This window comes from Canis aureus, chromosome 24, assembly GCF_053574225.1.
Source record: "Canis aureus isolate CA01 chromosome 24, VMU_Caureus_v.1.0, whole genome shotgun sequence".
Lineage (NCBI taxonomy): Eukaryota > Metazoa > Chordata > Mammalia > Carnivora > Canidae > Canis > Canis aureus.
In genome coordinates, this window is record NC_135634.1 from 10256297 (window position 1) to 10327821 (window position 71525).

At 45.7% G+C, this 71525-nt stretch overlaps 1 protein-coding gene, 1 long non-coding RNA gene, 1 other non-coding gene and 1 pseudogene across 4 annotated transcripts; 2 read left to right on the forward strand and 2 right to left on the reverse strand.

Annotated features, from left to right (window-relative positions):
* Positions 1-4073: 4073 nt before the first annotated feature.
* LOC144295750 (uncharacterized) lies at positions 4074-9977 on the reverse strand. Its single transcript, XR_013362846.1, has 2 exons — positions 9866-9977; positions 4074-4351 (listed from the first exon to the last, which is right to left on the reverse strand). It is a non-coding gene; the product is annotated as an uncharacterized LOC144295750 (long non-coding RNA).
* A 1584-nt stretch (positions 9978-11561) lies between these two features.
* LOC144296631 (small nucleolar RNA U13) lies at positions 11562-11665 on the forward strand. The gene has a single exon (XR_013363656.1). It is a non-coding gene; the product is annotated as a small nucleolar RNA U13 (small nucleolar RNA).
* Positions 11666-20014: 8349 nt separating this feature from the next.
* On the forward strand, positions 20015-20107 carry LOC144296634 (U2 spliceosomal RNA; annotated as a pseudogene).
* Positions 20108-29436: 9329 nt separating this feature from the next.
* Positions 29437-55975, reverse strand: ALOX5AP (arachidonate 5-lipoxygenase activating protein). 2 transcript variants are annotated; one of them, XM_077868204.1, is made up of 5 exons: positions 55849-55975; positions 48469-48568; positions 41602-41672; positions 37153-37234; positions 29437-29912 (listed from the first exon to the last, which is right to left on the reverse strand). In XM_077868204.1, exons 1-5 carry the CDS (start codon positions 55916-55918, stop codon positions 29750-29752), a joined length of 486 nt encoding a protein of 161 aa, XP_077724330.1. In that variant the 5' UTR covers positions 55919-55975; the 3' UTR covers positions 29437-29749. The 2 variants fall into 2 exon arrangements, with proteins under 2 accessions (XP_077724330.1, XP_077724331.1); XM_077868205.1 differs by having other exon boundaries at positions 29437-29929.
* Positions 55976-71525: the final 15550 nt, after the last annotated feature.

Genomic DNA, 71525 nt, shown 5'->3' on the forward strand with positions numbered 1-71525 from the left:
CTCCGGCTTCTCCTCCCCGAGCGCCCGCAGCGCCAGAGCGCGCCCGGCGGGGGCGGGGAGCGGGGAACGTTCTGGAAGCGGCCACTAGAGGGCGCGTCCGCCCTTCCCTACCCCCGGAGCGGGCGCCAGAGAGGGCGCGGGAGGCCCGCTCCCCTTCCCCTTGCCCCCTGCTGGGAAGGCTGCGCCCCAGGTGCCCTCCTGCAGGGGCGAGCTCCAGGCTGCTATTAAAGGGAACGGCTTGCTTATCCTCTAACGTGAAGACGCTTCCACAAGGCATCACTTAAACACGCCTAATGTGATCCGAGTGGGAAAACATCTGAAGGATAGAATGTAGAGTTGTCAGCATTTAAAAACATCAGACCACCCACCGGGGCCTCTGTGGTGTGTGTAGACTGGTCCTGGGGAAGGCCTCAAGTGTGCCTGTATGCCGCGGGGTGCTGTCCCCTCTCCAGACAGGCTGAAGGCTGGGGCTTGCCCAGGTGTGGTGCCCGTGGACTCCAGACACCGCGGGTAATCTGGCTTCATACTAATTTTTCTCACTGGCCCCACATGGACACTCATATTAATCCAGACGCTGGTTACAATGTGGGAGTTGAAGAAACAAGGCCACTGGTGGTATTTTCGATCCTGTCTACCTTACGCGTCGGGCAGATTCTGGAAGGTGCCATTGTCTGGACCAAAGTAGGTCCACATTGAATAAGTATGTTCCGGGTGTGGGGTGTTCAGAAGCCGGTGACACACCAAGAAAAGGGGACCTGAAATCTTAAGCACGATCCACTGTTGTGAATTCTGAACTGCTGGAGGGGATGGCCAGACCCAGGGTGCTGTACGTGATACAGAGAGCTACCTCCGAAAGGCCCTCAGGAAAAATGCCCATCTCTCCTTGGTTCCAGAAATAGTGATTTCCTAAGCAGTGGATCTGCTTTAATTTCAACACTCATATGTTTCCCCTTTTCCCTTCCTCCTGGTCCCAGCTTGTAACTCTTTGAAAGGAAGCATACCAACTTGCACCCTCAACTTTGTGTATTTCCTCACCCCACTCCTGGTTCCTTGTTAGGTCTCCACTCTTCCCGCTGCTTTCTCTCTTGCTCTGGTTTTCAGTGTGTATTAAGCTTATATTTTGTTTCTTCTTTGTCAACCACCTTAAATCCTTCATGGATTTAAGCAAACTGCAAATAAAACAGACATCAGATACATTCTTTCTGTGGCACAGCATTAGGCCAAAGGGCTCATGGATATTTGGTACCTGTGACCCTATGCAGAAAAGGAGGATTTTAAAGTTCTGTGCCAGACTGCCTGAGTGGTGACATTTGCCAATACTATCTACTCCCTGTCACCCTTAATTTTGCTTAATCTGTGATTTGGACACCTCCAAGCTGTGTCTTCTAGACTCTTCTCCTTTGTATGTGATACACAAAGCCTTCTTTTTCAGATTTTCTAATTTCATAAAGGGTATTCTAACTTCTCACGTAAGCCACAGATATTTTTTAAATTTTTTTTAAATTTTAAATTGGTTTACAAATTTAAACCTTTTTTCTCTCAGAAGACTTAAGTACTGCAAACCAGTGATATCGTTTCACCAAACTTGCTGGCACCTTTGAAACATACGAAGAAACAAAGAAGAAGTCATGGCGGGTTGACTCAAAAACTCAGATATCCCCAAAGCAATATACTCTTTTGGTGCCGTTGCTATTACAAGTAGTGATACACTATTTGAAGGCCTCAATTTAGGAATCTCAAAGATTTCACGCCAAATCAGAACACTGTTATGTGCTCAACACTATTTGTTAAATGAATAAAGAAGTTAACACAACCCAACCAAGCCGCTAGGGAAGAATGGGTGAATTGCCTAGGTCGGGCCTTGGTGGTTCCATTACTTGGGTCCTCAAGTGGGATTGACCAACTTTCAAAGATGTGAGGATTTGCGGAACTGCTGTTGCTGTGGTTTTCTCAAGGAGGAAGGGACCGGGCTGGAAAAGGCTGATCCCTGGAAAAGGCAGCTCTGAAGGAGAAAGACTTGTGGACAAGGAAAGCTTTGGGGAAATGCCTGGAATGTCATTTTTTTTTTTTAATAAAATGACTCCTTTCCTTCTCTGCACCCCCGCCTTGCCTCCCTCAAGTATTAGCAACTTGCCACATGAATGCCAACAATGAAACCCCAACATCCTGATCCCACAGCCCCTTCTTTCCAAGCTTATTTCTAAATGTTTGTCCTGAGAGGTTTTTTTTTTATTTTAAATTTTTATTTATTTATTTATTTAGGTTTTTCGTTTCTGAGGATTTTATGTCATTGGCCAGGCCTAAAAGTTTAAAAGAACAAAGAGGGTAATTAGTCTGCGGGTTTGGGCTGTGTAAACAACTGATTTCTCTAATTCAGGTCAAAGGCCGGACTTAGCAAGAACACACATTTTCATGGAAAAATGCATTTTCTATTAGGAAATTTCACCAGTGGTATTTTTTTTCAACCCCACGGATGTGTCTCATTCTCTCTGGCTCCTGTTTCTTTTGCTTTTGCTTTGACTCCTTTTTTTAGGACTTTGAAACACACCAGTGTTGTGGGGCCAGGCTTTACAAGAAGCAGACAGTGTTTGGTAAGGGGGCCTCTCGGCAAGCTGGAAACATTTACTTTCCTAACCAGCTTCCCTCCCTGCCAAGGAATCAACGAGCCTGGGGAAATGCTTTCCCTACTATGTTTACAGAGCACTAAATTTTCAAAGTCATTAATCCCCTTCATAAAGAAAGGGCCTAATGCAGTTGTCTATTACTCACTGAGATAGCAGTTACAACCCTGAAAGATCCAGAAAGCAATAAGGAGCCTAAATTGAAGTGGCTGTGGGGTGAAGGCACAACAAAATCGGTCCTCTTTTTTCGCTGTCAGATTTCTCCAGCAGTGAAGGGAAATATTTTGAATATCTCAATCGCTACCTCACACATTTGTTTATTTTGTTTTCCTTTTCAGAACATTGGGAAGTGTGTAGACACAGACCCATTCTTCCTCCATGTGTGTGTTTTTCAAAGGAAAGCTTCTTTGTCCAGAAGGGTCAGGATAACTGTGTCCAGTGAGGAAGCACCCAGTGTAGGGGGGGGGCAGGATCTCAGCCCCCAGAGGCCAGCGCCAGGGCTGAGGGGCTGGCTGGTGTGCCAGGAGGTCCAGTGCTCAAATGACTCCTTGGAATCCAGGCTTCAGGGGAGCCTATTAACACTTTCAGGGCCTTAACCCTGCAGTGACCCCCGCCCCCAGCCTCCCACCCCTGCTTGTCTACCTCCGGGCAAGCCCAGGTCACCTAGTCTGGGCTCTGGGGAAAGGAGAGGGGACACTGTTCCTGGTCAGGGCACAGCTCCCTGCCCCGCCCTGTTCCCGGGGCCTTAGAGGGGCCCTCCACAACTCCACAATGGAGTCCAGGGAAGACTCCTATTGGCCTCAGTGTAGATTTGTTTTCTAGAGAATGCCCCAAGACTCCAAATGGCTATAAGGAGTGTCCCTGTGGCCAGCGGAGAATCCAAAGGAAGGAGTGTTGGCAGGGAAAGCAGCCGTTTTCAAAATATGGCCCGCAGACCTCTGGCATCAAAATCACCCACAAAGCTTGTTAAAAATGCAGACTCTCCCCCACCACCCCTGCCACCAGCACTGCCCCCCTACAGACTCAGAATTTCTCCGGAGGGGGAGGGGATGGCAGGGAGGACCAGGGCTCCCTCCAGGCCCCTGAGATTTGCAGCCCTCCTGGCCTCTCCTGATGGTCCCAGAAGACTCTCCCTCCAGGTGCGGGAGCTGCTGGGCTCCCATGGGAGGGGACACTGCCTGGAGGCAACAGGGGACCCCAAGGCACCGTTTCCCCACGGAGCGGCCGGCAGACTGTACCCACCAGCCTCCCGGACTCTGACACCTTCTTGCGTGCATCGGCGTTTTCACCTCAGTGCTCCTGGGTAGAATCCAAGAGAGAATTAGTCTCTCGCTTGAGAGCGTGGATTTCAGTTACCCTGGAGATGGCTTTCGTCCCCCTGGCTGCCTGTCTGGCATGCGGGTCTGGCCCTATCCTTTTCACATTCCTAGAGAGACACTGCATGAGCCATACTCGGTGGAAGAAATTTATAGACAGGCACAGGGATCAAGGCTGCCTTTAGCGAAAGGAATTCCCCACCTCTGACTATCACAAGAAGCCAGGGCATGTGGGCCACTGGAGCCCACTTCCTCGGGGAGCCTTTCAAAGATGCTGGGAAAGATCTTTTGTGCAGGTTTGCCTCTGTGTCATGCCTTTAAGAGGCAAGGAGCCAAGAGCTAGACCCTGGCCATGCCTTTGATGGCTGTGTGACCTTGAGTACATCACTGTCTCTGAGCCACAGAAGGTCTTATCTGTAAAACAGAAAAAAAATTATAGTCCTAAAGTTCCTGCAACATCAGTGACATGAAAGCTCATACCAGGTGCTTAGCCTGTGCTTAACCATATCTATCCCCTGACCCCGACTTCCTGCCTGTCCCTAACATTCTTACTACGTGGCCACACCAGGGACTTAGGTGTGGACCTGGACGCTCAGAGAACTGGGACCAGGAAACCATTCTGACTGCCTAAGATTGACAAGTGCTCTGTCATGCTTGATATTCCTGAGTTTGAGTGAAGATCATCATTGTTAGTTTCTGAAAGCAACAGCTTGCCCAACCTGATGACGATGAGACCTCCCATCAAGACGTATGCTCCACCAAGCTAGGGATGGGTGATGCCAAAGCTATCTTGCTTCTGGGACTTTCTTCTGAGCCCCACCATGCCGGAGTGACTCTGAGAGTGGTAAATATTTAAGCACCTGTCTTGTAGAACTGTCGTGGATCTGGACACATCAAGAGCCATGAAGCAACAAATCGACACCTGCCTAAGTGTCCCAGCTTTGAGTGATGCTGCTATGGGGCTACCAAGAGCTGATAGATAGCAGAATTCTGTGGCCTATTCATGGTCTTGGAAACAAATTCTTGAATTGGGAGAAATAGAAAGCAACTGAAATTAAAGCTCTCCTTGGACAGTGTTTCTCAGTGAAAGGAATTGGCACATTTCTTGTGTGCCCATTAAGCTCCAGGCACGAGGCTAGAAACTTTACATATATTGAACCTTTTAAACCTTACAACAGCCACCAAAGGGACTATTATTGTCACCAAGAAGCAGAGGCTCAGAGAGGTTAAATTATCTCCTCAGAGTTTTACAGCTACTCGGTGTCAGAATGAGGGGATGGAGGCAGGGATGGGAAGTGTGATTATGGAGAAAGGGGACCAGTGACACTCTATTGAACCCTGAAACCTTGCCAGGAGTAGCATGCTCTCAGACTCTCAGAGACTGGGTATCTGCTTCACTGAGGTCGATGCTAACCCACTTCCTGATGCTTCATGGATGCCCACTGGGTCAATCAGCTCTTTCTTATCTTTTAAGACTCAAGGGAATGGAAAGACATCAGAGACAAAGCAAACAGATGCAGGATTAAGATGGTATGCCACCTGCAGTGAACAGAGCCCAGGAATCCACATTATGAGAGGGAGCCCACTCCACCTTCAACTTCGACCCCCTCCCATTTGCACTCTCCCTCTGCTTCTCACACAGAACTCCAGGTCCACCAACCACAGCAGGCCCTTCCACCCTCTGTTCCCTGGATCGTTCCCTACATTTACATCCAGCAGCTCCTTCTTAACACCTCCCCAGACTCCACCAGAAGACTGGCACCACCTGCTCGTTCTCACCTGGGCCCTACTCTTTCTGTGCGGCATCATAATTGTACGTTCATACATTTTGCCCTTGTGTGAACAGTGAGCTGTTCAGAGGCTGGATCTCCCATTCCCATTTGTGGCCTGCCCTGGGATGTTGTCCATGGCTTGGCACATGGAAGGCATGCTGCAAATACTAACTGGTAGACTGAATGAATGGAGAGGGGCCTGGGAATAGAAACTTTGTGTCTCCGATACATATTCTAGGACAGGAGCATCTATCTGGTCATTGTTTTCATTGCAACCTGAGTGCAGTACATTCTCATTCAGAGATCGTCAGCCTGACAGCAAACAAGGCTTCACTGCCTCATGGAGGGCTCCTAAGGAATAACCAGTAACTAAACAATGATCGAATGCTCACAAGATCATAGAAAAATGAGAATAAGAGAGCCTCAAGAATTCAAAGACAATAAACAACACTGGAAAACTGTATTTTTAAATTTCCAAGCAAGCAGTTTAGTAGATACCAGGACAATTCATTTCACTTTTGTAAGAATCACTTCAACAACTAAAAAGTGTTCATTGAGCACCTCCCAAGTGCTTGATGCTATGGGGGAGAAATTATTAAGATCTTTTCCATACAAAGTGCTTTATGGTCCTCAGCACATTTCACAGAATTGCTTCTATCTTTCTCAGTGTCTTCACTAGGTAGGCTGAATGATGGCTGGGGAAGATGCCCAGGCTCTAAACCCTGGAACCTGTGAATATGTGACTTCACAAGGTAAAAGAGACTTTGCAGATGTGATTGGGGGAAATGGTCCAGAGATGGGGAGATAATCCTGCTTATCTGGGTGGACTCAGCGTCATCACCAGGGTCCTTATAAGGGAGAAAGAGAACGGCCAGAGTCTATCGTAGGTGAGACAAGTGAAGCAAATGGTTGGGGCCATGTGGCCAGGAGCCAAAGAATTTGGGCAGCCTCCAGAAGCTGACAAAGTAAGGATTCTCTCCCAGAACATCCAGAAGGAATGCAGCCCCACTGACACCTCGATTTTAGACTTTTAGATTTGTGGTCATTTATTACTGACACATAGGGAAATTAATACACACATCGTTACAGTGGAGAGAGTGGTCGTCCTTACTTCGTGGGCTGTGCTGCTAGGTAACAGGTGAAGAAGGTCCAGAACAGTGCCAGGTGCATGGATGTTTTGTTAGTTGTCATTATCACAGAATTATTATTTTATTGCTATTTATTTGGAGGCAGGAGAGGCAGGCCAATGGGTGAGTGTGGAGAGCAGCCACAGAAACCCAGAAGGTGAGGATAGCAGGCTAGGCAAAGAAAGTCATGCAGGGCCTTGTGAGCTAGTCCCAGTCAACTAGGAGGGTATCTGGGGAGCCTGCTAAAGGGTCTTTTTTAAAAAAAAAAAAAAAAAGATTTTATTTATTTATTCATGAGAGACACAGACAGAGAGAGACAGAGGCAGAGAGGCAGAGACACAGGTAGAGGGAGAAGCAGGCTCCATGCAGGGAACCCGATGTGGGACTCGATCGTGGAACTGCAGGATCATGCCCTGAGCCAAAGGCAGACACTCAATCACTGAGCCACCCAGGCATCCCAAGGGTCTTTGAGTAATAGAATGAAATCAGTATCTTAGAACTACTAATAGATCTATGAGGCTGGGACTTACCTCGATGACTCCACTGTGGTACATGGTCTATTGCTATTTGTTGAACTGAATTGAGATTTGTAGGATCGCTTGGGAAGAATGGCGAAATCTGGCTTCTCATCTAAATCCTACTTGCTCAGGGTGCGTGGGTGGTTCAGTGGTTGAGCATTTGCCTTTGGCTCAGGTCGCAATCGTGCGTTGGGCTCCCTGTGCTTCTCCCTCTGCCTAGGTCTCTGCTTCTCTCTGTGTCTCTCATGAATAAATAAATAAATAAATAAATAAATAAATAAATAAATAAATCCTACTTGCTTATTCCTCGTTGGAGGCGGAAGCTAATGGTTGCCTACCTCCACAACGACCATGAGCCCTAATATTTGCAGAAGGTTAAAAAGTCATCCCAGATTGAAATTTGCTCATTGTCTTTGACCTTTCCTGGTATATATTAAATGTTTTGCTAAGTGCAGATTGAAATGACGCTTTTTAGCTCCTATTTTATATCTGAGTATTGACTATTTATAACTGAGTGCAACTGAGTATTGACTCAGTTATAAAACAGGAGCCAAAAATGTGATTTCAGTGCCAGATTCTGATGGTAAGAAGCAAAGTCTTCTCTGGCTTCTAAGCCTTCACACAGTAGGACTGCTGCCCGCACCATCCCTGCATGCTGGGAGTTGCTGAATGGAATGGGTAGCTTGGCTGCCAAAACATGCCAAATATTGTGCACCAGAAATAATAACAACAACACGAGGGTAGAATGCTAAGAAACTATTAGCAAGTATAATAGCAAACACAACTAGGGCGAAGTGAAGAGACACTGATTCAGATAAGCAAATGATGGTGGAGACACACTAGCCTGGAGAACTACTGGAGCGGAGACTCAAGTTCAAACAGAACCTTCCAGCCACTTTTGCTACAAGCTCCTCTCTGACATGTTAGCTACTTTCTCATCAACAGATAGTGGATTCTTTTTTCTCCAGGAGGTGGGGACGACCACCAGCAGCTTCCAGGCTCTTCTCCCCCTTCCCAATAAGGAACACCTCTCTGCCACCAGCTGTCATTCTGATAAATCTCAGGGATGGACTGTCTCCAATGTCCTCCCATCAAGGGGACTGAGGCCAGGGAGGCAAAGTCACAGAAAGGGATGACAGTCCCCTTGTGGTCCATGTGGCTGGAGTCAGGCAAAAGGTAGTGTCATCACAGAAGGGCTTGCATAGCAAGAACAATAGTAAGGAACCATCCCGGGCTAAGCACAAACTTTAGGATCTCACAGCAGCTTGTGGTGAAGTTTGGCCTGGGAACGTTCTCTTATCTTTCCAGGTCATCTTGTCTGGCTTCTGATTATGTGCCTCTGATTCCTGCCAGCCAAGAGACCTCACTTATCTGTCCGCCTCTTGGAGTTGGTCTGGGCTCTCTCTCCACACATCTCCTCCACAATGGGTCTTCTGAAATTCCTGATCTCTATAGTTAAAAGTTCAACGTTTCCATCAAGTTAACATTATTTCAGGCAGCAATGACAGAGACGTATAAAGACCTAACATTCTTGTCAAAGATTCGTGAGAACCTACAGCTTCAAAATGTAAGGCAGCAGTGAAATCAGATTAGGTTGGATTTGACTGTTCATCAGAAGTGGTCAGACTCTTCTCCTAATGACTATGAATCTGACATGAGCGGCAAAAGCTCAATGACCAATCAAGTCATTGGTCATTGTTCTCACAGGTGATTGAACCTTAGCTGAGGACGATCTCACTTGTTGAGAAAAAGGCCTCACCGGGATAAAATGTTGACTTTATTTAGGGATGGTACAATTTTATCTGTACCTGCTATATTCCACTATTGATACTACCACCCTGCCCTGCTGGTTACAATTGTTTTAAATCCTCTGGCACCACTGATTGATCCCTAATTGACCCCAGATGCCTGAGCATCAGGAGCTAGCCCTGATTTGCTTGTCACTGGCCCCCACAGCCAGCACTGGCTTTCTGTGCCTGTGTCATCTGCTGTATGCCACTGAGCTCAGCCTGGAAGGCTACTCCTCTAACTGTGAGTCAGCCAAGCCCACAGCCAAGCTCCCCAAGGAAACTCAGCAAACAATAGAATCTGCCTGTAGCTAAAATATGTATTTTGTTTCTTATGTGAAGCTAGTTAGAACAGAAGCCTTAATTTTCTGGTTATTTGGCCAATAGAAATCCCATCAGTCCTTGATTATCAGATAGCTGGCAGTTATTGCCTGGGCTAGTTATAACTTAAAGAAATGTTTGGGGTGCCTGGCTGGCTCTGCCTGGTAGAGCATCCAACTCTCCATCTCAAGGTCATGAGTTCAGGCCCCACATTGGGTGTGGGGCCTACAAAGAAAAGGAAGGAAGGAAGAAAAAAGAAAGAAGAAAAGAAAGAAAGAAGAAAGAAAGAAAGAAAGAAAGAAAGAAAGAAAGAAAGAAAGAAAGAAAGAAAGAAAGAAAGGAAGAAAGAAAGAAGAAAGAAAGAAAGAAAGGTGCCTGGATGGCTCAGTGGTTGAGCTTCTACCTTTGGCTCAGGTCATGATCCCGGGGTTCTGGGATTGAGTCCCAAATCGGGCTCCTCGCAGGGAACCTGCTTCTCCCTCTGCCTGTGTCTCTGCTTCTTTCTGTGTGTCTCTTTTAAAAGAAAGAAAGAAATGTTGAAAGTAGATTCACTGCACTCAGAGATAAACTCTATCCCTTTGTCTTCGGGATACACCCTGAGCCTTAGCCAGCTGGCTTTGAAAGTGTCACATGCATGAATGGGTGCCTGGCTGAGCAGAGCTCCCTCACCTCCCCCGCCCCTGATGATAGGTGGCTCCAGGTGTCATCCTGATGCAGGGAGAAAAATAGTGAGTTAATGCATTGAGAACTGACCCCTGCATGCGAGAGCACACCAGCTGGGTCTGTTGGAGCAGGCTGGGGCTTCAGGAAGCTACATTAGGTATGAGACTTCAAGCAGCACTGGTTTGGAGGTGCATTGGCAGCCTGGAGGAGAATGCATTTAAACCCCACTCTAAAACAACAGAGCCTTGAGGCCAGTGGTTTATTGGGTGTCTCCAGTAAAGATGCAGAGCCCAAAGCCTCCCCGAGGAATCCCTAGCACAGTAACACAGCACACATGTATCTGGCCACATTTGCAGTTTTAAGCACTTAGGAATATCCAGAGAAGGGGCCTGTGTGCCTTTCCAAGCATCATGCTGGCCTGCCTCTGAAATCAAAGCTGTATGGTCGGATTCAGAGAGCAGAGGGAGTGGTGCTGAGCCAGGAGAAGCATTAACGGCTTGGGACGAAATAGCTCCATGACTACAGACAAAAGTATGCTTTTTCTTAAACCACGAACCTGGAATTTGCCCTCTGATGATGATTACAGGCCAAATCAACACTCGAGTGATGGAAACCAGGCCCACACTTTGCTCATGGTGTCCAGGCTGGGACAGCTGTGGCCTAATGAGATCCAGAAGCCCTACCGTGCTCACTGGCAGGTCCTCACGGGAGGGGGCACCCAGGAGCTGTTCTGAAGGGCTCCTTGCCCAGCTTGGGGGGCTCAGCAGGTGTGCACCAGAGCCAACCCTGTCCCACACATTGACCCCTTGCTAGGGTGACAGGAAGGGGCCGTGGGGTCAGAGCATTGGGACAGAGCTATTCCCAGATCTACTCCCCAGCTCAAGCCATGACCTATCTGCCTCCAAATCTCTCATTATCACACTAACGACATCTGAAAATGCAGGTAAAGTTTGCTCTCTTTGCACTTGGTGGAAATGATGTTACTATTTGATACATAATGAAGCCCCACGATAATGCACTCACAATAACATAAGATCGGATGAATATACAGTGAAGGGGACTGGCCCCTGCCCCCGGTCATTCAACCTACCCCATTATAACACAAGGCCACATTTTATGGGACTGAATTCTGGGGGACCTACTTAGGAATTTACTATATTTGTTTAGTAACCCAAATCCACATAGAGATATGCCAAGCATGCAGAATCCCCCTCCCACCTGCTGCCAGGGCCACTTTGGTAAGAGAAAGCCCTGGTGAGATGCTGCTGTCAAGGACATCTATACCTTAAGGAGTGGGCATTTTTAATGCCCGTGGGTCACTGTCATCTCTCAGTGCCCTCCCCCAGGTGGAGGCTCAACAGTTAAAGGGGCGCACATGGTCCTGGTAATGATGTTAGTCCCTCAGAGAGCTGAAGGGTAGAAAGATGGCTTAACAGATCCTTTTGTAGTTCATAAACAAGATGATCGGGTGTTCACACCATCATGTGACACGTGCCTCCCTCAAACCTTGTTATGACCTCAGCACATTACCCGTCTGATGTGAACTCGGAGGGGGGAAAAAAGGTGGCTTAACAGAGAAGTAAGGGCAAAATCTTTGCCCTGGTCCGCACAGGATAGCAGATCCAGACTTGCGCTTGTTAATAAGCTGCCTCCTCACACAGCTCTGGGGAAGGAAATTTGGCTGATAATTAATTCTCCACCATTCTGGATAGTATGTGAGGAGGCAAAGCACCAGATCCAGCTGTTCCTTCCAGTGTTATCTTTCCTATCACCATTACTGGAGCCACTGGTCCTGAGAGATGAAGCATTCTTGAGAGGTTGGAGACCTACACATCACTAATCTTGCTTCGTGTCGTTGTCAATGACATTCTCAAGTGTCAAGGAGCTACGATTCCTGAACAAGAAAGAAAAGTGCCTTCTCCATGCTTCAGCACAGAAGATGACCTTGCAGAGGAGACATCCAACCATGGGGGGGGGGGGGGAGGATAAGAGGAAGCTACTGGTTTTCCACATTTAAAATTGTTCAGGCTTTCTGTAAAAGAAATCATGGTACAATTTAGACTTGCCTACACTCTTGGAGGACGTTTGCTTCACTCTCTGGAGTCCTGGTCTCTTTAAAGGGGCAGAACTCTCCAGATGTGACTACAAGGCTGTTATGGTCCTCTTTGGGGCACCCCACAATCAGACAAGTCAACAAACCCAGCTCTTCCTCACAAACAGAATCCTGTGCACTTCTCCCTGCCCTCTGGCTTCAACCACAGGAAGTCCATTCCAGAATATACTAGAATGTTCCAGAATTTCCTGAGAATTCTGGAATGCCTGGACTCTCCTACCAAGCCTACCCAGCTCTCTGCTCTGGAACCCTTGCAGACTTTAGAATCTCCCACCCACAGGTTCTTTCCCCTACATGGACTAGAGTTCAGAGACTGCTTGTACTACATGTCTACTACCTCACCACTCCAATTTTTTTTTTTCTACTCAGTATGTTCTCACTATACTGCATTTCCTTTTTCTCTAATTTTTAATCACAGTCCACAGTGGATGTGTGAGAGGCTAGAGGGCCCCCACCTCCAGTCTTGTCAGCAATTGGTAGTAACTATAGGACCTCCCTGACCCCCAGAGGTGGTTATATGCTCTTCCTTTGGGTCCGCAGCCTTCAACATAAAAGCTCAATACACTTTTTCACATTATATGGTGACAGTTTGATATTCCTTCACTCTAGAAAATGACATCACTTACTGAGCACCTCCTCCATGACAGTGTTAAAAATAATTATTTCCATTTCCTTAAGATAAGTATTCTACATACTATAGATGAGGAAACTAACATTCAAAACAATGAAGTAACTTCTCCAAGATCACACAGAGAAAGATTGAGCAGAGAAATCAAGCTTCAATCAGTCAGGCCTTGCTCCAAAGCCAACCTTCTTTCTGTAGCCTCCCTGCCAGTCAACATCCTATAAACCTGAGGTCTGGGCTCAGACTTTCCTCTCTGTCCTGGAGGTGAATGCTGGGACTGAGAAGTTTCACGGGATGTGGGACTTTTAGTGTTAAAGCTAGGCCAGATGGCCATCTATAGGGAGTGTGGACACCCGGACCATAAGGTGGGCCTCAGGTATAGAGGGCAGATGCCAGGGGAAACAGAGCCAAGGAGAAGAATGCCCACTATGTGCAAAGACGCCCCTGCAGGGCTGATGCTGCAATAACAAGTCTTCCAACTTTAGAGGATTACAGCTTTAGTCTCCAAACCAGAACACAATTGTGATCATTTGGAGGGTGGAGATGGGTTAATATGCCAAACATTAGAGAAATATCCCCCAATTTTTCTTCCGTTTATGTGAATTCAGGGAAGCTAAAACTAGATACAAGTTTTGAAAATATTCATGGATCCATTGGACTCACCCACCTCAAATGTCATCTCTGAGAAGACTTCCAGGTCCACATGCCTCCAGGACGTGACCCAAGGTCCTTAGGTGCTCCTGATCCGATGCCTACCAAAAGCTCCCATACCATCGACCCCCCCACACACACAACACACACACACACACAGGCACCACATGACCTCATGACATGACACATTTTGCTGTTTCATGCCACATTTCTATACACGCAATGGCCATAGCTAAGACCCAATCTTTCTTTCCATAGCCTTCCAGACTACCTCGTCCCTGCCTGGGTCACATGGCACTGTCCCTTTTTGTTGTACATCCGTGTTCATCTCACTCTCCAGGCTGGCACACAAGAATCAGTGACTGTGTCTTATTCCCAGGGTTCCCAGTATCCACCACAGTGTTTGCCAGATGATCAATAAATGTTTGTTTCAATGAAATGGACACCGAGCTGCACAGGGCACACTGGTAATGAAGCATCCCAGCTTGAAAGGCACTCTGCTCCAGGTTGCAGCCACCCGAAATTCCAGGTTTATATAAACACTAAGCTTACCGTCAGCTTCTAACCAAGACTACTCAGTCCCACTGCTGTGGAGGCCACTTCTTGGTTGCCATGGGAACTAGCCACTCACAAAACCTCTGCCCACCTGCCCTCCCCCCCCAGAACTCCACCCACACTCCCTGCTGCAGAGCCCTCTTAGATGCTACCAGGAGAACTGCCCAGGTGCCAGAGCCTCCCTCCAGCTACCCTCCCCTTAGAGTTGCCTTGAGCCAGAAGACGGGGCCCGGGTTTTAGCAGTGATCCATGTACAGACGCTTTTATGGAGAAATGCACTCGAAGTTGCAAAGAGACCAGCAGTAAGTGATTTGTTGGAACACAACCTGTGAGATAAAGTAGCTTTGCTCTTTGCAGCTGGTTTGAGAAGGGTGAGAACCAAGAAGCAGGCAGATTGGAAAATGGAAGATGGATCAGATCTCCTTTATCCCCAGAGTGGGTGGAAAGTCTGATGGTGGGAAAAGGGAGCCAGGGAATGTCAGACCTGCCAGAGGTGGGTCCCAGCAGAGTTGTTATCAATTGTCCTTGGAAGGCAATCAGTGCAGGGTGGATACCTTTTGTAGATGAGGCAACTGAGGCTCAAATAAGTTAAATGAATCCATGTTCATTTCTTCTTCCCCAGGCAAATGCAGCCCGGCCTCCCTTGCAGAGGAGTGGCCATGCAGCTATCCAAGGGAACTGAGAGAAGGTGATATGGGCTTGGTCAAATCTCCCATGCACACCTCCAGGCCTCCAGGTCCTCTTATGCCTGGCTGGACTGACGATGAGCCCTGGGCAAACTTAGAAGTGACCAGTGATCTGATGAAGATGGCAAAGCCTCTGACAGTCCAAGTCCCCAAATGAAAATGCAAGGTGGGTTGCCCCACAAATCTTTATACCTACCTGGAAGTATTACTTGAACAACAACAAAAAAAACTTCTAGTGACTATACATGGTGAGTTCTGTTTGTTACAAGTAGCCTTCCCTTACAGCACAGTCCTGTCTGGCTTTCAGCTTCCCTGTACCAAATGTCACGGGTCAGGACTAGTTCCACGGCAACCAGTGGCACCCAAGATATATAGGCTCAGCTGGACAAGCTCAGAAATGCTGGGATCAGAGCTGTTTTATTCATTGTAACAGCTATTTCCTATGTTCTGGAGGACTTCCAAGAAGCTGGCTTCAAGACAGAACATGAGTCGTCCACATGACATGTTCCCAGGGAGATAATGGATTTGCTTCCTGATGTCTGGTACTTAAAAGATGTTCTGTAAGTACCTATGGGACGGATGGATGGATGGATGGAAAATAGCTTCTACTATAGAGGAAAGAAAGAATGTCCTTACATAGCCATGGAGTCTATTTGAGATACAGAAAGGTAGGTAAAGAGAGACAGCTGTTCACTCCAGCAACAATACCCATTTGCGGGGATCCCTGGGTGGCTCAGCGGTTTGGCGCCTGCCTTTGGCCCAGGGCGTGATCCTGGAGTCCCAGGATCGAGTCCCGCGTCAGGCTCCAGGCATGGAGCCTGCTTCTCCCTCCTCCTGAATCTCTGCCTCTCTTTCTCTCTATGTCTATCATAAATAAATAAATAAATCTTTAAAACAAAACAAAAACAAAAACAATACCCATTTGCAGTCTAGCTGGGTTGAGGGAGGTGGGTGACCGGAGATGGACAGGCCCAAGGAGACAGCAGATGTGTTAGTGGCCCCTACTGTGGGTGATGCTGCACACCCATCCCCAACAAGAGTTAGGATTGCCACTTTAGCAGATAAAAACACAAGATGCCCAGTTAAATTTGGATTTCAAACAACTAATATCTGCCCATATGAAGCTTGGGATATACTGATACTAAAAAATTATCCATTTTTCTAAAATCTTAAATTCAAATTTAACTGTGTGTCCTGTAATTCGATCTGGCAACCCTAAAGTAGGCTACCCAAGAAGTGATCTTGTATGGACAAATGGAGGAGACAAGCTGATGTGGCCTGATCAAAGACCATTATTACTTCAGGGACTTAGTCTTATTGTCAGGGTTTTTTGCCTCTTGTGAATAACCAGGAAGTAGAAGACCTGTAGCAATTTCATTTGGCCTCTTTCTGCATTCTGGAAAGTATTCTAAGTATAGAAAATGATAAGTCTATAAATAGTGGTGTAAATTAGAACAGAAAAAAAAAAAAAAAAAAACTTTGGCCTTCAGTCCACAAGTTCCAGAAAAGAAATCTTCCAAGCCAAAGACTGTTTATTAAATGTGAAACATACAGCCTCATTCATAACAGAATTTATGGAATGGAAGCACAAGGGGCCTTTCTGTTTTTAACCTTTAGAAGAAGTCTCGGTGTTTCTTCAAGATTCTTAAAACAAACATCATTCACATGTAGTTACTACTGTCACTGTCAAAAAGCTGATATTTAATAAATAGTCCATTGTCAGCACAGAATTCTCCATTGGTCTTTGTTGAGACACTATTGTTCTCCCCCTTTAGATTCCACACAATTTAGCTTATCTTAATATTCCTAAGAGCCATGGAAGAAAGTTCTAGAAGTAAAGGGAATATAGCCTCAGCTTTCCCCCATCCCCACACACTGATCACATTACAGGGTTACAGTTAAAACCTCCTTGGAGAGAAAAAAGGCAAGAGGGCTGAGAGGGTGAGCCAATCACCATCCTGGGCCGGGAGGATTGGTCAGAGATATCTGGTACCACATCCTGGCCGGTGTGATGATGCCTCACGTTAGTGACAAGATTCAGAGCTGCATCTAAGCATCACATTGTGGCAGAAACTCTATCATAATCACCCCCATTGGCCATGTGTTTTACTTGTCACTGTCCCCCACTGGTGTCCCTATTTTAAGGCTTGCCTCTCTGCAGGCCATTCTCAACACAGCAGCAGTCAGAGAGATCTTTGTAAAATGTCATTCTCTCATTTTAAACCTTCCAATGATTCCCCAGCCTTCTAAAAAATATATATATATCTCCAAACCCCTTAGTGTGGTCTACAATGCACATGACTTGACCCCTCTGACCTCACTCTCTTCTACTCTCCCCAACGACATTCACCCCATGCTACAACACTGGCTGCCTTCTGCTCCTCAAACACACCAAGCCTGATCCCTGCTTAGGGCTCTGCATGAACTGGTAACTGTGCTTGAAAAATTCTTGCCCTGGGTGTTTGGCTGGCTGCTGCTTTTTGTCATTTAGGTAACAGCTTAAAATTACCTTGGAAAGCAGCTTTTCTAGATCAGGAGACCTACAGCAATTCCCTCCCCTATGCTTCCCCATCTCCTCAACCCTATTTTATTTTTATCATCACACTTAGCACTAGCTCATAATTTTTCATTTATCTGCTTATTATCTGTATCCTCAAAATAGAATGTAAATTCCAGGAATACAGAGACCCTATTTGTCCTATTCAACCCAAGTCCCCAGTACCTAGTATGGCATGTAGCATGCAGTAGGCAGGCTGTCAATATATGTATCTTGCAGAAACTTTCAAAGCATCATCATATTGCCAGGCACCAAATCCTTATGAAGACAGCATCATGGAGAAATCCTCATGAAGATAGCATACACACAGACTAATAATACTAGCAAATATTTATCCAGAGCTTACCACATGCCTAAGCACTTTACATGTATAATTAATTCTCCTAATCCTCACAGTAGCTCTAGGAATTCTGTTATATATTATCCTATTTAACAGACAAAAGGTCTGGAGCACAGGTGGGGAAAGTAAGTAAGTAAGTCTTGCCCATGACCACACCAGAACTAAGGAGTTGCCTGGATATACCCAGGTGATCCAACTCCAAGCTATAAGCACTGTTCACCAATCTGTGTTGCTAACCCCAAATAAAGCCCAAATCCTGGGACTTAAATGGGAACGTGTCCAAGCAAGTTTCTGGAAGACAGTCCCTGTGAGGCTTTTGGTTGTCTATGTTGATTTGTTTTATACCGTTTGTAGAGTTCTGGTCATATGTTAGGAGGAAAGAAAACCAACCATGACTCGGCAAGAATTATGAGAACCAAAGACAGAAAAGGAGGGAGGCCAGTGAAGACCTCAATAAACCACTGTCTTCTGTGTCTACCCATCCGTTCATCTGTCAGTTACTCCCCTCCATGTTTTGAGCGCCTACCTGCTGCCAGGAACTATTCTAAGCACGTTTGTCCATCACGAGGCAGTGAGAACTATAGAGGCATAGAAGCAAGGTAGAGGAATATAGAGTGCCGAGGATAGAATGCTGCTTCATAGGCTTCATGGGGGGAGGGGGCAGTGGGGACAGTAAGCATAAAGGCCCTAAGGCTTTGGCATAGGCCTGGTATATCCTGATGATAAACAGGGAATGGGTCTGAGACAGAGAGAGTAGTGAGGAGGGATGAGGTCAGAGGAGAAGAGAGAGGCCTTATAGGTGTGGTAAGGTATTTGGATTTCACTCAGTCTATGAGAAGCCATGGTTTGACTTAACAAGTGTAAAGAGTCGATTTGGCTCCTCAGAGACCATGGGGGCACCAGTAGAAACTGGAATACCAATGATGGCAATGGCTCTGCCCCCTAATGGACAACGTCTGGAGATATTTTTGGTTGTCACAACTTGAGGTGGAAGGAGAGGGTGCAAGTGGCATCCAGTGAGTGGAAGCCAGTAATGCTGCTGACCATTCTATGGGGCATACAAAGCTCCTGCTGGAGAATTACCCAGCCTAGAATGTCATTAGTGCTGAGGTTGAGAAATCCCAAGTTAGGAGATTACTACAATAATCTAGGCAAGAGATTTACTCATTAAATGGGTACTAAGCACCTATCATGCACCAAGCAATGTACCGGGAACGGAAGATACCAAAATAAACAAAACAGACAAGGTCTGTGCCCTCACAGAGCTCATGTTGCAGCGATGGTGGAAGTTCAGAACAGGGTGGAGAGAGAGGGTAGGATGGTGAGGATGGCTGGATTTTTAAATGTCTGTTGAAGGCAAAACCGACAGAGTTTGCTCAGAACTGGATGTGCAGAGAAAAGAGTCAGATTTTACCCCAACGCTTTGTCCATTCAATTAGTACAGAGTTGCCATGTATTGAGATGAAGACCCCTGGAGGAGAAAGTGGTTTGGAGTATGGAGTAATCAGGGGTTCTGTTTGGATATATTGAGTAGACATGAGGGCAACTGAATATTTTAGTCTGGAGATTGGAAAAAAAAAAGGCATGAAGGTAAAAAAAATTAGAGACAAAATCTTAGAAATTGGCAAATGTAAAGAATATTCAGGGATTCGGTTTAAATGTAAGAACACATCCAAGAGATCCTCACACCAAGCCTGAGCTCTCCACCAGGGGGAAGCCAGGGAGGAACTGGCAACAGAGAATGAGTTAGGAAGATAGCAGGCATGCGGAATCTTGTTGGAAGCCAAATGAAGAAAATGTTCCAGGCAAAGAGAGTGGTCAAACCATGCTAGGTAAGTGCTCCCATGTAAGGAAGAAAAGGCTAAATACCACTCATCCCCACTTCTAACACTCTAAATTGTTCTAGTGAGGCCGGCACGAAACTTGGTCCACCCATCGCTGCCTTAGCTGTGCAGTCTCTCCAGGATAATTACTGAGCATGTATCCTGACTGATAAATTAACCTGGAAGTTGTATAAGATACAAAAATGATCAATGCATAGTTTCTGTTCTCCTGAAGCTTTCTCCTACTAGGGAAAATACAACACATCCACAAAAGCTTCTGTCACATTGAAAGAAGGAATTAATCCCTCGGTATTTGTTGGGTATCTACTAAACTCATAGCACTCTCCTAGTGGTTAAAAATATACAAGAGAAATGTAAGACAAAGGCTTTTGTCTCATGGAATTTACAGTATAGTTGAGGAGATAGGGATAAATATAAATGAAATATTTTGAGAAGAAATCAAGGTAAACCATTATAGTGTAAAGTGGGAATGCCCTGGGTATTTGAAGGAGGAAACCATTCATATTATAAGGCTCTCAATTGTTTCTCGGCCTTTTGGCTAAGATCAAGTGTAGTATCTGTTCATATTATAAGGCTCTCTTCCTGAGCTCCAGCCTGAAATGCTTCCCTTTTGCCGTAGTTCACATATGTGTGGGAGATTGGGGCGGGGGGGGGGGGGGGACAGAAGTTAGGGATCAGGCAAGATGTGAATAAATCAGCATCTGACCATAACCACCTCTGAGAAAGTGGCCGCAAAGCACACTGGCCACCTGCTGCCAGTCGGAGGAGACTTCTCCTAGATGTTCAGCCTCATGATTAAGCATCTGCTAGGCTGGTGGTGGAAGTAGAATTAGGGCCAACATGGAGCTGAGATATCTTGATGTCTCTTCCCATTCATTAGCTCCTAGCTGTTATTTCCCCCAGAAGTAACCAGATAAAAGAGTTTTTGCATTTGAAATGTTGAGGCTTTGGAAAAATCAATTTCCACACCATTTTCTCCCTCAGTCTGATATAGTAACCCAAAATGCTTCTCAATTTTGCATACCCAAACATTACAGTGGAAAGTTCATGAATTTCTGCATAATATAACCAAATCTTCATATTATACTGAGCAAAGCTTCGATGCTCACAGGAACTCTTTGTGTAAGGGGCAGATGATCCTCAAAGGACAATCAGGTATTTGCCTGTTTTAGCCTAATTTCTGGAGTAGGGGCTGGGCAGTTAAGTAGTGGCTTGCTGGGCATGTGTAAGTAGAATATGTTGCAAGTTATTGTGAAATTTCTATGCCTCTTTCTGTACAAATTTCAAATAATGTTTAAGATAAATGTGTATGACTCAAGTAGAGAAGGACTAAGAGAAACCATATATTCTCTTTTTGTGCTAATTCCTGAAATACTATTTCGTTACAACTCAAGATAGCTCAGAAGGAAGATGGAAGAACAAATTATTTCAAGATAATATCTACGTCCTCTATCTCCCCTCCTCTTCTTTCTCAAGTCAGTTTGCCTTAGCAACAGTAAGATATTTCAATTATCTGTTCTGTCAACACCACACCAGAGCCAAAGGAAACATGATCATTTTGCTCTGGTCCAAATAAATAAGGGAGTAGATTATTTTTTTCAAACAGCAAAGGACCATAGAGTTAGAAATTACCTATGAAATATGGAAGACTTATACGGCCATTATCAGGAAAATTCCTTAAAGTCTCTTTTCCCTAGCAAGGAAACAATTTTTAAAAATCCATATTTTCATTTTTCACAGTATAGAGCCATCCAGTTCTCTTTGGGCCCAGTTTTATATTGGAAAATTCAGAAAAAATAAATTATAAATACACAAGATCAATTGATTTCTTATGAATGTGATTTTTCTTACTTGACATGTGTTTCATAAATTAGGATAATGTTGCTGTGTTTTTAGATTAAAAGACCCAGTTCAATATGTCTGTCCAGGGAAGAGGAAATGAAACATCTGCTTCTTGCTTCCATTAGGAAGATGCCTTCTAACAGGCAGCTGTCAAGCAAGGCATCTGGATTCTGACGGTGCTGCTTTAGATCATGGTGCTGAAAGTCTTCAGAAATCCAACGAAAGTCATAGAACCTTACCACAGCCCTTCCCCACCCTCATGTTCCCCAGAAACAACATGAAGGATAAGGACACCTGCACATGCACAACCCTGAGGATAACTTCAAGGTTTTCAAGCTTCCAGATTTGAAACTAATGGGTGTGGAAATAGTTCTGGCCTGGGATGTGGTAGGGGCACTCTAGGAATTTAGTTGCATAGTGATTCTGTTCTCACCCAGGCTCAGAACCAGTTCTCTTTTACTCTCCTTCTCCTTCCCCTATTCCCATGCAACCACTCATGCTGCCTCTTGGTTGTTTATTCATGATGTTATATCATCTACTCTCCATCTGCTCAGCCACCATCTTACTTAGTCCAGGCCCATCTTGCATTTAAACCATTGAAATTTTCACCTGCCAATTATCTCCAGCTTGTTCCTCCTCCCCCATCTATTTCCTTTCTTCAACTATTTTCGACAAAACTGCCAGATTAGTCTATTAAAATCTTGCTTTGTACAAGTCATCATTCTCTCAAAAACAAACATTTTCAACAATTTTCACTGAGAGCATCCAAATCCCATAGGCTAAGTGGCAACTGAAGTGTCTATGACCTAACCCATGGACCTTCCTTTTAGGCAATCTTTCACTCTGGTCAAAATGGTTTACTCATTATCTCCTATTGATCCCTGTGTTCACAGTCCAGCATTTCTCAAATCGTCTCACCAGTCTCTCTAAATTATAGAGGAGGTTGACTCAAGTACATAGTAGGAGATGTTACTTTCAAGTCTTGTGTTTTATATTAACAGTCATATCAATTTTGCATATGAATTTTCCATATTTCTCTTAGTGGTAGAAGCTTTTCTGATGCTATGCTTTAAAATGCTTCCAAGAGAACAATAAAAAAGAGTAATAAAAGGGGAGCCTGGGTGGCTCAGTGGTTGAGCACCTGCCTTTGGCCCTGGTTGTGATCCCAGGGTCCTGGGATCAAGTCTCGCATGGGTCTCCCCACAGGGAGCCTGTTTCTCCCTCTGCCTGTGTCTCTGCCTCTGTGTGTGTGTGTGTGTTTGTGTGTGTGTGTCTCATGAATAAATAAATGAAATCTTTAAAAAAAAAAAAAAAGAAGTAGTAATGGCTATTTTTTTATTTAATTTTTTAGCATTTTATCAAGGTCAGAAATTTGTTTGACTTGTTTCATGGTAACACAGTAGTTGAGAATTCACAATGTGGAACATTCTGGAAGAGTACCCAAGCAACTCTACTTCCTGGCAACCCATTCCCTTTATCCGCCTGGCCTCTCCCATTTAATTCCTCAATAACTGCCTCACCACAGGAGAAGAATGAAGTCAGGGAACTCAGGAAAGGAAGGGCTTTGAAATAACATGTTACGGGGAGATGAGGTTTGGGCATTAGCTGTGTTTTCTATGGTCCTCATTAACCCAGGTGATTGAAAGTGTGAGAGAAAGGATGTGTCAGCTGAATCACAAAATGTCATAGTGGGTTTTGCCTTCTCGGTAGGCACGAACTACACGCGTGCGCACACAGACTTTCCCCAGCACCCCCTCCTCCATCAGGCCTTTTGCTGAGGGAATTTACAAGAATCAGCCAGCCGTCTCCTGGTGTGAGTCGCATCAGCCTGCACTCTTTTCATGCCAGCTGATGCACTGATAAGTTTAAATATAATCGGGGCAAAAGAAGGAGGCTGGGTGCCCGGTGGGCGTGGCTCTTGGGCCCCAGGTAAGAACACACATTTCCAGACAGTGGCTGTGGCCTTGTTCTGGTTGCCATTATACTGATGTCCAGGGTGCAAACATATGCAGGGAAGGAAGTCATCCTGCACCACTTGTTCGGTCTTTCGCGGTCTTGTTTATTGGCTGAGCAGTTATTTATTAGTTTGAATTCCGAGAAGGCTTATATTTCATTATGTTTATCCAGTGGCTTCCAGTCTATTAATAGCAAGTCCATTTTTGCAACAGTCTTCAACTATTAAGGCCAATTTCCTTTAAAAATTGTTTCTAAAAATTACCATGAGAGAAGTAGAGTGGTTGCTTTCCTATAGATAGACCTTCTGATATTCTTGAAGCCTGTGCTGACTTCTTTTAGGCAAGTGGAAGTGTGCCCATTTACAGGGCTGCAGGAAACTCTAATGCATGTACTCCATACAGACATTCTGTGCTACCTATCAGCACGGCATCTAAGTACTTAGGCGAGGATAACAAGAAGAAAGGAGGATAAACTTCTCCCCAGACTCTGGTATAGTGGTGTGCCAAGCCAAATTTTTAATTTGGAGAGCAATTCTGCAGAAAATGAACAGAAACTGCTATCTAAACATTTTAATAAGAATAAGCCCCCAAGCCAATATGCAATCGAGTGCACTGCTTTCTAGTAATTTCATTTATACAACAGCTCCACAAGCTGTTTCTCTCTCCATATTCAGATAACCCTCGCCCCTAGGGTGACCGTAAAAATGATATTTTAATAATGTGCCACATCTGTGATCAGAAATACTTAATGAAACACTCTCATGATCATATGGTAACAAGCTTCAAAGAACTATTTCCAGATTTAGACAGGACCAGTTTGCTTCTTGTGGTAACTTTCACTGGCACATTTTTCCAGTATTTTCTGCAAGAAATCATACCTAAAGATAAGTGCTCAGGGTGAGGTCCAGCATTTATTTCAGCTGTAAAGACTTGCTGGCTCCCACAGAACTTCTAGATCTATAGAAATATAATGTGAACCGTATATGTAATTTAAAATTTCTAGTAAAGAAAAGTGTAAGGAAACAGGTGGAATTAATTCTAGTGATACATTTAATTTAACACCTATATCCTCAAGAGTATCATTTCAATGTGTATTCAATATAAAAGAATTATGATTGGGATATTTTACTTTCTTTGTATTAAATCTTTGAAATCAGTGTGCATTTACATTTACATCTCAATTTAGAGGAGTCACCTTTCAAGGTCTAATAGCCACCACATCGGGTGGTGCAGCTATAAAACAAAAAGCTTTAGAAGGAGTGGTTTCAACCATCTGCATCAGGAAAATCCAGAGAAACTTAATAAGAATATGAATTCCTATGCCCTATCCCTAACCTACCAAATCATATCTCTGGGGGTGGCACTAAGGGATTTGCATTTTTTTTTATTTTTTTTTTATTTATTTATGATAGTCACACAGAGAGAGAGAGAGGCAGAGACACAGGCAGAGGGAGAAGCAGGCTCCATGCACTGGGAGCCTGACGTGGGATTCGATCCCGGGTCTCCAGGATCACGCCCTGGGCCAAAGGCAGGTGCTAAACCGCTGCACCACCCAGGGATCCCGGGATTTGCATTTTTTTAATGGATTCCATAGCTGGAGCTTTGCTTACTCAAATTTAAGATCATCAGTGAGCCTCCGTGACCCAAATTTGATCATCACCCCTTAGCCAACACCACTACAACCTACCACAGTAACATAAGCCAGTAGACACAAGCACACAACCCATTCTCTTCTATTGACTCCTTCGGTACATATGGAGCACTGATTATCTGCCTAACACTGTTCTAGATCATAAGGCTAGAATGATGAGAAACACAGGCCAAATCCTTGCCCTTTGGAAGCTTATAGCCCTAGTGCAGGAGACAGACAGGAAACATGTAGAGGACTAAATAGTGATCTAATTTCAGGTGATGGAGAAGACAAAGTAAAAGCAAGGATGGGAGATAGTGGATGCGCAGAGAAAGGATTGTGCTTCTACAAAGACACGGTGTGCTGGTCTGGAGGGAGGGTCCCGGAGGGAGGGACCACTGGCCGACTGGGAATGCGAGTAGGAACAGAGCCACATATCACCTGGGGGAAGAGCCCTGCATTAGAGCCAGAGCAGGAAGGCCAGCAGGGCTGGAGCTGAGCGGGCCATGGGGAGCAGTGCCAAGAGCACAGTCACCAACTGTACAGGCCCTGGAAGGCCACATCAAGACATTTGGGGTTCTTCCTAACAGCAATGCAAATGTCCTGGTGGGTTTCAAGCAAGGGCATGTGACATTACCCCAGATGGGGGTGGCTATGCAAATTGTCCAGGAGAGACATAATGTTGGCTCAGACAGCAGGGACAGCAGTGGGGATGTGTGTTGAGTAGAGCTGGTGGATTTGGTAATGGATTGGCTGGGGGGGAGTGGGGAGATAAGGGGGAGTAGAGGAACAGCACCTTCTTTTGGGGCCTGAGCAACTGAGTGATGGGTGGGACATTTACTGAGAAGGATGAGCATGGCTGGAGGGCAAATTTAACAACCCAGTTGCATAGATTATCTCTTTCTGATCGGGGAGATTCTTATCATAAAGATAGCCTATTTTCGTCAAAATGGAAAGGGAGAGGGGAGTTCATTTATTATTTGTCTCAGTTTCATCTGCCCTTTCACTGTCCTTTTCCCACAGGGGAAAAGGTTATGAAGCTTTCTTGCTCCTGAAGAGTCAGAGGAGATCCCAGCCTCCTTCTTCATAGAATTCTCACCCAGATGTTCACACATGCACATTCACACACACACACACACACACACACACACACACTCCACCCTGCTTCTGCCCAGAAGACCCATAATCTCACCATCCATCATCCAGCTCCCTTTGGCTCTTCTGAGACTGGCATATAAGCTGGGCAGTCAGAATCTTAAAATGACCCACACCTCTGTATAATCCCCTCTCCTTGAGTGTGAGCAGGGACTGAATTGTAATTTCACTAAATCACAGCATAAGGTAAAAGTGAAGGGATTTTGCAATGTCACTGTGGTCACAAATCAGTTAACTTTAAGTTAATCAAAGGGGAGCTTGACCTGGGTGGGCCTGACCTAATCAGGACAACCCCATAAATGTGGGTCTAGAGGTCAGAGATGAAAAAGACACCAGTGTTGCTCTCCTGGTGGCCTACAAGTGGTAAACTGCCATGTTGTGGAAAAGTCCATGTGTCAAGGAAGGGGCTTCCAGGAGCTGAGGGCCTTTGTCCTAGAACTGCAAAGAACTGAATTCTGCCAGAACCAATGAGCCTAGAAGAGAACCCTGTGCCTCAGCTGAGATTGTATCCTGGGCTGACATGTTGGTTATGGTCCTCTGAGACCCCAAGCAGAAGACCCAGCTCAAGCACGAGGAACTCTGACCCAACAAAACTATGCCATGGCAAGTGTATGGGGTTTTAAGGCACTAAGTTTGTGGAAATTTCTTACACAGCAATAGAAAATTAATACAAAAAGGTAATGATAATAAACACAGCAATAATAGATAAAAATATTCAGTGCTTATAATATGCTAAACATTTTCAATTGCTTTATATCCTTATTCTTTCCAGCAACCCCATACATTTGACACTATTATTATCCCGATTTAATAGGTTCGAATCTTGAGGCTTAGGGAGAAGTCACAGAACTGAGGAGGTGACAGAGCAGGGATTGAGCCCAGGCCTAGAACTCAGAAGACAGAGTTTGACCACTAGGCAGTGCTGCCCCCCAACCAGACGAGGGGCCCCTCATGAAGGAGTTCTGCACCTGAGACCCTCTTCTTCGAAATAATGAAGCCTGCTCTGCCTGCATCTCAACCCCTTAATGCTCTCAGTCATGCCCTCTCCACCCGGGCCAGAGTCAGCAGAGCCTCGGCTGGGCCATCACATCCTTTCCTGTCTTTGCACTCTGGACGTCCCACAGTCGGCGTGGACAGTGCGACCTCTGCGAGCTACGGTGTCCCCAGGCTCCCCTGAGCATATTCTGGCCTAGCTCCCCCTTCGGGCAACCAAGTCATCTTGGTTTTCCTAGTACTGTCCCAGTTTTAAAACTGGGAGCCCTTCCTCCCAGGAAATCCCTCAATCCCAAGCAAACCGGGAGGGCTATACTACCTTACCACCCTCCAAAGCAAGCCCAGGCTGAGGTAGGACTTGAGGCCACTTCCACTCAGTAGTTTGCTGTGATCTTTCCTTTCCAATGCCCACTAGAATATTTGAGTCTGCTCTCTATAGAGGGCTAGGAGCAGAAGCACCTCTACTGAAACAATTGGTACCAAAACGCTTCTACTGGGTGGAGTTTGGCCATAAAATCCCAGATGAGACTTTAGTCTGGACAACCAGATAGGCCTAGGAAACCCTATCCACATGGTGGGGGGGGGGGGGTCCTTGAACTGAGAAATATGCTTGCCTTGACCATCACACATGAAGTACATCGATCCCGACAACACACAGGCCAGACTCCATGTTTCCATTCACTCCACTCCCCAAGCAGGCCACTCAGAGAAAGCTGGGGAGTTTTGGTCCTTGGCTTTGTCTCATCCTTCCTAAGACTGTGACCATCATAAATAAGAATCATCTAGGGGTCAAGAGGACTCATCTATTATTGCTGGTCATCTCAATTGAAAGCTAAGTCCTCATGAATTGACTCCCTTTGTGAGAGCTGGCTTCTTTCTGTCATGTGTCTTGGACTCTTGACCACACCCAGCTATCTCCTACATTGTACTCAGTGCCAATGCACACTATGTACGACAGTGGTTGGACCACCATGAATCTATCCCCAATATGAAAAATGGCTCAACACACATAACTCTATTAAATATTGTCAGCCAGTGATTTATAAACTCATTCACTCATTTGTTTTTGTTCAATAATTGGCCCCCTCCCCCCACAACAGGCTGTATCCTGACACTGAGTTACAGCACACTTTAAGCTGAAATGATATGATGGGTGCTAGGCATGATACTAGCACATAAAGATACCAACCTAATCCTCATGGGGTGTGTGGAGGATTCTTCAGGAAGTCAAAAAAAGATCTTAAGGAAATCTGTTTTTCTATAGGAAAGAAAGAAAGCATGGGTTTTTTTGGGTTTTGATGTTTGCGGTGTTTTGGGGGTTTTTTGTGTGTTTTTTTTTGCATTTCTCCACAATTTATCCCATTAAAACATTGAAAGAAAACACATCTAATCTCATAATACTCACCCCAACTGTCCTCTACAATATAGCACTTTACAGGACGCCTGTTTGAGTTCTAAAATAGCTTGAGGCAGGATGCCTGCTATGTGACAGTCTCCAAGCTTGGCACAGGAAAAGCAAAATAAATAGGACATCAGGGATATTGGAGAGCTAATGATTTAGTGGAGAAGGATGACACATGCTAACAAATATCTTTACATTGTAATATGGATTTGCTGTGGTTAAGATGTTCAGAGGGTGCTGTGGGAAGTCAGAGGGCAGCACTAGGCCAACCTAGAGCTAGGAAAGCTTCCCAGAAAAGACCATGCTTCAGTTGTGTCTCTTCTGGTGCTTTTTTGAGTGGTATTAATTTTCTCATTAAGAAACTTCAAATAAGGATGCCTGGGTGGCTCAGCAATTCAGAGTCTGCTTTCGGCTCAGGGCGTGATCCTGGAGTTTTGGGATTGAATTCCGCATCAGGCTCCCTGCATGGAGCCTGCTTCTCCCTCTGCCTATGTCTCTGCCTCTTTCTATGTGTGTCTCATGAATAAATAAATAATCTTTTTTTTAAAAAAAAGCCTTCAAATAATTCATGAACATATAAACCACAGAATAAAACTTACCCCAAATCTCTTCACCTGGAGATAATCATGGTTGACATTTTGGTGTGTACCTTTCCAGGCACATGTGTGTGTAAGGACAGTGTACTTTCTATTATTATCACAGAGGTCGAGGAAAAGATTAGTTGTTCAAATGCAGCAATTGGGATGGCTGGGTGACTCAGCAGTTGAGCCTCTGCCTTTGGCTCAGGGCATAATCTTGGAGTCCCGGGATCGAGTCCCACATTGGGCTCCCTGCATGGAGCCTACTTCTCCCTCTGCCTATGTCTCTGCCTCTCTCTCTGTGTCTCTCATGAATAAATAAATAAGATCTTTAAAAAAGAAATCAAATGCAGCAATCAACCCACAAAAGACTCAACCACCAGCCTAAAACATACCTCTGTATTTTATTTTAGGAACACATTAATGTGGTCACAAAACATCTTCAGAAAGCGGGAGAAGTCAAGAAACATACAGAATGGGTCTGAATAAGAGATATGGGGCCACTGCCATTCTCAAGGGGTGGAGCGGACACAAAGTTATTTTCTTCCAGGGAAAGCAAGGTTAACTCAAGCTGCGGAGCTCAGATGGTCATTAGATTTACAGCTGTCTGAAGAGGAGCCACATCTTTGCAAGGGTTGAGTTATGATGACTTTAGGTATTGATCAGAGGAGAGCGCTGACCCCGTACTCAGCGGAGAGTCAGGGGATTAGAAGCAGAGGGGAGATGGTGGTGCTTACTGTCTTTATGTAGTTTTCGAAGTCACTTCCGAAAAAGAAGATGAGGTAATAGTTGAATATTCCAGCAACAGACATGAGGAACAGAAACAGTATGATTCGCTTCCCAAATATGTAGCCTGGCGTGCTGAAAGAGAAAGAAAACTGTAGAAGCAATAAAATAACACTAACTCAACCAAAAATGTTATCACTTCGAGATACATGGGGTTTAAATTTGAGTTCCTTTTACTCAGGAATGCTCCATTGACTTCAAATGAAGAATGGAAGGGTCTCCACTATTATCCATCACAGACCATATTTCAAAACCAAGCTAAAAGAGCCTAGACCCCCAAACCCGTCATCATTAGGGCTCTGCTGTGCAGCCTCTCCAGTTCCCTGAGGGTGTGAAGGTGGTGGGTGCTGTCAGTCGGTTGGTCTCGGACATTCTGACCGGGGATAAGGAACCCCATCAACCTGGTGTGACCCCCGGGTTCTGCTCCAGGAGCGCTTGGGAAGCCGTGCTGGCTGCTGGGCCTAATGCGGGACGGAAGAACCTCTGTGAGAGGGGTGCTGGTTTCAATGAGCCAATAAGGCTGCTGGAATCTAAAAGGTGCTTCAGTATCTGAGAGCTCCATCTACGCTCGGGAGGCTGCTTGGGAACAGCCCATGTTCGCACTAACGAGAGCTGGGCCCCTCACAGCGGAAGACAGGCTCTTACATTTTAAGTGAATGGAGAGGGGGGGAAGATGTTTTAGTACATTTATATGCTTCTCTCGAAGGCTCTAAATCCTAAGCTGCTTAGGCAAATCAGCAGCTGGGGTCAGGGCATTTCCCCAGTGATATGTGACCGCCTAATTGTACACAGCGGCTGCCCTGGCTTCCCTCTGCACAACCCTCTGTGACCGCTGTGGCTGGATCCATCTGTGCAGCACTAGCGCGTTAGGAGAGTCCAGCCAAATGGCTCGTTAAGGCTGTTAGTAACGACCCCGGCGAGGGGACCCTTTGGCAATCAAGACCGCTCAACAAGAACAGCCAGCTCAGCTAAAACAGGTGAGTCGGTGCTGCTGAGCCTGGTTTTTGACATAATCAAGAGAGAACAGAATTTGGCATCTATAGGTTCAACCTGAGAAATTGTATCTTTTTTGAAATGGACCCCAGAGGTTCATACTGTAACTCGTAACTTTCCTATGTCTAGAGTCTGAAAACCCTTCAGCAGTTGACTATTTCCTTGCTACTCAAAGTGTGGTTCATGGACCAACCACACTGGCATCCACTGGGGGCTTGTTAGAAACGCAGGATCTCAGGTTCCTCCCTGGATCTGCTGAATCAGAATCTGCATTCTGCCAAGTGCCGCCGTGACTCACAGGGCATTAAAGTTTGAGAAGCACTGCTGGCTGCCCGGCCCCTGCTCCTTGGCCACTGTATTCTTCTCTCCTTGGTTTCCTGTTTACAGTCACACTCATGAAGTGAGACATTCCATCTCTTTATTGGGGAAATATATTTGGCTCCCAAAAGCATTATGGGCTGAACTGTGTCTCCCCCTCCCCAATTCATATGTTGAAGCCCTAACCCCAATATCTCAGAACATGACTGTATTTGGAGATAGAGTCTTTAAAGAGGTAATTAAGGTAAAATGTGATCACTAAGGTGGACCCTGACTCAATAGGACTGGTGTCCTTATAAGAAGACAAGATTTGGGGACACCTGGGTGGCTCACTGCCCGAGCATCTGCCTTCGGCTCAGGGTGTGATCCCAGAGTCCTGTGTTCGAGTTCTCTCTCTGCCTGCTTCTCTCTCTGCCTATGTTTCTGCCCCTCTGTCTTTCATGGATAAATAAATAAAATCTTTAAAAAGAAGAAGAAGAGAAGATTTGGACGCAGACACACAGAAAGAAGACTATGTGGGGACACCAGGAAAAGACGGCCATCTGTGAGCTGAGGAGAGAGGCCTCAAAAGAAAACAAGGCAGCCAACACCTTGAACTCAGATTTCTAACCTCCGGAACTATAGAACAATCAATTTCTGTTGTCTGAGCTCCCCCCACCATCTGTGGTACTCGATTCTAGTGGCCCTGGCAGACAAATTCAGACAGTTACCTGCTAATGCTGATAAGGAAGTAACAAAGTCTAAGTAAGGGATATTTTTTCTAGTCAGAGAATAGAGGGTTCAGAGAAATTAAATTGTGAAAAGTCAAATATTGTAGTGGCTCAGATTTATCACATGAATGAGGCCACCATATGCTCATTACAGAAACAAGAAAAAGTGATTTGCAAAGCTGTTTCAGAACGTGCTCGAGATAAATCTGTGGTGAAGGATGAGATGGCAGTGCCTGCTGCTGAAATTGTGGTGTTCTTGACTTTGGGCAGCATTTTTCAAAGGCCTCAAGGCTGATCGCCCCCAAGGAGATGGTGTGGTGCCTTAACTCTTCCCAGACCGAATGAAGGGTGCGGGAGGCAGGAGCTCAGCACGTGCCCATCACCTGCAGGGCTAAGTGTGAATGGAGGTCCCCAGCTCGGCCACCTCATTAGCTCTATCTTTCAGTCTGTCAAGCTCGGAGATGGGCTGGGACCCTGGGAGGTAGGCATGGTGCGCGCAGAGGAAGGGCCTGCCCCAGGCTCCGGCCGAGCCATGGACCATCTACATAACTCACCTTTGAAATTCAAGGTTTCTCTCTTAGTGTTTCTAAAAGTTGATACATAGGTCTCTCCAAATGGGGTGGGGAAGGTCAGAATTAAACTAAGCATCAGAGAGACCAGGCGTTTTATATCTGCGACTTCACTGAATTCTCAGGGCTACTCTGTGAGGTATTGTTAGCCTATTTTCCAGGTGGGAAAACCAAGAGCAGACAGGTTGAACGATGGGCCTAAGGCCGCACAGCCAAGAAGAGGCAGAGCGGGAATTCAAACCTGTCCGTTTGAGTCCACAGTCCTGTTCCTTCTGCCTTCCTGAGGGCCCCTTCAGGTTTTGGAGATTAGGATTTTGTGGTTAGTTTTGAAACAAATATATCCCCCTTTTCAACACACACACACACACACACACACACACACACACACACCGTGAAATCTACTTGAAAACATAAAAGAGGCCTGGTGACAAGCAATTCGCATCTCAAATGTGTCTAAAACTTTGAGGAAGAGGAGCTGTGGTAGGAGACAGGTGAGCCCAGGCATCAAGGCACCTGAGCTCCAGTCCCACCCCGCTCACTGCCATGTCACCTTGGGCAAGTCACTGACCTCCCCACCTTACACAAAAACATAGACAAAATGTGGGTAGGAAAAGAAAACTTTATGGTCCCCTCTGGCTTTAAAAGCCTCGTTTTCCATCGAAAGATGAATGGATAAAGAAGATGTGGTCTATGTACACAATGGAATATTCCTCAGCCATTAGAAACGACAGATACCCACCATTTGCTTTGACGTGGATGGAACTGGAGGGTATTATGCTGAATGAAGTAACTCAATCGTGGAAGGACAAACATTATATGTTCTCATTCATTTGGGGAATATAAATAATAGTGAAAGGGAATATAAGGGAAGGGAGAAGAAATGTGTGGGAAATATCAGAAAGGGAGACAGAACATAAAGACTCCTAACTCTGGGAAATGAACTAGGGGTGGTGGAAGGGGAGGAGGGGGGGGTGAGTGGGTGACGGGCACTGGGGGGGCACTTGACGGGATGAGCACTGGGTGTTATTCTGTATGTTGGCAAACTGAACATCAATAAAAAATAAATTTATTATTAAAAAAATTCTGTTCTTTTCAATAAGGAAATATGACTTTAAACCTGGAATCTTCTAAAGGGAATAAAAACTGTGAGGCCCATGAGAGCAAGATATTGTGCCTCTGTCCACCCACATACTTCCAATAAATCAGGCCCTCCATACATTTTTGTCAAATGAATTGTTCTTAGAAAAGAGGCATGAACAGCCTTCTGTGAGTCCCAAACTGTGTGTAGAAGTTGTTGAAATACATACACCAGGCTCCCACCCCAGAGATTCGGATTCCATAAGTTCAGGGTGGGGCCCCAGAACCTACATATATATTTCTTAAAGATTTTATTTATTTATTCATAAGAGACACACAGAGAGAGGCAGAGACACAGGCAGAGGGAGAAGCAGGCTCCATGCAGGGAGCCCAAGGTGGCACTCGATCCCGGGACTCCAGGATCACGACCTGAGCCGAAGGCAGACATTCAACCTCTGAGCCACCTAGGTGCCCCCAGAATCTATATTTTTAACAAGCACTCCAGGCAATTCCAGTGTCATTGCTTGGTGGGCTTCACTTTATTTTTTTTAATTATTTATTTATTTATGATAGTCACAGAGAGAGAGAGAGAGGCAGAGACACAGGCAGAGGGAGAAGCAGGCTCCATGCACTGGGAGCCCGACGTGGGATTCGATCCCAGGTCTCCAGGATCGCGCCCTGGGCCAAAGGCAGGCGCCAAACCACTGCGCCACCCAGGGATCCCATTCACTTTAGAAACACCAGCCTTAACACCCTTAGACTCACCTCGGGGGTTCCAAGAAAACAAGTTCATCTTCTAACTCTGTGAAGTAACCCCAAGGTCCCCATATGGCAGGGTGGGTAGAGAGTCTAAAATATTGATACTGAAGGGGAAAATGACTATGAGGGATCAGGACTTTTGATAATTGTGCCCATAATTATTTCTCTAGTATTTTTGGTACTGCCCCTGACTCTAGCAGAGCCCAGGCCTCCTTGAGGCAAGGGCTGTGCCATATTTATTATCATCTCAGCAACTGACTCAGGACCTCACTGCAGGCAGGTGGTCAGTAAGGAGGGATGTGGAGTGAAAGAGGAGTGAGTTAGCAATCAGGGGAAGGTGAAGTTGGCCAACCTCAGTTTATTGGTCTCAAGAGTTGCCAATCATCGCCTGTCCACCATTGGGTTGAGAACTTCAAACTGTGGAGAGGAATTTAGTAGGAGTTCCAAGGGGAACAGGGTTCTGAGGGACATGAAGATAGGGCAGCGTAGCACCAGGCAGGGAAGATAAATAATAAAAGGCAAGTAGTCTTATAAATGCCAACCCCCACTGAGTTTGGGTCTCATAGAAGTTTAGAATGAAAGGGGAAGAAATTAAAATTCATTCCTAAGTGTGCATAGAAATGCTACAAACTACCTATTCAAGACAGAGAGAAAGGAGTCAGGGAGTAGGATGTAGGACAGAGAATTAGGGCCATATACTTCAAAGGGACCACAAAATCCCAGAAGGAAGAAGCTTTGGTGGGGGAGACACATCAAGGAATGTCGCACCTACCCACTGGACCAAAAGTGACCCTAGAACTTCTGATGTGGATAGGGCAAAGCAACTTCTGCGGAGGAGCAAAAGATGATTGTGAGCCCAAGGGAGAAATTCCTGGAAGGGTCTCACTGAGCTGTATCTTCCTCTGTTGATGAGCCCAAGAAATAAGCAGATCCCAAAGACATGAGGCCAGGAAAGCATCTGCAGAGTGCAAGTGTGACGCAGCCCAGGGACTGAGGTGGGCCTCCACAGTGGAACCTACAGTGGGAATGTATTAGCACATAGTTTCTAGAAGGCAGAATTGAAAATTCTCTTGGACCTAGCCACAGAGGCCCTCAGGCATATATCCATCTTAAGCGATATTTTCATCTAGATTAGGATTAGACATTTCATCTGGTATATATAATTTCTATTGATGACAATAGCTCAGAACTCTGTATTTAAAAGTATTTTGAGATCACGTTTGGTCTCAGCAGGAAAGAGCACCATGATGGACTGACTAGTAAGGAAGGCTGTGGATGCAGGCGAGGTAAGAAGGCTGTAATGCAGCAGAGCTGGGGTAAAGGGGCTGGTGGGATCTTCCCGCCCTCTCCCAGGAGATACCAGGCCAGGATTTAAGAGGTTAGGCCAATTACATTTCAATGAGATCCAAGGAAATCTAATAGTTTTAAGATTTTAAGTCTATATCTTATTATTTTTGCCACCTCAGTTCGCTCTGTAACAGTGATTGCCTTGAAAATGAGAAGAGCCTGTGGTAAATGAACACATTTTGTCATGCTCCACAGACTGTCTTAGAATTAAAGCAACTTTAAGATCTCAGGCAAGTGGTGACAGATGAAGAGAACAGTGACTGGGCCAAACCCCTAAGACTTTGGGGAGGAAGACAGGGAGGTAGGCCAAGACTGCAGAAGCGCCTCATTCTATTGATAGACACCCCGCCTCTTGACAACCGGTGATCTCCCAGGGAAAGGCAGAACAGAGGCTTTCCAGGGTGGAAGAGAATAAAGAACATTCATGACAGGTTGATATGCATAAGAGACATAATGGAATTGTGGTTTTCGAGGATAAATACGAACGCCACCAGAGAGGAATGAAGAGACGAGGGCAGGAAAGAATTGCTGGAAGAAGAGTCCTTCGTCTCTGGGCTGCAGCTCACCATCAACCCCCACACACACCCTGGCCCGCCTGCCTGTCCCCAGCCATTTAGCTTCACAGGATCTCAAAGTCCCCAGATGTAGAGCTTTCACCTGCCAGTGCCATTGTCACGCCGAAGGATGCTATCTGAACGGAGAGCCTGTTAACCACGAGAGAAGCACGCTACTGTGAGAGATCGAGAGGGACGTGAAAAGAGACAGGGAAGAGAAATGGAGGGGAAGGCTGGAGTCCACGTAGGGGGGTGTGGGCAGCCTCTCAGGACGCATGCCTGCCTCTTGGAACCCTCCCAGTGCCTTAGAAATTCTAAGGAACTGATGGCAGACTAGAACTCGAACACTTCTTCTGTAAGTATCCTCATTTATTTTATGAAAATCCTGATTCCCCAATCCGGGCGTAGTCAAAGTATAACTGCTGCTCTGGAGCTTTCCGTCTGGCGGCATCTATAAGCAATGCAATGGGGACTCTATTCAAAGACTCCGTCCTTTGCATGTGAGGGCATCCTATTTTTTGCAACATTCTTCCTGCTGATTCCTGGAAGATCTGTGACTCAAGAGGACTTATCAAAAGGTGCAAGCTATAGTTCTCATTTCTTTAGGCAAACAATGCAATGTTTCACTCACTGGAGACCTTGAGAAGCTAGACACAGAAAGTCATTCAAGGCCCAGACTCTGAAGGGTGGGAGTAGAGGGTGCGGGGTTGCAAGAATGTGCAGCGCATGGTGTTAAAGCATCCTTTGTGAGCCCGACGCCATGTGAAAGAATTTGTTACGGGGCACACGAGTCGAGTCCCCCAGCAGTTTCTGCAGAGCTCGCAAAGTTCAGTTCAGTAAAGGATGAGGGCTACTAGTTAGCCTTCCCCTCCCAACCCTTAAGTGATCACCCAGAGCCTTAAATCTTAGGCAGAACATGGTTGTGAGTAATCAGTCTTGCTCAAAGCATGACTCATATCCCAGTTCTTATACAGTCCCTGTGGCCTACCTCTGAGTTCTCTCTCCCAGGTAGCCGACAAAGTACTTTTGCCTCACAAACAGGTACATCAGTCCAGCAAAGGCGGCAGGAACTGAGTGGAGAAAGGGAAATGACTGTGTGAGTTTCACAGATGCCAGAACAAGCCAAGTTTAACGTAATATTAATACAGTCATTGTGCAACTAGCGTTGGTCACAAAATCTAGCAGAGACCTCAGGTTCTGGCAGTTGGGGCTGATGTGAACTGTAGCAAAGACCTCGGGCTGATAGGAACCTAGAACTTCAATAATAGTAATGTTACTTTCTATCAGCAGCATGGTACAGTTTACAGAGTGTTTTCCTGCCCATCACTTATTTGAATCCCTTCCACATGATCAGTGTCATCTTTTCTATTCCGGATGTGACAACTTGGGCTCCAGTGGTCAAGGAGCTTGTGTAAGATTGTCAGGGTGTGTGCGTGTATGTGTATGCATGTATGTGTGCATGCGCATGCTTGTGCGCATGTGTGTGTGTGTGGTCCAAGGTAGGGGTAGGAGGAGTCAGACATGAACCCCAAGCCCAGCTCTAGGCTAGCTCTCTTAAAAGCATGCTCTTCCCCCCTGGGACTCTAGGCAGTGTATTGCTCAACCTTTTTTGAACAGTTACTGCCAGTTCAGAAAAGATCTCTAGGGAGGAGGGCGCCTGGATGGCTGCAGTCGGTTGAGCATCAGATTCTTGGTTTTGGTTCACGTTATGATCTCGGGGTCATGAGATCAAGACCCGCATTGCATTCTGAGTTCAGAGAGGAGTCTGCTTGAGATTCTCTCCCTCTGCCCCTCCCCCTGCTCATGCTCATTCTTCTCACTCTCTCTCTCTCAAATAAATAAATAAATCTTTGGGGGGTGGGGAAAGAGATCTTTGGGAAGAAGATTCCCTTTACCATCTAATCCTATGAGGAACAGCCATGAGCAGCAAGGTCCTGAACCTTGGAGCTGAGAGTTAGAAAACCCAACCCCACCAGGACTGCTATGGTCAGGAGCTAATACTTAACTCATCCTACGTTTGAACGAAGGGCTGATTGTGGCTTTCTTACCTATCAGGAATAGTCATGGGGGTGAAATAGGTGCATGGATATAAAAGCAGTCTGAAGACCTCCCAGCAGTATTCAAATGCCAAATAATTACCTTGACAGAGAACTTTTTAATGTCAGGCACTGCCCCAGGCCCTTTGGGTACTTGGGTCTCTAATCCTCCCAGCCACTTGGTGAAGAGCACATTACAGGAAGTCAGTTCACCCAGAGTCACTTACCAGACCAAAAGACCCATGAGGACAGCCATCTTTTGCTAGCCACCATCTCTGTGCTTGGCATAGTGCCTGGCATATACTGGCTTTCAAAAATTATTTGTTAAATGAATTCATAAAAGTCAAGTGAGCCAAGGAAAAGGTTGTTAAAAAGAAAACCAAAGGCCCAATATGGTGTCACCTAGGCCAAGTCCCTAAACCAGGGCTTAATCCTAATCTAACTGCAGTTTCAACTTCCCCCAGAAATTCGGTCTTAACTTGTAGTCAGGAATGTTCCAACAGGAGTCAATGAAGTAATCAGCCACAAGGCCCTCTCCTTCCTTTGAGGAAAGATGAGGTAATCTGTAGGATAAGACCCCCTACTCTTCTCCCCAAGGGAAAGAAACCTTGCCTGGAACAATCCTTTTCTTTCACTAACAACCTTCTTGCTCCACCCTCCTTCCTCTAAAAACCTTCCATTCTGTACAGCCCCTGGGAGCTCCCCTCTGCTTGCTAGATGGGATGCTGCCGGATTTGTGAATCCCTTGAAAAAGCCAATTAGATCTTGGAACTGATTTGGTTGAATCATATTTTTTAACAAGGTGGAATGTGAAACCAGGTTTGTATGATTTCAAAACTGTATTACCACCAGCAGCACCATTCAGAGTGACGTCTACTGGGCTTCTATTGTTGGGCTGGATTAGATGAAATTACCATTTTTGCGGGTCCGAAACAGTCAGACATTGGCAGTTTTATGTGGTTCAATCTAATCTATGCCAGGGAGTGTGACAGAGGCTTTATGCACATCCTCTCACTTAATCACCCTAGGAACTCGATTATTTCTGCTTTATGGATGGGGAAACTGAGGCTCAGGAAGGCTGAGTAACAGCCCAGGATCACAGCAGCAGAACTATCTGCAGTCTGTCAGTCCCCGGATCCGTGTTCTTTCCACAACTGCACCCTGCCTCCCAAAATAGTAGTGTTACCGACTGGTAAGAAAACCAAAGCACGAGAGAAGCTGCTTCTGAGGTCCATCCTAGGGTCTGAAGGTCACAGAACTCTCACAATTCACAGTCTGCTCTGGCGAAGTCTGCCCTGGTTTGTCCCATCTGGACGGCTCTGCTCTAACTCACCAGTCTGTGTCTCCATGGGAGCTAAACAGAACATCAGTGTGCACAGGAGTCATGGGTGGGAATTGGCTGTGCTCGCTGCCCTCCTGCAGAGACTGGTGCCTGCCTCATGGACCCAGGCTGCTTGGAACAGCAGAAAGGGCATGCTGGATTCAAATCTGGACTCAAAAATTCTGAGGGTTTTTTTTTTTAAGATTTATTTGTTTATTTATTCATGAGAGGCAGAGACACAGGCAGAGGGAGAAGCAGGTTCCCTACAGGGAGCCCGATGTGGGACTCAATCTCAGGACTCTGGGATTACAACCTGAGCCAAAGGCAAAGACGCTCAACCACTGAGCTACCCAGGTGTCCCTGAAAATTCTGAGGTTTGAGCAACCACCTGATCCTCTCGGGCTGGGGCTCTTGCTCCTGTAAAGTGAAGGGTCTGGGCTAGAATGATCTCTGAGGTTCCTTTTGACTAAAATATTTGGTAGTTGACAATAGTCCTAAGAAATGATGATCAAGGTGGTTTAGCACCACCTGCAGCCCAGGGTGTGATCCTGGAGACCCTGGATCGAGTCCCATGTCAGGCTCTCTGCATGGTGCCTGCTTCTCTCTCTGCCTGTGTCTCTGCCTCTCTCTCTGTGTGTGTGTCTCTATGAATAAATAAAGTCTTAAAAAAAAAATGATGATCGAAGAGGGTCTACTGACACGTTTGTCCCCTAGCAATGCTGACATTTATTTGGGCAGAAGTGTGGTTCTAGGACTTCAAAACATCTTCAAACTCCCTTTGTATTTATCCAGCTAGAACAACTCTAGATTCATCTATATCAAGTATCATCTAAGACAGAAAAGGAGTCATAACTCCTGGTATGAGCCTAGTTTGACTTGATTTTTCAAGTTATCCCCGACATGTTTCTTATTTTACTCAGGATGGATAGTGGTAAAAAAAAAAAATAGTGAGTAATGACAGCCTTATGGAGCACAGAAGGAGGCCACATGGTGTCTCTGAAGGAGTTTCTGCTGCCATCTCTCACCTCTGCTCTCTGCCACTGCACCTGATTCTTTTCCTTCCTGGCATTTCTCACTTTCAGCAGTAACTTACCCATTAGTTTTTTTCCTATGGTTCATCTCACTGAGTGCTATGTGCTCCACCACCATCTCTTTTATCTGTCACTGTGTATCCGAGAGCAGGGCTTGCCACATAGTAGGTGTTCAATGTACAGGCAGTATATACGTGAATAATGCAGAAAGATACTTGTGAAAAATCCAGGATTGAACCCAAAAGACCTGGGCTCTCATCCTGGCTCTTCTTTCACCTGCTGTGTAACCTTGAACAAGTTACCTTGTTCCCCTTGAACCAAAGTGTCCTCAGAGATAATAGAGGGAGATAATATCCACTCTACCTATAAAGTAGGAGTTAATGCTAAGGATTACACAGTCCGTCAGAGGACACCAGTGACCTTTTCTCATGTACACACCCTGCTGGGCCACCGTGTGGAAGCTGGCCAGGTCACGCCAAGCTTCCACAGGCACAGTGCCAAGCTCCAAAGGGAACCAAAACACACTGGCTTCCATTTCATTTTAAATCAACTCTGGGAGTCAACCTGCTAAAGTCAGGACTGTAGGCTGCTGATAACCCGGGAGAAGGCTGCAGACCTGAAGTCCAGACCGTGGCTCTGCAGACACATGCCCAGCAGAGGACCGCCACACTGGAAGCTTATTAGCAGAAGCGCCGAGTGACAGCGGTCCCAGAATAGATCCCTCAGGCGCTCTCATTTATAACGCCCTTGTATCTGAGCTAACACTGCTTAAGGATTCTGAGTCACATTTAGCCTTAAACCACCCTTGTCAGCACAGCAGCTTTCAACCAGCCACTGGGGAGCAAGCATTAGCAATGCATTATCGCACCCGCTCCGCCCGGGCACAGAGCATGCCTGAAACACGACCTCCCGAGGGTTCTCACCTCTCCAGGGCTTCACAGCTTAGAGCTGGAGGTCAAGCAAAGTCTTTTCAATAAAAAAACCTGCACTTGAACCTCCTCAAGATGCACATTTCAGAAAGAGAACACGCAAAGAGAAGCCCGAGTTACCTTGGCTGCAGAGGAGCCCCGCACTCCAGAGCACAACAAGGAAAGTGGGGTACGCATCTACACAGTTTTGGCTGTAGAATAAAAAATATGAGAAGAAATATCAGAAAAACAGGTTACTGCAGCATAGTCTGAAAATTACCTGAAACCCCAAATTGATCATCAGCATCCCACATGAGGCAGCAACTGCATTCATCATTCCACCGACATCTACCAATAAGACACGGCTGCCACCTCAGAAACAGGCAGTGGTACGAGGCAACCACATGTTCAGAATCCATTTACTCCCTTCCTCGGTGAAGCCAATAAGAGACTTGGTTTCTTGATGGATTCATTTTGGCACGGTTCCTGTTCCTGGCTGTGCCAAAGTGCTTCTTGGAATTGAAAAGTGAGCAACACAGACAGCAGGGCTGTGGCAGCTTTCAGGATTTGGGGGGTTGGGTGTAGGGGACAGGAGCCCAACTGAGGAAGACTTTGTCAGACCCACAGGCTGGGCTGGGGAAAGAAAGGTAAGCTTCAACCATTAGAGAAACCAGGGTCGACTCAGAAAAGCTGATGCACAGAAAGGTCTCCTGCTGCGCATGCAATTACAGTGTGTAGGGCTCAATCCTGGTTCCTGTGGCCCTCCCTACAGTGTGTAGGGCTCAATCCTGGTTCCTGTGGCCCTCCACACCAACCCCCGTGCTGGTATCTATACCCTGTGTTTCCTGTAAATTCACTGCGGTCCTGTAAGTGTGCAGGAGTAACTGCAAACATTTTCTACAGCTGCTGAACAGGTAGCCACAAACTCAGTGGCTTCAAACAAGACACACTGTCTGGAGGTCAGAAGTCCAAAAAGGGTCTCACTGGACTACCATCTAGGTGTGTCAGCATGGCTGCAAACCTGCTGGAGACTCTAGCAAAGATCTGTTTTCTTGCCTTTCTCAGCTTCTAGAGATCACCTGCATTCCTTGGCTTGTAAACCCTGCTAAACACACCAATTTTTCTCCCTCCTTTTTCCACATCTTTTTTTTTTTTTTTAGATTTTATTTATTTATTCATGAGAGACACAGAGAGAGAGAGAGAAAGGCAGAGACACAGGCAGAGAGAGAAGCAGGCTCCATGCACCGGGAGCCCGACGTGGGACTCGATCCCGGGACTCCAGGATCATGCCCTGGGCCAAAGGCAGGCACCAAACCGCTGAGCGACCCAGGGATCTCCTTCTTTTTCCACATCTAAAGAACCCTGTGATTACATTGGGTTCCTTCCAGATAATCCAGAATACGCTCTTGATTTCAAGGTCAGCTGGTCAGCAACCTTAATTCCTTCTTGCGGTGTAACAGAGCATCTTCACGGGCTCCCAGGGTCAGAATATGAATATGTTTGGGGACCTTTCATTCAGCCTACTGCAACTACTTTCATTTTCACATGAGAAGCCGGGGTTTGGAGAAGCTGAGTAACCTCCTCACCATCACGGAGAGACAGAATGGCAAAGCCAGGATTTGCATCCTGGTCAGTCCAACTCTAGAACCAGATCTATTACCTCTTCAACTACACTAAATAAATAGCGAGTGTCCTCTTGAGAATTTTACAGTCTAGATCAGGACGATCAATACGTGCGTCCATGGAAAAACAACCTCACAACAGGTGGAGGCATGAAGGGGAATAGAGTGGAAAGGGCAGGTGACTAGGATGTGGTCACTGACCTGACACTGACCAGTTGTCTGTCAATGGTAAAGCAATCATTTTGGACTTAGTTTCCTTCCCTGAAAAACTAAGACTGATAGTAACTCTAAGACCCACGTAAACTCTAAGAATTGATGCTTTAATGAGGAGCTGCTCAAGATATGGCCCCTGGATCAGCAGCATCAGAATCACCTGGGAACTTGTTAGAACTGCAAATGTTAATGCCCATCTCAGACCTAGAGAATTAAAAGCCTCCGGGGGGAGGGGGAGCCCCTCCAGGTGACTCAGAAGCATGCTCAAGTTTGAAAACCACTGGTTTAATGTAATGTGATGTTCAAACTGTACCGGTGAAAGCAAAGATGCAATTTGCAAAATGTATTCAGCCTTTTATCCAAATTCCTTCCTTGGATTCCGCCATCTGGATCATTCCTGATCTGGTTCTCATGATTTTCCTCCTAAATGAGCTATGAACTCTTGTTCAGGCCGATCACATCTCAGGCCTCACTGGTAGCACTGGGATGACCAGCCCTCGGTCCATCCCTGCGGAGAACCCAGAGAGGAAACTTTATGTCCCTCCGATGATCAAAGGATCCTCTACTGGAGAAGTCAATGAAATTAAAGGTAAGAAAGCAGTGTATCCCATCCTGGGCTAGAGGTGCAGGGGAGAGAACACAGCCCCGCTGACCTCGCCCTGTGCCCAGAGGGTGCGTGCCCTGGTCTAGCGGACACAGTAGAAACTCTGAAGGGCAGGATCCCTGAACAAATTTATCATTTGGGGAGGAGCACTTAGTGAATAAACAGGTCCTGTATGTAGCTATGGAGCATGAGCATCACATCTATTCTTCTATACTAGAGGCACAAAACCATAGCCTTGGGTTTCCGGACGTCATCCACCTCCCAGTTCAAGAAAACAAGGGAGAACATTCTTTTTTATTTACTTGAATAATGTTCTATGCCTGATGGGATCTAATACCTGATGTTCCAACAGTTTGAAAATCTGTTAATACCAAGATCATCCCGGCCTCCTCCTCATTCTCATGCTTCTGTTTTTGTTTGTTCTTGAGTACTGGTTTCATCTAGATGATGCAAAATTTTTAAAAATTCTTAATTATTTAAGGAATTTGCTTATTAGAGAGGATGGTATAGTAAGGTGACATTGAATCAGTCATTCAATCACTCCTCCTATTGTCTCAAGGCAACTTGGTCCCCAATAAAACATGGTCTGTCTGGAGTTGAATGAAACTCTCCCAACTTTAAGAGAATGGGCTCCTCCTCTGGATTTTCAGAATATACCCAGAATCCTGTCCCTTGCTCTGGCTCAAGCCAGTCCTGTGATCCAGGATCTGCGATATGTCTTCTACCCACAGCTCCACGCAATATGTCCCTCCTTGACAAAGGGCCACCACTGGGTTGAATTCAAGTATCTTTGGCCGGTGAAGCAGCTGTCTCTTGAGGTGGAGCCTAGCAAATGCTCACACGGTCTTTAAGGTCACATAGCCTGGGTCTGATGCTTCGTCGACCACGGTGCAAATGTCAGTGCATTCCCTAGCCTCACTGAACCTCAGTTCTCCTCATCTATAAGAGGTGAATGGAGACATTAGTAATTACTGCCTGGCTTGTGAAAATAAAACGAGATAAAGCAGTGTCTGGCTCATAAAAAGCTTTCAATAAATGGTGGCTATTACTGCTCCAATAGCTTCCTTCTTACAATCCCCAGTGGAAATGTCTTTCCTGCTGACAAATTATCATTATTCCAAATTTTCTTTTGTGGAGAGTTTTGTGCCATTTTTTTCTGCAAGACAAAATTGACAAACCCATCTTGGTTCTCATTACTTGAGGTCTAACTCAGAGGTGCTTGCCAGATTTGTCGACAATTCACTGTGTGGCATTCAATTTGATACACTACACTATCAATGTTTTTATGGAGAAAAGGACTCATTTTTTTCCCTTTTGTCTTTCTCCACCTTTGGAAATCAGATAGAGAAGTACTTACATAGTGTTTTGTTAGTTTGGATTAACTTAAAATAAGTAAATATCACTAATAATAGCAATAGTACCACTGCAAGTCGATAGAATCAATGTAGATCTAGTGCCTTCAAATTATTTACCCACTTAGAAGTGAGTCTAAAGTGGATTTTGAGAGGGGCAGGGGAGAAAGGATGTTAAGGTGGCATTTCCCAAAATGCATTTTGGGAAACACTAACCCTGTGATACACTCTGAAAAAAAAAAAAAAAAAAAAAGGCAGGGGAAGTATATCTGTAGTTTTTTTAACTTCCCTTTCTTGGAGAACCAAGAATCACAATGTTCCTCAGTACATTAAAAATTCTCCACATTCTTGCTGTCCAGAACTTTTTCTTCTCCGTAACATGTGTTACCAGCCCACTAACTTATAATGTGTGGAACACGTGTCCAAAAATTACACTTCTCCGGAGGCCTTCCTCCTCTCTGCAACCTGTGCTCACCTGCACTCATGAGGAAGAATCTTAGACCAGTTAACTGAGCTTCTCCTCCAGAAATCAAACTGTTCTAGCTGTGCTCATCATCTGAGGACAGGGCTTTAAATTATGTTTTATACCCAAGAACAGAGAGTCAAGGTCGAGATTCTTTTTCTCTCTCAAACTCTGACTCAGCTCTGCCCTGATGGGTGATGGGTGATGAGACAGACCACTAACCGAGGCCAGGTTGGAGCCAATGGGCCACACCTAGCTGCAACGTCTGTTTATCGACTGCCCCAAAATCTGGAACCATCTGAATCAGTCAACCGTCATATTTTATGCTGAAAAATATGCATCTGGTTTTTCAATCCATCAGCATCATTTATCCTTTATGCTAGTTTTTCTTTATAGCCATGGTCTGGAAACATTTATGACCTCACACCCCATCAACCAGAAGATGTGATCATGCAAACCTGTGACAGGTATAACACACACGCCGCTCTCAACCTGTATATTAAAAATGAGTAAAGCTTAATTTCTTATTTTTTAGATAGCGGGATTAGATAGATGTTCTCTTCTTTTGGCAGATCCATGGCTCAACCCGCACCCGCTTTGGTGCTTTTGGAGGCCTCTAGACAAGCTACTTCCGGACAATTTCTGCTAGATGAACACATAACCCCTCCTGTGGCTTCCAGGCAGAGGCCAGCAGACTGGGTGCCTCTGGCTCTGCCAGCACACAGTAGCCCGCAGCCCTGATCTTTCAGCCCGTCTATAAACTACCACCGGCACACGCAGTGCTGTCTGCTGGGTCGGGGAGGAAGTGGTCTTTGTAACAGAACCACAGCAGTGTCTGGGCAGCCTTCATCTTAAGGAAATTCTCCTTTTCGCCTCCTGAGTTCCAAACTCTCCACATCTATCCCTCCCCCTCATTCTTCTCGCCCTGTTTTCTGGGCCTGGGGAGCTGGGCTGCAGCGTCCGCGCCATGGGGACCCCAGGCAGCAAGAACATCCCACCACCCTCCTCTGGCTCCTCCTTAGGTCAGGAACCCACACCATTGCAGAACTTCCAAACCGCCCTTCCAAATGACGCAGCACAGCTGCCACCAAAGAGCACTTCTGCAATCTGGGGACTGGCCCCAGCGAGGAGGGGGCAGGTGTGGGCACGGTCCCTTCTTAGGCGCGGAGTTAGCTCACTCCTGGGGCAAACGGCAGGAACCCAACCACCCAGCCTGTCCCATTTCGTCTTCATTGCTGGCAAACTTGAAACTGAACTTCTCTCGAGGTGCAGTAAAATTACACTGCGTGCCAGCTGCCTTGTCTAACTTCTCCAGAATGGACCAGTTGATTTTGTAGGAACACAGTGTGACTGATAATAATGCAGAGATCCGGGAGAAAGAAGCTTCTCTTTCCAAACTAGAATAGTATGAATATCTCCCTTGGGTTGTTTTCAGAGATGTTTCGGCATGGCCCCTCTGGGAGTATCTTTTGCCCCCAGATGTGTCTGAGAGATGCTCCCACATCTCCCCCTGCAAGTGACACAAAGCCACCGACGCACCCTACCTACATCCCCTACCCTCCTTTCAATGCAAATGTCTAAAATAGCTGAAGCCATATCTTCAAACTTCTTCCATAGATTCTGAGAATGAATATATTGAAGGTCTAAATGTTAAAATAGAAATGTCCCTGTAGGTAGGTCAGCAAAAGTTTTCCTTGAAATCAGCCTGCCAGAATGACCATGCCTAGGACCACTTAATACGAGGCAGGGGGAGCAAAGCAGGTAGCCAGGGCCCAGGAGAAGGGGAGGTCTTGTAGGTACTGTGGACACCCAGAAGCAGCCTGAAGCCCCAAACCCAAAAGGCAAAAGGCCCAGACAGGGTGAAGGGACGAGGATGTCCACCTGCAATGATTTCCTTGGGTGTCCATGACTGTCCCTTTGGAAAGATCTCAGTGGCCCATCAGAGTCACCTTTGAGTTGAGAGTGAAGGCCGGCTCCTTAGCCAGCTCATATCTGGAACCTTTCCTTCTGACAGGTCCCTAGTGACAAGCACAGAGAAACAGGCCATAGCCTGAAACTTCTGTTCAAGTACATTCTGCAGAAGGAAAAAAATGAGTGTTTGAATAACATCCATTGAGATTTGCATCCCAAATAGCTCCCATCTCCTTGACTGAGCTGTTCAGGTGTTTCCAAGCAGCTTTTTTATTCAAAAGTAAAAAATGAGAGGGGGGTGGAAGCAATGGCACAGTTCCCTCATTCTTATGGTTCTTGTTGTAGCCTCTCGAAGAAACTGAGCATTACGAAAGGTCCTGCCATGTCTCCAGATGTCCACCAAGGGGGCCGCAAGGGGCAGTGAGCAGAAGGCTACCACCATTGTGTCTCGCCTGTTCTTCCAAAGCCAGCCCACAAGTAATGGCTGGTTTTCCTGGTAGTACCTCTGAACTAATTGCCCAGGAAATTGGTTAACACTGTGACCACACAAACTGGCTCAGAGGTTTCTGGAGCAAGGGGGATCTGTGGTGATCACATATCCCCACCTCCAATATCTCCAATTCCTTTCTTTAAACAATAGCACTCATTTAGATGATGAAGAATGTCCACAAACCCACCCCCAGCCCACCCCAGTGAGGTTCAACCTTCCCTCAGAGCTCTGCCTCCCTGGCACTCTGAAGGTTGGCTCAGACAGACATGTAGCCTTGAGAGTGGTTGTCTTCACTCCTGTAGGGAGGCCCCCATGCCCAGGGCCCCACTCTGTTAGTTTGCAGTATCACTCACTTGGCAGTGTAGACCCGCTCAAAGGCAAGTGTTCCCGTCCTCTGGAAGCTCCGCCCATTCTGTGTCTTGCTTTCATGCTCCACCTTGTGGGCAAAGAACCCTGGCAGAGGGAAAGGTTTGGATCTGGTTTATAACGGACATGTTCATGAGCCTGATATCCCATTATTTTACTAGAATATTAAATGTTCCCTCTGTGTGCCCTCCAAACAACCTTAAATGTCTTCCATCCAATGTCATTTACCAAAAATTCATTCAGCAGCTATCTCTACTAATCACTGCATTTGGTGATGGCAGGTGATGGTGAACAAGATGCAGCCCCATTTTCAAAGATCTTACAGTCGAAGGAAATAGACAATCAGAGCAGAAATTACACTCTAGTGATTCATGCTAAGATGAAACTGACTGAGAACAGGAAGCCATCGAGGATCCAAGAGGCAACTTAATTCAGTGTTGGAGTCACAGGGATCTAGAGGAAGCGACATCTAGGATAAGATTTTCTGAACAGGTAGAAATCAGCCAAAGAGAAGGAGAGGGCAGGGGGCAACAGAGGAGATCACCCCACTGGAGTGGAATAGAATATGGAAAGGTGCAGAGGCAAGAACTGTCTTTGGTTTGGTAGATCCAGCTTATGATGAGGGAAATTGGGAGCAGGGAGTGGAAACAGATAGAATTATATATGAGGCCAAAGAGGTAGATGGTGAATTGTTCTTTCAAAGACATTTTTCTTTGTGACTTGCCATATGCCAGACACTTAGCTTGCATCCGAGAACAAAACACACAAAGAACCTTGGCCTGAGGAGCTTATGTTTTGGTGAGGGTGGAAGAGGAGGAGATAGAGTGTACAGAATGAACAAAACGCTTAAATTAAATTATACAGCGTGCCGAATCATGGACAGAAGAGAACGCAGAGCAGGGTGAGGGGCAATGTGAAGTGCTCATAGGGCAGCCAGAGTGAGAAAGCAGTAAGTGAGCCCAGGCCTGAAGAAGAGGAGAGTTGAGAAGTGTGACAGTGACCTTGATGAGAGCCATGTTAAGAAAATCAGAATTTATTCCCATCTCACAAGCAATAAGGAGTTACTGACAGGTGTAAGCTGAGGGATGGTGTAAGCAGAAAGCCATTCTGTCTTCTGCATGGTGAGTGTCTAGAGGGGTCAGGCCCACAATAGGGGGTAGATAGGAGGGCACCGGCTAGGATGATGGCCATGGGGTGTAGCCAAAATCCTGAGGGCATGTCTATAGATTGGATAGGAGAGCTTCCTGCTCTCTCTCCCCTCCCCTCCTGTTACAACGTGCCTGTTTGGAGCACAGCTACACAGCCACTCGTAGAAAAAGAGCATCGGCCCTGCTCCAGGAACCCCAGCAGACACCTGACATCTAGTCCCTTACCGGGCCTAATGCCAACTCTGCCAAGTGGACAGTGCTGTCCCCACTTGGTAGACAAGGATATAGTGACTTGGGGAGGTCAGAGAGCTCTCTCAGAGTCACCCCACTGAGAAGTGCAACTGGAGATTCAAATCCAGGGGGGGCAAATAAGGATCCTTCTTTCCTGTTACTGTCACATTGAAGCTCACCGCAGGGATTCCATCAACTACACTGGATTTAAGTATACTTCTGTCTGTTCTGGATGTCTCTTCTTGCCACAAAAATACAGCAGAAAATTTTGCTGGAAGACCAGTGTCTTTCCAGACTTTCCAGAACCCAATGGGATGGCCCTTGCCTCTGAATGTGTAACACAGATGGTATTAAGAAAGCCAGAGGTTTTGGACACCTGCACCCCGATGTTTCTAGCAGCAATGTCCACAATAGCCAACCTGTGAAAGAAGCCTCGGTGTCCATCAAAAGATGAATGGATAAAGAAGATGTGGTTTATGTATACAATGGAATATTACTCAGCCATTAGAAACGACAAATACCCACCATTTGCTTCGACGTGGATGGAACTGGAGGGTATTATGCTGAGTGAAGTAAGTCAGTCGGAGAAGGACAAACAGTGTATGTTCTCATTCATTTGGGGAATAAAAATAATAGTGAAAGGGAATATAAGGGAAGGGAGAAGAAATGTGTGGGAAATATCAGAAAGGGAGACAGAACATAAAGACCCCTAACTCTGGGAAACGAACTAGGGGTAGTGGAAGGGGAGGAGGGCAGGGGGTGGGGGTGAGTGGGTGACGGGCACTGGGGGGGCGCTTGACGGGATGAGCACTGGGTGTTATTCTGTATGTTGGTAAATTGAACACCAATAAAAATTTATTAAAAAAATAAAAATTAAAAATAAATTTAGACACACACACACACACACACAAAAGAAAGAAAGCCAGAGGTTATTTCCGCCAAGCACCGCTTGGGCTACGCTTCTCTGCATCTGTTTTTCTTCCACTCCTGGCTCAGAGAAACCAACCCCTTCCCCTTTTCCAAGGCTTGCCTTCTACCTGTGACCTTGCGCCCATTCCTGCCACCTTTTTGACCCTTTTGCTTCATCGGTGTTCTCCTTATTTCCTGGACCATCTCTCTCTTTCTTTTTCCTTCTCTTGACCCTAGAAACATACTCAGATCTTTCCTACCCATCAAACAAAACAAAATCAAGACTGCCTCAGTCCACTAGGCTCTCCTCCTGTTTAGCTAAACTTGAAAGAATCTGCCTTCCTTTGCCCACACCTCACCGCCCACTCCCACCCCAACCCTGTGTTATCCTCCACTATGTTACAGAAACTTCACGAGCAGAGACCATTAAACACTTATCTTGGCTAGCTGCTGACAGTAGGCCAAACCAGAGAGAGAGAGCCAGAGCCAGAGATCCAGAGAGAAAAGGCTACAGGCCATTCCTGAGCACCTACCATATGCCAGGCCCTCCTGGCTACTTTCCCTCGGTTATTCTACACAGTACCTCCAACAAGCAGGCATAGAAGTTATGATAGCTCCACTTCTTGGTTAAGGAAATTGAGAGAGGACCCAATAACTTTCTCATCACATAAAAAGATCTTGAGATTTTAGTTAAGCACAAAGTTACTATGAGCCAACAGTGTGATACAAGTGTTCAAAGAATGACACACCCCTGATTATTTGAATAGAATTGATGTTTGGATCTCGGGAACAGTTTCCCTGTGCAGAAAACATCTATCACCTGCAGCTTAGAGAGCCCAGGGCAAGATGGGTGGGAGGCAGAAACCCAGTGACAAGGGACTCTGGAAACCAAGTCACATGAGGAATGACATGGAAGACAGGATGGTACAGCTGACTCTGTAAACCCAGAAGCAGCAAGCATAGTCCAAGCTTTTCCAGAGAATAGAAATAGGACCAGTGAGTAGAAGTCATAGGGCAGCAGAACTTCTTCAGGAGTGGGTGTTTGGATAAATGTATTTGAGACAATATATATAACATAAGTGTCTACTTTTTGGAATGGATTTGAATCCCAGTTTCACCACTACTGGCTCTAGGACTTTTAACCAATGGTCTAGCCTTTCCAAGCCCCACATTGCCTCTCTGTAAAATAGGAATAACAACATTATATATTTCACAAGCCACAAGGATTCAGTGAGATACTATTCCCAACACAAAGAGCTATGCTTGACAAAACAAACTCAATACACCTAACAATGGGAAGGGCAAGCTCAGTATGTCATGAGCTCTCTATCATGGGAGGGATCAGGTAGGAACTGTTGAGAATGGTGTAAATAAAATTTCTGATTTGGGGCACTTCATGAGTCCTGTATCTAAAGCCCATCCAACTCCAGGTTGGGCTGGTAGGTGTTCCAATATGGTACCCATGAGATTCATTATGAGTGTGTGTGTGTGTTGCGGTGGGAGTACCAGGGATGGCATGGGAAGGTAGGTGCTCACTACCAGCTCTGTATCTCTCCTTATCACTATTCTCACAGACCCTTGTGTCTGCAGGGCCATCATGTCTCCCCCTTTTTGGCTTCATGATAAGAAGAGAGCTGAGGAGAGACGATGATGCCAATTCCCACCACTTTTCCCTACAACCAGAAGGGCTGCAAAAACAGCTCTCCTGCTGGAGGACCTCTTTTCTCTGCTGTTACCATTCAGGCTTCCATGCCCAAGGCTCAATGCCCTTCCCCTCAGCTCACCCTCCCCTGTCACTCTAATTAGTTTGGCTTCCTATGGAAATCATTTTCTCCAAATCTGTGTTTTTCAGGTTTGCTGCTTATCAATGCTGTTGGCACGTTGGCAGGAGAAGTTGGAGGATCTCTGGATGCTATTCATATCTATACTCCCTGGGAAACCAGGATTTGGTGGTTCTGGCCCAGCTTTCTTGGAATGATGTATTTTAAACTAGTTCTGTGCTTCCAAATCCATGTTTTGCTGGATCAAGCTGGAAGAGGGCCACAGGTTCAAAGATCTTGATGACTAAAGAATGTTTAAGAATCAGAGGAGGAAGTTCCTCCAGGCAGGCAAGGCTCTGACCTCTTCCCAAGAAATAAGCTTCACGCAGTGTACAGAGAGCACAGGCCCTGGATACCATTGTGGACACCTGTAGACTGGACCTCTTTGTCTTAGGACAAAGCGTGCAGTGCCTGGCAACAACATGTAAATACTCCTTAAAACTAACAGGATGGGCTTGAAATGGCATTTTACAGGGCAGGAAGGGAAAGGTACGGTTTTTGCATATTTTCTGAACTCTATATGGAAGATCTATGGTTGCAGTGTTGAGGTTCATTAGAATTGCAAAGAGAAGCTCGGGACATGCACTTGAACCTCAGTGTTTACCTAAAAACTCATGGTGCAAGCAAGTACAGATGTTCTCTTCCAAGCCATTTGGCTCTCTCTTGTTCTCTGACAAGAGCACATTTAACAGTTACAAATAAAAGGTTTCACATGGCGGTCTCAGCATCCCATGGCAGTCTGGGCCTCTGCCTCAGAGAGGAGCATGGCTGGGCTGCTTCTGTGGCTTCAAACGAACAGCAGGCTGTCGCTTCCCCAGCAAGGGTGCGATAGTGCTATACAAAATCACTCTGCCCCCGAGTTGCCCTGGCTGCTCACAGTGGGCTGGGGAGGATGGACCACATGATGTGGCGGCCACATAGGGTCTGCCCAGGCTGAAAAAGTCTCCAGCCCGAAACAGTAGCTCCATTCCGGTCCATACATGTATCTTCTCACCAGGAAGCCTCCATTTCACTCATCAGTTGCTGGAACTCTATCAGTGAAGCCACTGTGTTCTGTCGCTACCTACCTGAAATGGCCTGTCCAAAGTCAAGGCCCTTGAATAGAGGTTAAGACTCAGGCATTGCGCCAGCTATAATCTCTCCTCCCATACTGTACCAAAGAAAAAGACTTGGGATCCCTGGGTGGCGCAGCGGTTTGGCGCCTGCCTTTGGCCCAGGGTGCGATCCGGGAGACCCGGGATCGAATCCCACGTCGGGCTCCCGGTGCATGGAGCCTGCTTCTCCCTCTGCCTGTGTCTCTGCCTCTCTCTCTCTCTCTCTCTCTGTGACTATCATGAATAAATAAAAAAATTTAAAAAATAAATAAATAAATAAATAAATAAAAAAAAAGACTTAATCTCACTGCCAAAGTAATTAGGAACCTCACTGTCCCCCTCAAGTCTGATTAGGGTTTATTTTGCCACCAAGGGAAGAAGCCCAGGACCCACTTGACAGACCAAGGCCAGGTTCTGCCTCTTTGGAGAGATGAAGAGACTCTGTTCTCACAACAGGAAACCATGTAGCCTCCCCCAAGTCAGCTCTGAACTGAGAGGAAGCAGCTCAGGGTGAGTGCCAGCCTTCTAGCTAGCTTAGCCCCATCCACACAGGCAAGTGACAGGGCACTGGTTTCCCAGTTCAACGATATTTGTCAGCTACGTTGATGCTTATAAGGGGAAGGACCAGAGGGGAGACCCCATATGGAGCTGAAAAAGCAATGCCCGTCCCATCCACCCATGCAAAACTGCCTCCACAGACATGAGAAGGGCCTTTGAAGGCTTCCCTCTGACCATGGCTGGCCATCTTTTCTCACTATCTTTTCCTTTCACCAGGGGGCCCCGACACCATAGCCACTATATCCCCATAAAGCCAGGACACTGCCTGTCACAGCAGGTCCCAGTAGGTGTATGCAGGGTGAATAAATGAATCCATCACTGATGTGTAAGACCACGGGAATTCATGGTACCTGCATGAAATAGCAATGGCTTGAGGAAGGGCAGCCTAAACAATCCATTTGTTCCCTCCCTGTGCTGCAACTTGATCGTGTGGACTTAGTATGAAAGTATGAAATGTTTTGGGTCAAAACATGGCCAACTGCTGTTCCATATAGGGAACATACTTGGAGGATGCAAAGTTGGGCCTCTCTGGTATGGGGAGGTCTCTGGGAAGCCCTACTCTGGGCTCAGAAGGCAAATCCTCAGCCTCTGTCCACCTTCAAGCTGGGGGGAAATGACAAGGTCTCCCAAACTGGTTAAATACTCAAACTTCCCAAGTATGACAGTGTGTGGGCACACAGTTAATACCCATTCGGTTATAGCAGCTGCCCTTAGCAATTACCATCCTTTTTCCTCTATCTTAATAAACTACAAAACACAAAGCCCCTGGAAATACTCATAAAAAAAGTCTGTAGCAGACCTAACTCAGAACTCTAAAGGGAAAATTCAACACAGTCTTGTCTTTTTCAGGTCTGCGTACCTCATATGGTTTTTTAGGCGCTGGCAAGGTTAATGGAAATGCAAACCCCACACAAGAAAAATGCTTCCTCTCTCTCTTTATGTAAATATGTAATGCATTTTTTAAAACACTTCAAATTTATTCATTACTAGAAAAAAAAGAGAAAGTATTATAAAGCATCTATTTTTCTCCAAAAGGAAAAAAAAAGAGCAATACAGAGATAAAAAAAGATAAGATTTCTCCATCCCACCTCCCAAATTCTTCTTTCTTTCTTTCTTTCTTTCTTTCTTTCTTTCTTTCTTTCTTTCTTTCTTTCTTTCTTTCTTTCTTTCTTTCTTTCTTTCTTTCTTTCTTTCTTTCTTTCTTTCTTTCCCTACAGGTGACAGAAAATCTCAGTTACATTGAAATCAGCCCATCTGCACTACTGCAGCCCAGTGTCTGAGTAAACACATATTTTACTTTCCCTTTCTAGGTCTCCGGCCACAGTAATTAATAGTTAAAAAGCTGATTGTGACACTTCAGTAAAGGTTTTGATAAAGCTTCTAGGTTGCTGCCCTGGCTCTGCAAACATGGTTAGTCACCACCATTTAAGTGAAAGAAATACCAGGAGAAAGAAAACCCCAAGTTCAAGCATGAATACACACACCCTATACATTCAAAGAAAAGGAAAAAGCGCGCAGGGACAAAGAACTGTGTGAGCCTGACTTTCTAACAACTGGCAAACAAAATCTACCCTTGTCTCCCTCTGTGAGTGAGGACCTTCCCTTACCGTTCTGGACCACGCTGATGAGGGTGATGATGGCCAACAGGACAATATTCCCCACGGCTTCTTGATCCATGTTTGCTTCGAGCTCCCCAGTAAGGACTGCTCCAGTTTGGTGGCACCCAGGCCTGCACTGAGCAGAAAGGGGAAGTGAGGGCCCACACTCTGTCTTTCATCATTAGAATTTCCAAAGGTCCCAACACAGTTACACGGTGACTTCTTCTTTCTTTCTCTCTCTCTCTCTCTTTTTAACTAGCCACCAAAGTGCCCTAGCTCAGTGTGACCTGCCAGGAGAAGCAGAGCTTGGAAGAGGAGCAGAAAGGGAAGAAAAAAATGAAACTTGTGTTTTATTTATAGAGCACCAAAAAGATCTGTGTTTTGAGTGCTTTCTTTTCTTGAATTCCCAGGGGGAAAAAAAAAATACTTAACACATGGCAGGTTCCAGAGTGGCAGCCATATAAAAAGGCCTGGATGAGTGAATAGATGGATGAATGAATGAATGAATGAATGAGGAAGTGGGCTGCTGAAATCTCCGTTTCTCCAGGAAAAAAAAATCAACAAAAGAATTAAAACCAAACCTTGGCTAAGGAGCAAAAATGAGGATACAGATGACCCATAAGGAAAACTTCAGTCCAGCCAGGCATGAGTATCATTAAACACCGCAGCTGGCTCTTCAGAGGTAGTTCTTGAAACACCTTCCTGGAATCTTCTCAACATAATAATAACAGTAGAGAGAAGGTGTGAGAGTGAGCCTGCTGGGAAAGCCAGGTAGTCACCTGGCATTTTACCGATCGCTGTGTAAATGACCATCTCTCAGAAGCTACACAGAAAATGCAAGACTTCAGCCCAGACTCAACAATTATTTGGCAATGGGTAAGAGGAGCTTTTTATCAAAACCTCACTCTGAAAGAGAACCTCAGCCACTATTCTTGGTGGCAGCAGGGAACTGCACCTTCGTGTGGGAGAGGCCAGCTTGAGTGTCCTCCATTCAGCTGAGAGAGACAGAGGTCCACGGAAGCAGTGTCCAGAGCTTGGACACATGGTGGCCTTGTGGCAAGGGCAGTCCAGACAGTACTCATGAGTACTCTCTGAGTGCCTGGAGCACTCTGCCAAGCATGATGTCACAAGCATAATGGTTAGGGGCTCAGTCAATACCAGGAAGATTTGCATATTCATCTTAATGAGATCTTATTTATATGGGAGGTCTGGTAAGTTTCAGAGGATGTGTAGGTCCCAGGAGTTAAGGAGTCTGACCCTCGTAAAGAGGTGGCCTTTCTAACACTCAACATAACTAAGGACAATGCATCAGAAGTGATGGCCAGTCCCTTTAAGAGTATTCCAGTTGCAAAGAATATAAACCTAGCTCAGAGGCACCTGGGCGGCTCAATTGGTTGAGCATCTGCCTTCGGCTCAGATCATGATCTCAGGGCCCTGGGATGGAGCCCCACAGGGGGCTCCCTGCTCAATGGGGACCTTGTTTCTCCCTCTGTCTCTCCTCCTGCTTATGCTCTTTCGCTCTCTCTCTCTCTCTCTGTCAAATAAATAAATAAATAAATAAATAAATAAATAAATAAATAAAATCGAGAAAAGAAACTTAGCTCCAACTAGCTTGGGCAAAAAGGGAAATTGACTGGCTCAAAAAAATCCAAGGAACTGAACAATGAAAAGCTGAAAAGAACAGAGTTGTGGTTGGACCTTGGAGGCCGGCCATTGTCTCTCTCTCTCTCTCTCTCTCTCTTAGTTCTCTGTCCCTCAATCTCTCTCTTTCTCTCTCAACTTTCTCTTGGTTTGTCTGCTTTATTCTCTCTGTAGACCACTTTTCTCCACAGTGTAAAGAACTAACTTCTTGCATCTAAATTCTTAGAAAACCATCTCATCGGCCCTGGCTAGTCACATATCATTCTTAGGACAACCAGATGGCAGGGAAATTAAAGTACCTGGTAGTTTCCATAATTGTCACCTGGTTTAGAGAGATCCTTCCCTAAAGAAAGATTGGGCGTGGGGAGGTGGTAGGGATGGAGGGATGCCAGGTTTATCCACTATCAGGCTGCGACTGTCCACCACTTATGATTCCAGATTGAAACACCCAGCTGTTAAAGAAGTTTCTCTATCACACAGCCTGACGGCTTTAAGGCTCAGTCTAGTCTCCTTGTTGCTTGGGTGTTTGTGTTCATGGCATGTTAAATGTGTGCCACCGTTTGCAGCCACATAAAGAACAACATAGACAGAATCCAATGAGGCTTTGGAAAATCATCCAAGCCTGGGTTCCTGGAACTCAGGAACCTGAGAAGGGGCAGCCTCTCCTCTGGCTTCCCAAGCCTCCGGAGACCCCGTAAAATGATGTGTTGGGGGTGGGGGGAGCATTTCCACTTTAGAAGGCTTGAGGGCCCTGGTAGGAGGCTCGGTAGCTGCGCCCCCTCCACGTCGGAGCTCCCTGGACTCACCCCGCCAGGGTGGGGAGCACGTACCGATGGAGCGAGTCCACTTCACCCTGGAAAAGCGTTTTAATAGGCAGCCGCCAAGGCCATTAAATTACAGAGCGCACATTAAGATTCTGGCTGCCGCCGCAGAGGAACACTTATCAGAGGTGAAGCCTCTGGAAATGCCATTCATCTCAATAGAGAGCTGCTGAGACAGAACAAAAAGGGGCGCCCGGGGAGCGGGGGCGGGAGCGCGGCCCTGCTCTCCGCCGCCTTCCTAACAGCGTGGTCTCGGGCCTGCCGACAGGCCCCGCAGGACGCGCCGACCTGGCCCGGCACAGGAGCCCGGCCCTGAGCAGCTTGCACCTTTGCTCCTCTCCACACAGCCTCCTCGGGACAGGTTACTCCTCCCGTTGCCCAAAGGATAAAACAGGTTCCAAGGACACACATGTGGTAAGGAGCAGAGCCGGGATTCCAACCCAGGCTTGTCCTACTTCAAAGTCTAGGTCCTTAACCACTCTGAATGCTGCTCCTGGAGCTTCTGGAATAGTTTTCAGAGCTCAAGACTCCCTTGTGTCTTCCTTCCTTCTCAGTGCTTGACCATCTCCTCAGAAGCTAGTATGAGCAATGTCCATCCCCCCAGGCCCTAAAGAGAGATTTTTAAAAAGAAAGGAAAGGAAAACAGATACCTGTCACAGGAAATGACAGATACCGCAGATACCCACTATTAGTGAAGGTAATTTACCAAGAAGTCTCCCACAGCTCTGAGCTGAGAGCTCACCCTCCCTGCTCCCAGACCCCTGCTCCCAGCACCTCCCTGGTTAGGCCTGTGCTGCACTTACAGCGTGTGACAGGTTAGCTAGACAAATGTGCTGGGAGTAGAGAAGGATAATTAGCACATTCATTAATTAGAGTACTGCTAGTAGTTTGACTGTGAAGGACAACCATTTGTCAACAGAGATCAGGACAGCTGGGGCCAAGCAGCCACTCAGGGGGACAGCAATTCAAAGCAAGCAGTGGCACTGACCGGCTGCTATAAAAAACATGGGCGCTGCTCAAACACTTAGCGACAACAGGCCTCCGTCGCCATGGCAACGTTGGGCCACATCGTCTGGCTGTCAAGCAACAACATTCACATATCCTTCATCTCACCTCGGATGCACGTTGCCGTTTCATGACATCTCTTCCCGTCGCTTTCTGTGCAGGTTTGCCCTCCGTGTTGATAAGGACGAGGCTTTCCGGGTACATAAAGGCTGGGAGTGAGGGAGCCGGCACAGAATCCTCCTGAGCTGGGGCATTGACACTAGCTGGGACGTAGAGGCATAGCTCAGGTCCACAGGTACGAGCTGTCCACGGGTACAAAGCAGTTCCTTTCATTTCAGCTGATCTAAAAACTATTCAGACCAACATTGATCTGAAAGAAGAGCAATATGAACAAAGACCAGGCCATGGTCTGTTCTAGATATCACACATCTGTCTTGTAGCAGTCAGTTTTACCAGAGAAACAGAGCCTCTAGGAGATTATGTATACAATCCATATATGTACATGGATGTGTTATAGGCATCTGGGTTTACACAATTGTGGGAGCTCGTGAAATAGTCCATGTGAATCTATTTGTTTTCTAGGGTTGCTGTAAAGAAACTTAAAACGATAAAAACTTACTGTGACACAGTCTCCAGGAGAACCAAATCAGCCTGGTTAAAATGTCAAATCTCCTTCCCCAGTCACGGTCAGATGGTCTTTCTTAACACGAATATCCAGTTTGGTCCTGGATTGAACTGAATTACATAGAGATGCCATTGCATAGATGAGGAAACTGAGGGACAGTGAATTTGCTGTAACCTCACTGCTATTGACTAAATTCCACACATGCTCAGAACACTGAGCTAGGTGCTTTACAAAACAAAATGACTTTTACAGTTATGACCTCCATCCCCTAGACTTTTGAGCTGTAGGCTGCTAGTATCAGTGCAAGAAAGCAAATGGACCCAGACCCATAGAACCTCACACACTGCAGGGACCTAAGGTGGCATCCAGAAAGCATCTTCCTCCCCATATCACAAACACGCAAAACACACTGCATTGTTATGAGTTTGTGGAAAAATTAAGCATGTAATCAGAAGTGCAGCAACCATCAAAAACAGAGCTTATACGTGGGTTCCTTTCCCCAACTGTCAACTTAATTTGTCTTACAGGCTCTCTAAGGAAAGGAGATCAGTAGTGGGCATGACTGGACATGATAGCATTCAGTTCTAACAGAATTAAAAATTGTGAAGCTTGGAGCACCTGGGTGGTTCAATCGGTTAAGCATCTGCCTTCAGCTCAGGTCATGTTTCCAAGGTTCTGGGATGGAGCCCTGCATCAGGCTCCCTGCTCCCTCTCCCTCTGCCTGCTGCTCCCCCTGTTTGTGCTCTCTCTCTCTCTCTCTCTCTCTGTCAAATAAACAAATAAAATCTTTAAAAAACATTGTGAAGCTCATATATGGTCAACTAATTTTTGACAGAGTAATTCAATAAGGAAAGCAAAGTCTTTCAAACAAAGGGTGCTAGAACAACTGGATATTCACATGAGGAAGAAATGAACCTTGACTCTACCCCCACATCACACAAATATAACTAGAAATGAGTCTTCAACCTAAATATAAAAACTAAATCTGTAAAACTTCTAGAAGAAAAAAAGGAAGTCTTTGTGACCATATGGAGAGCGAGGTGGGTTTTTTTTTATTTTTTTATTTGGGTATAGTTGACATACAACATTACATTAGTTTCAGGTGTACAACATGGTGATTCAACTTCTCTATATGTTATTCTATGTTCACCACAAGTGTAGTTGCCATCTGTCACCAGATAATGCTATTACAATGTCATTGACTAGATTCCCTATGCTGTAAAAGTTTTTTTTTTTTAAAGACACGAAAGTGTGAGCTGTGTAAAGGAAAAAGAAGATCAGTAAATTAGATTTAATTAAAATTTAAATCATCTGTGCTCAAAAGGCACTATTAAGAAAATAAAAGGGCAAGCCACAGACAGGGAGAAAATATTTGTAATGCATACACTTGATGACGGACTTATATGCAGAATATATATAAAGAACTTATTCCCAGTAAATGACAAGAAGATGAATAATCTCCATTTTAAAAATGGGCAAATGACTTAAACAGACATTTCACAGGAAAAGGTCTACAAATGGCCAATAAGTGCATAAAAAGATGCTCATCATCATTAGTCACTGGGGACATGCAAAGTAAAAGATCCCATCATAAACCTCCGAGAATGGGTAGCAAGGATGTGGAGTAAAATGGGACTCTAATCCGTTGCTAGTCAGAGTGTAAAGTGGAAAATATAAAAATGGCAAAATATAAATAAAAACACTTTGGAAAAAGTTTGGTAGTTTCCTAAAAAGCTAAATACACATTTACTCTATGACCTAGCAATTCTACACCCTTAAGTGTTCCAAAAGAAATAAAAACACATGTCTTGTAGCAGTCAGTTTTACCAGAGAAACAGAACCTCTAGGAAATTATGTATACAATCCATATATGTACATGGATGCATTATAGGGCTCTGGGCTTACACAATTGTGGGAGCTCGTGAAATAGTCCCTGTGAATGTATTTGCTTTCTAGGGTTGCTGTAAAGAAACTTAAAACAATAAAAACTTACTGTGACACAGTTCTAGAGAGTAGAAGAAGTCTGAAATCAAGGTGTTGGCAGGGCCATGCTGCTTCTGCAACCTATTAGGAAAAGATCGATCCCTGCTTGCACCAGCTTCTGGTGGTCCCAAAGTCCTTGGCATGCCTTAGCCTGCAGCTGCAACAGTGCAGTCTCTGCACCTGTAACCCCCTGGAGCTCACCCCTTATGTTTCTGTCATCACATGGTCATCTTCTTAGAAGGACAACAATCATATTAGATCCAGAACCCTCTCTGCTCTGGTATGACCTTTCTTAACTAATTATATTTGCAATGACCCCATTCTCAGATAAGGTTACATTCTGAGATGCAGGAGGTTAGGACTTCAACAGGCCTTTGAAGGACACAGTTCAACCCTTAACAGTACCACTGCTGTTCTCCACTGCTGGTGCTGAAGCCTAAAATCCCAAAGGACAGGCAGCCCAGGTGGCTCAGCGGTTTAGTGCAGCCTTCAGCCCAGGGCCTGATCCAGGAGACTCTGGATCAAGTCCCACGTCAGGCTCCCTGCACGGAGCCTGCTTCTCCCTCTGCCTGTGTCTCTGCCTCTCTCTGTGTCTGTCATGAATAAATAAATAAAATATTTTAAAAAATAAATAAATAATCCCAAAGGGCAAGCCATCAGGCGAAGAGGGTCAAGTAAAGAAGGACATGAAATGGTGGAAGCCCAGATGCCTGGGTGGCTCAGAGGTTGAGCATCTGCCTTTGGCTCAGGGCATGATCCTGGAGTTCCGGGATCAAGTCCCACATCGGGCTCCCTGCATGGAGCCTGCTTCTCCCTCTGCCTATGTCTCTGCTTCTGTGTGTGTATGTGTGTCTCTCATGGATAAATAAATAAAATCTTTTAAAAAAGAGAGAGAGAAAGAAATGGGGGAAGCAAGAACTGAACTGACACTAAAATCTATGAGGAAACCGAGACGACAGGCTAGAACCCATGTCTGTCACACATTGACTTTAAGTCCAAACCTCAATGACCAAGCTTTCCACAGGAGAATCTGGTTCCTTCACCACAGCCCAGTCAGAGAAGCTGAAGGAGTTCCCAGAAGCTGAAGAACTGAAGGCCCCAGCCAACTGGGCCCTAAGTCGACCAGTTGAGTCAGTAGATAAGCAAGAATGTGTCTCCAAGAGTCATGTAGCCTGCCTACCCTGCTAAGCATAAAAGATGTCTGCCACTTCACTCCCATCTTCCAACCCCCTGTAAGATGTCTCCTGTTGTCCACACTAATCCAGAACTATGTAATGAAATGAACTAAGGAAAACATGGCTCCAGCTTACCTAAACTGACACAATACAAATCTATCTACCACAGTCTACCTCTTGTCAATTTGGCATCCATGTACCCAAACTGACAGTAGCTTTCAAGAAAGACAGTGATAAAATCATGCTTCCGTGTGACATAATGAAACTTTCTCTCATAAAATAGAAAATGCACTTACCCTTTCCTCCAAAAGGGGATATAAATCCTCTTATATCTCTCCTTATCTTTGGGTGTTTCTTATTCTGATTCTGAGTCACATTCTCTCAGATACCTCAGAGATATTGTGAGTTTGATTCCAGATCACCACAATAAAGTAAATATCTAAAAAAAAATGACTCAAATGAAGTTTTTGGTTCCCTAGTACATATAAAACTTAAGTTTATGCTATGTTGCAGTCTATTAAATAGCATTATGTCTTTAAAAAACAATGTATGTACCTTAATTTAAAAAGACTTTATTGCTAAAAAAAAATAATAAAACACCAACCATCATCTAAGCTTCCAATGAATCATAATCTTTTTGCTAGTGGAGAGTGTTGCCCCAGTGTCAATGGCTGCTGACTGATCAGGGTGGTGGTTGATGAATGCTGGAGTGGCTGTGGCAGTTTCTTAAAATAAAATAACACTGACGCTTGCCTCATTGACTGACTCTTCCTTTCACAACTTATTTCTCTGTAGTGTGTGATGCTGTCTGGTATCATTTCACCCACAGTAGAACTTCTTTCAAAATTGGAGTCAATTCTCTCAAACCCCACTGCCACTTTATCTACTAAGTTCATGTACTGTTCTAAATCCTTTGTTGTCATTGCAACAGTCTTCATGGCATCTTCACCAGGAATAGATTTCATTTCAAGAAACCACTTTCTTTGCTCACCCATTAGAAGGAACTCCTCAGCCGTTCAAGTTCGATCATGAGATGGCAGCAATGTGGTCCCATCTTCAGGCTCCACTTCTAATTCCAGTTCTCTTGCTGTCTCCAACCCATCTATAGTTACTGCCTCCACTGAAGCTTTAAACCCCTCCAAGTCATCCTTGAGGGTTGGAACCAACTTCTTCCAAACTCCTGTGAATGTGGATATTTTTACCTCTTCCTATGAATCATGAATGTTCTCAATGACATCGAGAAAGGTGAATCCTTTCCAGGTGTTCAATGGACTCTGCCCAGATCCATCAGAGGAATCACTCCCGATGGCAGCTATAGGCTTACAAAATGTATTTCTTGAGATTTGTAAATCAGATTTACTACTTTATCCATGAGCTGCAGAATGGATGTTGTGGTAGCACGTGTGAAAATAGCATGAATCTTTAAGAAATTAATAGCATTAATCTTTAAGAAATTAATTCCTTGTAATATCCATCAGAGTTCTTGGGTGACCAGGTGAATTGTCAATGAACATAATTTTTGGAAGGAATCTTTTTGACTGACCAGAAGATCTTAACAGTAGGCTTTAAATATTCAGTAAACCATGTTGTAAACAGATGTGCTATCATCTAGGCTTTGTAGTTCCACTTATAGAGCACAGACAGAGTAGATTTAACATAGTTCTTAAAGGCCCTAGGATTTTTGGAATGGTCAATGTGCATTGACTTCAACTTTAAGTCACAAGTTGTGTTATCCCCTTAACACGAGAATCAGCTGGTCCCTTGAAGCTTTGAAGTCAGGTACTGACGTCTCCTCTCTAGCTCTGAAAGTCTTCAATGCCATATTCTTCCAATAGAAGGCTGTTTTGTCTACAGTGAAAATCTATTGGTGAGTGTAGCCACCTTCATTATTGTTTTAGCAAGATAATTCTGGGTGATTTGCTGCAGCTTGTACACCAGCACTAGATGCTTTGCCTTGCACTTTATATTCTGAAGCTGATTTCTTTCCTTATATCTCCTGAACCAACCTCTGCCAACTTCAAACTTTCCTTCTGCAGCTTTTTCACCTCTCTCAGCCCTCACAGAATGACAGAGAGTTAGGGTCTTGCTCTGGATTAGGTTTTGGCTTAAGGGAAGGTTGTGGCTGGTTTGATCTATCCAGACCACTCAAACTTTCTCCATATCAGTAGTAAAGCTGTTTCACTTTCTAATTTATATGTTCACTGGAGTAACACTTTCAATTTCCTGCAATAACTTTTTCTTCCATTCACAACTTGGCTACCTCTTTGGTACAAGAGGCCCAGCTTTTGGCCTGTCTGGGCTTCCAACATACCTTCCTCACTAAGCGTAATTGTTCTTAGTTTTTGATTTAAAGTGAGAGATGTGCAACTCTTTCTTTCAGCTGACTGCTCATAGGCCACTGTAGGGTTATGCATTGGCCAAATTTCAATACTGCTGTGTCTCAGGCAAAAGGGAGACCTGAGGAAAGGGAAAGAGAAAGGGGAATGGCTGGTTGGGGGTACAGTCAGAACACACACAACATCTATTGATTAATTTCACCATCTTACATTGCTGTGGTTTCTGGCAACCCAGGGGCACCTGGGTGGCTCCGTTGGTAAAGTGTCTGCCTTCAGTCTCAGGTCGTGATCTCAGGGTCCTCAGAGCAGGGAGTCTGCTTCTCCCTCTCCCTCTGTCTTTCCCTCTGTTGCTTTATGTAAATAAATAAAATCTTTAAAAAAAAAAAAAAAAGGAAAAATGGCACCGATAGACTTGCTCAATGCAGGGTTGCCACAAAGCTTCAACTTGTGAAAAAATGTAGTATCTGCAAAGTGTAATTAAATAAGGCATGCCTACAGTCTTTCAGTTGGGTGCATTACTGCCCTGAATAGAGATTTGGGTGAATGGGAAATGGATATGGAGTAGGAAACTATTTCAGCCCTCTTTACAGAAGATATTAGGAACATCTTCCCAGAAGAGGTGGTATATAAGATAAAACCTGAAGGATGAATAGAAATTAGTTTAGCAGAGACTTGAAGAAAGAGCAAAGGATGTGTTCAAAGATCTCGAGCAAGAGGAAGATCACAATGCAGTAGCAGAACTGAAACAATTTGCATTTACTGAAAGATAGATTGAGGAGATGGTATGGGAGGGGTTTGGGGAATGCATCACAAAGGGCCTTGCCTGGACTGTTTTGAAATGATCCCAGAAACAAAGAGAAGCCACTCTAGGACTTTAAGAGTTGTCTCAAAACAAGACTTGCATTCGAGATCACCTGACTAGGATGGAGAACAGATTGGAGGGGCCAGCATGGAGAAAGGGAGAGCAGTTAGGACACTGTTCCAGAAGTCTATGGAGAAAAAGAGATGAATTAGATTGGTGTGCTGGCAATGGTGTTGGGCAGAAGTTGGTGGATTTGAGGGATGTTTATTGAATAGTAACTACAAGGTTTAGTGAGGGAAGGGGGATAAGGAAGAGGAGTCAAAAATGATTCGGGTCACCTGGGCAGCTCAGTGCTTAAGCATCCAACTCTTGATTTCAGCTCAGGTCATGATCTTAGGGTCCTGGGACTGAGCCTCCTCCCCATCCCCTTGAGATTCTCTGGCTCCCTCTGCCCCTCCCCCACCTGCTCTTACTCTATCTCAAAAAAAAAATAAAAAATAAAGAAAGAAGAATGATTCTCAGATTTCTGACCTTCCAGATGAGAGTTAGTATTCTGAGTTCTGGTGGTCTGAGAAGTTCCTCGAGACTCTTTCACTTGCAAATGTTTTCCTTACAATGTTTTACCAGGGCTCCTGAGGGCCCATAGTTGAAGTTCCCAGGCCTGGTTGACTTTGGCTACTCAGTGAGTGAATGTTTGCTAAGCACCGCAGCTCCCAAAGAACGATCGCTTGGCCAGATTACTGTGATGTGGCAAAATTAGACTCCACGCAGATGTGTGTGTATTAAAAATGAATGCCCATCTTCTTTGGTCTTGGGTAGGAAAGGACTAGAGGGAGGTGTGTGCAGCTAGCAGAAGGGAGGCACATGGAGCATACCCACAAAAGGTCCAAGAACCCCTGTACACTGACAGAGAAGGAACTTACAAGCTTCATTTCCCCCAACGACCTGGCCCCACGGGGTTCCCAGCTCTAGATTTGGGGTGCAGCATCCACAGGGAACCACAATCCCCACAATCACAGGGCCCACAGAGAAGTAGGGGGAGACATTAGAAAGGTGGTTGTGCTCCCAGGAGGATGCCCTCGGGCTGCAGACAGCTCAGTCTCCCAGCAAGGAGCAGAGAGAAAAGAGAAAAACTGCTGTGGTGGTTGTTCTGTCTTATTTTATTGACAGAAATTATGCAACAGCAAGGAAATAGAATACTTGGATTAAATGACTGGGCATTTAAAGATTCAGAAGTTAAACTTCTTCCCCCAGGAAAATTAGCGACCACAGTAACAGAATATATATAGCATTAGAGTGTTTCTTGTTCCTGTTTTCCTTTGGAAGAAACCAGCTGAAAACATTATTGTTTGTGGTGTTAAATGGATTTCATAACCAATACAGGATGTGGCTAAATTCATATTACTGTGATAATTTTAATTGAATTTCCTGATTCTTACATGCTTAATTGTCAACTTTTAACACTGCATTAAACATAAGTTTCCAGTGTTATTAATATGAAATGTTCACATTCCCTGAAGACTGTGATTATATTTTGCTTATCACTCATGAATGTTGTATTAAGTCTACCTAAAATATATCCCGGGAGGCCCTTATATGTTTACTGCATTAGAAGAAAAACAGATGTTTTCACATATCCTGAGAGATATTTCAATTTATGTTGTATATGAAGGTTGCTGAGGACCATTTAGAGATTTTTTTTTTTTTAGTTGGCCGGAGGGTTTAAGGTTTAAGTACTCCATAGTCTCCGATAGTGTGTAATATTATAAAATTCAAAACAAACACCAATCAAATTTTCCAAATGCAAGCACCCATTTGAAAAGGACCCTTGGGCAGAAGGGAAACAAAGCATTTGAACCAGAGCCTTCTCAGGCTGTGTTTGAATCACAGGCACGGCCAAGTTTATCCATAGAACAGCTCAAACTGTCCCTCCCCACTCACCTGGAACTTGTCCATCAATCTCGTGTATGTAGGACCCGCAGTGAAATACTACATAACAAAGTCAATCCTGACCAACCCAAATAGATTTAACAGAGAATATTCGCTAAGTAGTATTTGACTCTCTGAAATGCCCTAAAAAAACTGGTCATTTTATATAGGATTGTAACAAGCTTAGTTGTCTGAAATCTATACCTACAGCAAGTGAATAAGGATATGGCAACATTTACCAAATGCAGCTAAATACAAGCCACCTTAGGCATGTTACTTTACTGAGTCCTTATAATAACCATATGAAGAGATACTGTTAACCCAATTTCCAGATGAGAATACTGATACTGAGGGATGACACAGTGAGCACGTGGTAAAACTGAAATCCCAGTTGAGGTTGGTTTGGCTGTAGAGAATCATAATAACAATAAATAATTACTAATAGGCCTTGGGGATTACTGCTGCTTTCCCCCTGCGTGGTCCTGACAGGGGCATCCAGGCTTAGGAGCAGGCCAGGACAGGTATGGAGATGTTCTCTGCACCCACTGCCTGAAAAAGTACTCGTCCCCTTCACCCTGGCCAGTGCAGTGTGTCACAGCTATGCTCATAGAACCTTCCTAATAACAAAAGATAACATTTATCAATTACAGTAACGGTATCAGGCACTGTGCCAATTGCTTTGTACCCAACGTCTCATTTAATATGGACAAAACTCTACTATTATTATTGCCCTTTTTATAGATGAGGAAAGCGAAGCTCAGAGAGCCCCAGTAACGTGTATGTGGTCACACAGCAAGTTAGAAGAGCGCACTCAAAGCTAGACTTGTCACTCTCCAAAGCCAGTGAGACTTAGCCATTTTTTGGAGGCCCAGGGGGCTTAGGCAACCAGTCCGCGACCCCCTATCAACCCAGAGAAGGAGGAAGGTGGCAAACTCCAAAGAAAAGGACAGTCCTCCTACATCTTGTAATAAGCTATAGCCAGTTGAGAAATGACCTGACCTCAGAGATGCCCACGCCCCAGCCAAGGGATAATCTCTCACAACCTTGATGCACACTCAAAGGTACAGCACAATACTGCAGTGAGCAATGAGCCAGATGCCAGGAATGGCGTTGTTCACTTCGTAAAATGAACGCTTTGGCAAGCCCTGAGTTTCCTAACAGGAGCCAGAGACCGTAAGCTAAGTGGAGACACTCTGCCAAATGCCCGGGGCCCACTGGCAAGCAGTCTTTTAAGAGGCCACAGAAAGTCCCCAATGGCACCACCTGCCAATGCTTCCCACCTCTAGGGTCCCCCCTCTCTGGGTCGTTCACCAGAGCCTGTCAGCAGCCTGTACACCGTGTGTGGGGTCCCCAGAGCACTCCTTCGGCTCCCGGGCAGCTGGCAGCCTGGCAGGACTCTGCCCGCCAAGCCCCCGCCTGCCACTGCCTCTGGGGCAGGAGCCAGGGGAGGCAGGGAGAAGGGGCGGAATGAGCACAGCCTCCAGAAATGGAGCACTCACACCCCACGATGACGAAGCGCTCACCCCAGTGGTTCCCACCACGTGGATGTCTCCTTCTCCTTGCCCCATCCCCCTCACCCCTGCACCAGCGAAGGCTTCTCTGTGAGGAGGGGAGGAGAGCTCTTCTCTGCCAAGGTGTCTTTCTTAGGAGAGACTGAAAAGGGATTCCCGGCATCTCCCTCCAGAGGAAGAGGGAGATGTTCTGAGCTTTTGACGAATCTCTGAATGCTCAGCTCAGGTCTTTTCTTTTAAGGTTACTACATGCATCATTTACCTTAATGCTTATTCAGCAGCCATTTATAAAGAGCCAGGGCTGGGAGTTATGTCCACAAGGCACCTTTCAGGGACGCACAATTATTTAATGCGAGGCAGATAAGAATCCCTTAGCTGTTGACTAGGAATGTGACCTCATGATTCAGATTTATGGAACAAGACTTGAGAAGAAACTTGGTTCAGAAGCAGGTGGAGTTGGACATAGATCTCAGGACCACTCCGGCTGCTCTTCACACTTCTGGGAATGTCAGCTCTTAAAACCACTGCATGGGACCCTAGGGCTTAGAGGGTTTTCTAGGAGGCATGTAGAAGGTGCCTCCAACACACACACACACACACACACACACACACACACACACACACACACGTACCACCTCAGAGACAGTCAAAGCCTTATATGTTTCCAAGGCTCCCCAAGGTGTCAAAAGATTTCCCCAATTCAGAGGGTATTAGATTTTCCTGTGCATGCCACCAGAGTCGCTGTTAAATGCTCACATTTTTGCTTCTGCTGACTTCCCAGAGTTTTACAATGCCCCATTTGCAGTGAAACTAACTACATAGTTCTTGAAGGATCATCCAGGTATGTCAGAACTCTCCCTTTTCACAGGGTTGTGGGATGAAAGGGGAGAGAGCGGTGGAGGTGGGGGTGGGGAAATTGGGACCTGCAAGTTACCCCATAGCTAGAGTGGATGCCCCTTCAGTCCCATCTCTGCCAGAGCTGTGACACCTCCACTCCTATACTCCCGCATGATGGGAAGTGATTTCTGTTCCTTTTCCGGGTGCCTCTCTCCTCATTAGCCTTCCCCAGATTGAACCCACTCCAGACAAGGATGGCGGTAGGCAGAGCTTTCTCACTGTGGGGTTAGGAACAGTCCAAGAAGAGGACCAGAAGTTGCAATGTTATCTCACTTACTCATTTCCTTGTACCAGTCAGGGAGGAAGGCTCATAGATTCAGGTCTGCAGAAGGACAAGTGCCCCATGTAGACACTTCCTCTTTCCTAAGCTCTGTGTCACTCCACTTAATCTGTCTCTTTCTGCACCCCTGCAGCCCAGTGTCCTTGCTCCTTCCCCTCTTTAGGATGGTAATCCCCCCTCCAGTGCTTTTAGCCCCTTGATCCTCAGTCCCCGACCCCCCATTCCCAGGTGTCCCGTCTTATACCTTGGGAAGTCCAGCTCCTCAGGCTTTGCTCAAATGCACATAGAGCATCTCCTCTGCTCAATTTTTGCCAATTTAGAATTGGAGAAAATGAAATGCAGAAAGGGAAGATTTGCAGGCTCACATACCTATATTTGCAGGCATGGCTGGAGAGGAGTCAACCGTAGGCACCTCCAGAACCAGGACCCCCAAGTCCTCAGAATGCTCTCTACCTTCAGCTCTGCATCTTTGCGGGCCAGTTTCTTCCTCTCTGGCTGCAGCCAGGCTCTAATGCAAGAGCGAAGGAGGTGGAGGGGGTGTCATTCCAGTCCAGACTCCCCAGCAGTGAGAGTTGTGGCAGACCACCTCTGTTACAATCTAGAGTAGCAACCCAGTCTGGCCTGACGTGAGGAAAACATGTTCTTCCTGTTAACATGACTTGTTCCTGGACCTTGCAGAAT

Coding starts and splice junctions, on each gene's coding strand:
- ALOX5AP (XM_077868204.1), bottom strand. CDS start 55,918: ATGGATCAAGAAGCCGTGGGGAATATTGTCCTGTTGGCCATCATCACC. Junction 48,569..55,848: donor CATCAGCGTGGTCCAGAACG/GTAAGGGAAGGT, acceptor TCCCTCTGCCAG/GGTTCTTTGCCCACAAGGTG. Junction 29,913..37,152: donor CTGGGAGAGAGAACTCAGAG/GTAGGCCACAGG, acceptor TTTCTCTTTCAG/CACGCCAGGCTACATATTTG.